Source organism: Salmo trutta, chromosome 40 (assembly GCF_901001165.1).
Source record: "Salmo trutta chromosome 40, fSalTru1.1, whole genome shotgun sequence".
NCBI classification, from domain to species: domain Eukaryota; kingdom Metazoa; phylum Chordata; class Actinopteri; order Salmoniformes; family Salmonidae; genus Salmo; species Salmo trutta.
Genome location: NC_042996.1, coordinates 5,563,468 through 5,635,556, shown reverse-complemented (window position 1 = coordinate 5,635,556; position 72,089 = coordinate 5,563,468). Strand labels below are relative to the sequence as shown.

The following is a 72,089-nucleotide window of genomic DNA, read 5'->3' as shown; positions in this document are numbered from 1 at the left end:
ATAATAAATACACAGATATTCAGATATTCTAAACTAAGTATTTTGATAACTTTCAAATGTAGTAACAGGTCCATGTAGAATTAACAACCCTTTACATAATACCATAGAATCAGTGTTCTGCTAATATAACAATGTGCACCTTTCATCTTTCATTGTCATTCCCTGCTGATACAGATACTGTGCTTATCGGCATTTTGTCTGGTAGTGAATGGGGCTACCTTGACAAACATGTCAGAGTGGTCATACCTTCCTGTGTGGTGTCCCGTATGCAACAGGAGTGGTGCAGAACACACAGGGTTTCTCCCTCCCCATATTGACTGATACCATTAAATTCAATAATGAAAAAAGACAATACAAGTAAAAGTTGTGTCTAGTAAAATGTTAATACTGAGTACCAGGTCTCTCTCCATTCAGATGAATCAGTTTTAATTCCGTCTGTCATTCTGGACTTCATCATCTAGCAAGTCTCCATCTGTTGGCTCCATACATGTTTCTGTGAACACATACACACAAAGTCACTGTTTTATTACCAATGGCAGTTAGGAAAGGTAATATCTGACACACAAACAGGTACTATGTTGAAGTTTGAACAGGTCAGAATAAACCTACCCAATTATGGTCTCCCCACCAAACGACTGAGGATGCCATCTGGCAAAAGCTTCTCCAGTCCATCTGTAGAAATAGGCAGAGTTGAGACAGAGCTTATCAGTGACACATTGACTGAAAGGGTGTTGCTATTACAGGAAATGTGGATGTGTAGAGTATCAGGTCTCTCTGCATCTCATGCATCTGTGAACAAATACACACAGTCACTGTTCTATAACCAATGGCAGTTAGGATAGGTGATATCTGGCACACGAACATATACTACATTCAACAAAAATATAAATGCAACATGTAAAGTGTTGGTCCCATGTTTCATGAGCTGAAATAAAAAATACCAGACATTTTCAATACGCACAAAAACCTAATTTCTCTCAAATTTTGTGCACAAATTTGTTAACATCCCTGTTAGTGAGCCTATCTCCTTTGCCAAGGTAATCCATCCACCTGACACGTGTGGCATATCAAGAAGCTGATTAAACAGCATGATCATTACACAGGTGCACCTTGTGCTGGGGACAATAAAAGGCCACTAAAATGCTCAGTTTTGTCAGACAACACAATGCCACACAGTCTCAAGTTTTGAGGGAGAGTTCAATTGGGCTGCTGACAGCAGGAATTGAATGTTAATTTCTCTACCATAAGCTGCCTCCAAAGTAAGTTTTGAGAATTTGCCTGTAGGTCCAACTGGCCTCACAACCTCAGACTATGTGTAACCACTCCAGCCCAGGACCTCCACATCCGGCTTCTTCAACTGCAGGATCGTCTGAGACCATCCACCTGGACAGCTGATGAATCTGTGGGATTGCAAAAGCGAAGAATTGCTGCACAAACTGTCAGCAACCTTCTCAGGGAACTTCATCTGTGTTCTCGTTGTCCTCACCAGGGTCTTGACCTGACTGCAGTTCGCCGTTGTAACCGACTTCAGTAGACAAATGTTCACCGTCGATGGCCACTGGCATGCTCGAGAAGTTTGCTCTTCACAGATGAATCCCGGTTTCAACTGTACTGGGCAGAAGAAAGACAGTGTGTTTTAGCGTTGTGTGAGCAAGCGGTTTGATGATGTCAACGTTGTGAACAGAGTGCCCCATGGTGGCACCACTGCCTCGATGGGGCACTCTGTTCACAACGTTGACATCAGCAAACCGCTCGCCCACACGACCCCATGGTTATGGTATGGGCAGACAAGCTAAGGACAACGAACACAATTGCATTTTATCAATGGGAATTTGAATGCACAGAGATATTGTGACGGCCTGAGTCCCATTGTCTTGAGGCCCATTGTCTTGCCATTTTTCCATTGCCATCACCTTTTTTTAAGGACTCTGTGACCAACAGATACATATCTGTATTCCCAGTCATGTGAAATCCACAGATTAGGGCCGAATTTATTTATTTCAATTGACAGATTTATTTTTATGAACTGTAACTCAGTAAAATCTTTGAAATTGTTGCATGTTGAGTTGAGTATATTTTTGTACAGTATATGTTGAAGTTTGAAGTATACCTACCTAATTCTGTTCTCCATATCGACGACTGTTGGTTAGCAGGCAAGAGGTGGAGCTGGAGGTGAGATCTTTGCCAGAGCCCCAATGATGGCCATAGCAGCAAAGACCAGCTCTTGGCCCCTCACCAAAGGTACTGATTGGTCACACACAAACACACACAGACACACACACACACACCTTGTGGAACCAACCTGATCTCTGCGTTCACCTTTCTAGTTCATGTCATAAAATGTGAAGTGAAATAGAATTGTGAACACAGCAGTCAGGCTGGTTCCACAAGGCTAGGTTATGCCCTGGACTTTATATGGGGTGGCAGGTAGCCTAGCAGTTAAGAGTGTTGATTCGGTAATCAAAATGTTGCTGGTTCGAATCCCCCTGCTGACTAGGTAAAAAAAGTGTTGATGTACTCTTGAGGAAGGCACTTAATCCTAATTACTCCTGTAAATCGCTCTGAATAAGAGTGTCTGCTAAATGTAAATGTGTGTTTAAGAAGTAAAAAATAAGCAACAGATAATGTCAGTTTACTACATAAATTATTTTTCACAATTGGGTTATCAAATGTATTGAAGTTGCTGCTATCTAGGTAATATCAGCTATGATTATCAAAATATACGGTACATTTACATTTACATTTATGTCATTTAGCAGACGCTCTTATCCAGAGCGACTACTTAACCATCAGTCTATGGTCTAGCTAGCGATATACTCACCACTAGTGTGCTTGGTTATCTGATGGCAAAAGCTAACATGTAGTGTTTTATCACGTGCAACTATGAGGACAATAGTAATTGGCTGATGCGGATTTTGAGATGGAGAAAAAGTTTAAGAGCTGGATTCAGTCCGTATCGTAAAAGTATTGTGGAAGATCTGCGTAAAAATTAAAAGGTAATTTACGATTGAGCCAACATATGCAGCGTTTACCGTGAATGCAGTCTCCCCAAATGCGGAACATTGCCTTTAAATTTAAATTGCTCTATAACACGCAATACTTTTGCGATACAGATTGAATCCAGCCATATGTGTAAACTTTTTCTAACATTCGGGAGTATGGACCTGAGGAGTTTTATTAAACTTGGGGCTCGATTGAATCGGTATTGCCGAAGTTCAGAGCTATAGCGCGATTAAAATTTAAAAGGAAATGTTTTTGCTTAGCAGAGCGTGCACTCACGGTAAACGCTGCATATCTCGGCTCAATCGGAAATTACGTTTACATTTCTAATTGATATCATTGCTGGAGTACATTAATTGCTACAAACGACAATGTACACATTTTCAAATCGAGATAGCTGTGATTGTCTGGTCATAAATCTGCTAACAATTTCATATATTAGTAATATTAAAATGTTCTTGTAGAAATTGCCCAATGTCAATATGTCTTGCACGGCATAACTTATTTTTCAATACATAATAGCTTTATAAAACACTCATGACTAGTGATGACTGGTGTTTACAGTCATGGTAGCGCATAGAGCTAAAGGACTCTTCGTTGCAATTATAGTGTCTGTGACAGCATGGGCAGCGCCATTGAGGCTATCTCCATTTTTAAGTAGTCAGTTTTATTCATAAGTGGCTGATCCCCCCCTGATGACCCGGTTGGACATGAGTCCAACCGGGTCACCAGAAGGGATCAGCCAGTGACGTTGGAAGTCCCACCCAGTTGACTGCATTAAAATGTTGGAAGCCCTCAATGGTGCTGTTCATGCTGATACGGCATTTTGGCCACAGGAGGCCTCTATCATTCTCTGTGTTGTAGCCAAGTAACACCCATTTTAAATGATATACCCATGATGCTTTGCATTAATTATTCAAAGGAGCCACTCCCATTAGTCTTAACATCACCAAGGCCCTGAAGTGCGTTCTGTCGCTTGAATGTTTGCTATGTTGCGGAACAGTTTGTACTGAAAAACCATGTGTTTGATACCATTCCATTCACTCCATTCACTCCATTATGAGTCGTCCTCCCCTCACCAGCCTCCACCGTTGAGAGTATCCCTAGCTTATATCCAAGAATCTTGACTGAAATCCTTTTTTTCATTTATGTATGACAATGTGACTGTCATACATAAATGAAATCAATGTGACTGTCATACATAAATGAAATCAATGTGACTGTCATACATAAATGAAATCAATGTGACTGTCATACATAAATGAAATCAATGTGACTGGTTTCCATCCCAGTGCTGACAGAGGGGGAAATCATGCAGGAGGGAGCCTGAGGGTTGCTGGCATCAATATCTCAGGTGCCTCTCCAACCCAATGTGTGATCTTGCGTCTGTGTGTGTGTATATCGGAGGGGTTGGATAAAAAAGCAGAAGACACACTTCCATCTCATAAGGACTAATACAAGTTTATCTCATCTTCATTTAGTTTAGCTGATTAAATCTATTTTCTCCAGCTGATCTGTAACTGCAGCAGCAACAACCATCTCTCCTTTTCACTGGGATCTATACACCATATCCCCATCCCAAAGGGCCCTTTGTTGTGCACTTTTCACCAGGGCCTATAAGGATCTGCTCAAAAGTAGAAACTACACTTGACACAATAATGACAAGATATTTCCGTTTTCTCATTTAGCAGACACTCTTATACAGAACAACTAGGGTTAAGTGCCTTGCTCAAGGACACATCAACAGATTTTCACCTAATCAGCTCAGGGATTCAAACCCGCAATCTTTCAGTTACTGGCCCAACGCACTTAACCATTAGGCTACCTGCCTAGTTTTCCTGTTAGCAGAATTGAACACCCAGTATGAACTCTGTTACATCAATGCATTGGTTGAGCAAACCGTTTCAGAACACCTGGACGACTCTGAGGGTGATGTTAATGGTTCAGGACACATGGGTTCAATCTTCACTGTCCCAGCAATAGACACCAACCAGTTTCAGAACACCTGGACGACTCTGAGGGTGATGTTAATGGATCAGGACACATGGGTTCAATCTTCACTGTCCCAGCAATAGACACCAACCAAATGATTATGAACTGAAATGTGGAAAACATGTCAAGCAAACAGGATATGACTCACAAGGTTGTGTCCTGTCACAACCAAACGGTGTGCTCATTCACTCACTTTCTCTTTCTCAGTCATTATTGATATTGTTGCACTGTAATAAATTAACAATTTGCCTTTTGGCTCATTGGGTAAAAGCTGACTTACACTGCCCAGCAGTTGTATAATGTATTCTACAATGGGGGTAATTCTTTCATTGTTAACAGCTTGCGTCTGTCGATGATGCGAATGCAATGCAATGTTGGTTCAAAACCTTTTCTGACACATTAGTTTAGTGTAAGATATAATTGACTGTTTGAATATGATGGATGAAATACCTTTGTGCCTGAAGTGATGACGATGATATGAATATTATGTGGAAAGTCTTTTCAAGCTTATGTGTGGCATGAAGAGTGTGTGCTTCTACTATTATAACAACTTGGGTCCCATTGTAGCAATCCAGATTCATACCACGTTCATACACTTAATGGTGTTAAGAATGAACAAGATTTCAGGAGAGAGGACCAGACTTGAACGCAACTACTTTAACTAGCCTTGAACGCAGCTCCCTTGTAACTCAACAAGCACCAGCTTCTACTCGTTGCCAATCAGCCTCCACGCCTGTTCGCAACACTGCAACATCAACATATGTAAAAATGGCAGGTTTCTATGTTTTGTAGAAAAAAAAGATAGAGAAAGATAAGTGTTTCCAATGACAGAATCAACCACTTAGTCGACAATAAGTAGGCACTATCTACTCACAATTGGTCAAAATCACACGATGCACATTTAATAATATATTTGGAAACACTTATCTTCCTCTACAAAACATAGAAACGCACCATTTTCACACATGTTGATGTTGGTGTGATGCTGGAAATGATAAATATGAAGTTGAAAAATTGTGAACTTTCCCTTTAAACCTGACCAAACGAACATTCTGCCTCTTTGTTCTGCAGTGCATGTCTGTTGTACCGTATTGCCTTACTAGCCTTATCAAGTGTTGCATCCCTCACCTTCTCCACCTTCTATATAGGATCTCTTACGTTCTTCCAAATATCTCCTGGGGAGATTGGAATCACCACAGCAGCCTATCTACCACGGCCTGATGATGATGTCTACCTGAGACTCCAAGCCAAACTCTACGGAGTCCATCCCCTGGATCTTTCACCTGCAGCCCTTGGCTTCATCCCGTCCATTCTCACATCCATTCATTTCCTCAATAAATATTCGAAACCCATTTCGATGTCTGGTCCTTAAACTCGGGAATTTGTAATAGTTTTTTATTGACTTTGACAAGGAACACATTTACAAGTTGTTTTATTTTTATTTTGCTAATCATTTCACAAAACCATCCACAAGCAAACTCATGTTGCCTGCCCTCTCCATCCCAAATTGGTTGTCTGTAGGCTACACAGAAGCATATAGTAAAACAAGTATAATATTACAAACAAAGAATTACAATAACTTCATAATACATCAGCAATATATAGAATATATAGGGTCAATATGTTATATAGCAAATGTAGGGTACACAAATCAGATCAAAGGATTCAGTCATACTGGCATTTGAACTATAGTGATGTGCTCTCAGACGCACAGTTTTGTTCACACAAATCGATAGGCTACTTCTTAAATAAGCCTTATTTGGGGCTCAACGCTGCCTGATGTTGGCTACCATGGAAACCATTAAATGTGCTTTTGTGCTAATATTTATCGAATTGCATATTCAATTTTAGCAGTCTTTCCAAGTGAGGGTAAATTGATTCTTGTCACACTTCAGTGTGTAGAAATGCGCTAGAATGAAGGCTATATTACCCCACGTTGAGAAGCATGAGGGAGCTCTGTGCGCTTTGGATAGGTTTATGGTACCCTTTTACGCGGGTAAAATGTTAATGTTTCTCTACACCTAGGGACACAAGCAAGCACAAATTCACGTCGATAGAACCAAATACAATGTTGCGTGTCATTGAGATATGGTCGATCTATGTTTAGAATTCTTCCTTAGGCCGAAATGGTTAGCCGACGCCTTTGGTGAGCCCAGCGAACATTTACGCACCAAGAATGTTTAACCATTTCCGTGCCCGCAGCGTGACTGTTTTATTAACCTTGGGTTGTACACACAAAATATGCAATAAAGTACTCCAAATCAATCGGGGCATGAACTCTGTGCAGTAATAAATTAATATGTTATTTGTCTTCTCTGTCTGTTGGCAAGGAGACCCTGGTGTCCAGAGCTGTTTATCAGCTATATACAATGCGTCCTCTACAGAAACTATAACCGTGCGCTAACTCGTGGGTTAATATATAATTTGGACCATATGGCATTTTAAAATCCACCCTTTATTTCAGTGGCACTTCGATCTGTGTGGACCTAGCTAATGATGCCCAATTAGTCATTAAACAGGACCAAAAGACGAGCCTTGTGTGGTTTCACATTTGCTAATATTTACTCGTCAAATATTTCCTTTGAAACGTTTACAGCACATTTTATCTGCTGGCTGGTCAAGAGACATCTGCGATGGTTTTCCTCGTCCTTTTTTTCTAAATGAAAGTTCCAATTGGTCCCCCCACATTCGCCCTATGCGACTATTTGTTCATGCTTGAAAGATAATGTAATAAAAGAGTCTGGATGATGGATTTATGATTCATCAGAAGCACTTTACCATATGGCAGTCGACATCAGGACAGATTTTCAAATGTTAGCTTTAAAAAAAGGAGACTCGATCGGACTAATCTTAAACACTGACTTGGGAAAGGATGCTCAAGTCACGTGACCCGAGACGTGTCGCTTGGAGATGGAATACAGTAAATGGAATTAACTTACATTTGGTGTCAGGTGTGAAATTCGATTTTGAAAGTCCAAAATGAGTATCTTCAGTAGCCCAACAGAAAACATGTAGATTGTTCTTGACACACCATCTTGTCCATCTTCAGGATGCAGTACTGTATTATGCGCATAATTGTCTAGAGAGAGCAGTGGATGCGAGCTTCCTATTCCCTTATATTATGTACCTTACCAAATAGTTATCAGAAATTGAATAGCCTAACGGACTAGCCTTGAAACCCGTTTAGATGTAAGCCTTTAGTCCACTGTAAATACACTGCATGAGAGATAAAAATGTCCCCTGTTGGCCCTACAGTTTATTACATGGTATTGCAATCTTCTGCTTCAAGTTCACAATTACAAAAGCTGTTTTAATAGGTCTAGTTAACCCATAATAAACTTATTTTTACAAAATTCTTGGGGCAATAATTTTGACCCAACGTTGAAAACAAATTTTACATTGACACTTTATAAGGGTCATCCATATGTATATCCTATAATGTGTGGGGTCAAATATTGTGGTTCGCAGCTTGACTTCCAGACAATCGAGTCTGAATAGACTGGGTTACTTGAGAGTCAGGTACAGTAGGCCTACATGCAATATTGACATTTCTCCTATCAGACCACTACGTCATCTAGAAAAGGCTGATAGGGTATATATTTGTGAAGTCGCGCGTGATTCCTGTCAGTGGCGACCTGTGCAACAGACAGGTGTGAATTGGCATCCCCTCAGACTCCGAATATTCACATTTTACAGGTGAGGTGTTTTATGCACTTTACAATCAGGTCAGTGCATTTTGGGGATGAAGTTCCTCGTATAACAGTTTCTCTTGTTTATCAAAGGAAAATCAGCACTGTATATTATACAGGAATTATCTTGTTGTTTCATTTGATACGGCTCTGAAGAACCAGTTGACATGTGTGGAACGAACGTGGACCTGTCAAACGAAGGTAGGTCTATATTCAAACGAAGGACTAACTATATTGTGTTAGAAGATTACTTATACCATTGAATTGAGTGGAGACATTTTCTCCAACAATATTCAAACAAATGTTGACGCATAAAGCGGTAAAATAGATTTAAATCTTATAAAAGCTATTTTATTCTGTTCTATTCTAAGGGAGCGGGTGTGTCAATCAGTTTGGTGGGGTGTTTCTGAACGGGAGGCCGCTTCCAGCATATAAAAGGAGGAAGATGATCGAGCTGGCATCAGAAGGTGTGCGCCCATGCGAGATCTCCAGAATTCTGCAGGTGCGTATCAGCAGGCTTATCGGAGCTCGTGTTTGCGCCCTATTCGATATTATTCGATACATGAAAAGCATCATTTGTTTTATTATTCATTTAATTTAATCCATTAAATAGTTGTTAAATGGTGTGCTTTCAATGATCTAGTAGTACTTCTGTTATTGTGCTCTGATGGTGGATATGAATCGTGCGTCAATTCATGAAAACCCAAATGTGCACTCCGCTCTGGCAGGTGTCAAATGGCTGCGTCAGCAAGATTTTGAGCAGGTACCACAAAACCGGCCTCCTGGACCCGAAGGCGACCGGAGGGAGTAGACCTCGACTCCTCACCCCCGAAGTCATCTCGAAAATAATCGAATGCAAGACGAAAAACCCAACAATATTCGCCTGGGAAATCAGAAAAAAGCTCGCGGCCGAAAGAATCTGTAAATCGGCCAAAGTTCCCAGTGTACGTGAGATCACAAGCTACACCAGAATGATACAAAGTGTGTACAACTGTGAGGGAAATAACTATATTTTTCGATTAATTTAAGCATTATTTTCTCCTTGTCAAAAGGTGTCCTCTGTAAACCGAATCCTAAGGAAAATTCAACTCGACTCTGCGATGTTGAGTGTGGAGATTTCTGCGCACCACCCCAGACACCCAGGTAGGCTACACATCGTACATCTTGATCTGGGAGAAATACACACATTTATGCCACATACACTGTGCGCAATTTGAAAAACATAGCCATATAGTCTACTTGTTTGCATTCCAGGTCTTCTAGTGGAGACCCCAACGCAGTCAGTAGTGAAGGAGAGGGAGGAGATGGAGACAGTTGAGGTGAACGAGCTCCAGCCTCCCGGGCCCCAGCATCGCAACCGCACCACCTTCACCCTGGATCAGTGCAGAGTGTTAGAGCAAGGTAGGCCTGTACAGTAGTGTACTTTAGGCAGAACAATGTCCTACTTTTACTTCGACAACTGTTTATGTACATTTAGGCTGTGTATTTATGTGGAGTGGATACATTAATGATTGGACGTATTCCTATTTCAACAAGGCTTGTTTAAGAACAGTTGGAAAAGTTGTTATCCTTTCAAGCTGAGTTTTGAGTGCTCTCTCATCCTATTTTTTTCCTCCCAAACTGAGCAGAATTCACACGGAGCCACTATGCAGACATGTTCACCAGGGAAAAACTGGCATCTGAAATCCAACTTCCAGAGGACACCATCAAGGTTACATGGCACAAACTATGCATGCAACCTATTTCATTTCCTGTAAAAATGACCTGTAATACTGAGCTACATCTGTTATCATTGCCATTCCCCTTTGAAGGTGTGGTTCTCAAACAGAAGAGCAAAATGGAGGAGGGAATCCAAATATAAGAGCAGTGTCCACGGAGCACATAGTGAGTGTGTGTATTTTTGTTTATTATGGATCCCCATTTGCTGCTGCCAAGGCAACAGCTACTCTTCCTGGGGTCCAGCAGCATTAAGGCAGTTATATACTATTTAAAATATTACATGACATTATATTTATTAACACTTTTCACAACACATTAAGTGTGTTCCTTCAAGTCACTACTCTACTATCACATCTCTACAGTACAAAATCCAAGTGTATGTGTGGGTAGAGTGCGTGTCTTATCATGTGTGTGTGTCTGTGTGTGTCTATACACAGTCCCCGCTGTTCCATAAGGCATATTTTTTATCTGTTTGTGAAAAAACAGATTCTTCTGCTTGCATCTGTTACCTGATGTGGAATCGAGTTCCATGTAGTCAAGGCTCTATGTAAAACTGTGCACCTCCCATAGTCTGTTCTTGACTTGGGGATTGTGAAGAGACCTGTGGTGGCATGTCTTGCATGGGTGTCAGAGCTGTGTGCTAGTAGTTTAAACAAACACCTTGGTTCATTTAGCATGTTACCACTTCTTACACAATTAAGCAGTGATGACATCAATCGCTCCTCCACTTTGAGCCATGAGAGATTTACATGCATATTATTAATATTAGCTCTCGGTGTACATTTAAGGGCCAGCCGTGTTGCCTTGTTCTGAGACAATAACATTTTTCAGAGGTCCCTCTGTGTGGCACCTGACCACACGACTGAACAGTAGTCCATGTGCGACAAAACTAGGGCCTGTAGGACCTGCCTTGTTGATAGTGTTGTTAAGAAGGCAGAGTAGTGCTTTATTATGGACAGACTTCTCCCCATCTTAGCTACTGTTGTATCAACATGTTTTGACCATGAAAGTTTACAATCCAGGGTTACTCCAAGCAGTTTAGTCACCTAAACGTGCTCAATTTCCACATTGTTTATTAGAAGATTTAGTTGAGGTTTAGGGTTTAGTGAATGATTTGTCCCAAATACAATGCTTTTAGTTCTTGAAATATTTAGGACAAACTTTTTCCTTGCCACCCATTCTGAAACTAAGAGCTGCTCTTTGTTAAGTGTTGCAGGGATTTCACTGGCTCTAGTAACTGACGTGTATACAGTCGTGGCCAAAAGTTTTGAGAATGACACAAATCTTAATTTTCACAAAGTTTGCTGCTTCAGTGTCTTTAGATATTTTTGTCAGATGTTACTATGGAATACTGAAGTATAATTACAAGCATTTCATAAGTGTCAAAGGCTTTTATTGACAATTACATGAAGTTGATGCAAAGAGTCAATATTTGCAGTGTTGACTCTTCTTTTTCAAGACCTCTGCAATCCGCCCTGGCATGCTGTCAATTAACTTCTGGGCCACATCCTGACTGATGGCAGCCCATTCTTGCATAATCAATGCTTGGAGTTTGTCAGAATTTGTGGGTTTTTGTTTGTCCACCCGCCTCTTGAGGATTGACCACAAGTTCTCAATGGGATTAAGGTCTGGGGAGTTTCCTGACCATGGACCCAAAGTATCGATGTTTTGTTCCCCGAGCCACTTAGTTATCACTTTTGCCTTATGGCAAGATGCTCCATCATGCTGGAAAAGGCATTGTTCATCACCAAACTGTTCCTGGATGGTTGGGAGAAGTTGCTCTCGGAGGATGTGTTGGTACCATTCTTTATTCATGGCTGTGTTCTTAGGCAAAATTGTGAGTGAGCCCACTCCCTTGGCTGAGAGGCAACCCCACACATGAATGGTCTCAGGATGCTTTACTGTTGGCATGACACAGGACTGATGGTAGCGCTCACCTTGTCTTCTCCGGACAAGCTTTTTTCCAGATGCCCCAAACAATCGGAAAGGGGATTCATCAGAGACAATGACTTTACCACAGTCCTCAGCAGTCCAATCCGTGTACCTTTTGCAGAATATCAGTCTGTCCCTGATGTTTTTCCCAGAGAGAGAAGTGGATTCTTTGCTGTCCTTCTTGACACCAGGCCATCCTCCAAAAGTCTTCACCTAACTGTGCGTGCAGATGCACTCACACCTGCCTGCTGCCATTCCTGAGCAAGCTCTGTACTGGTGGTGCCCAGATCCCGCAGCTGAATCAACTTCAGGAGACGGTCCTGGCGCTTGCTGGACTTTCTTGGGCGCCCTGAAGCCTTCTTCACAACAATTGAACCGCTCTCCTTGAAGTTCTTGATGATCCGATAAATGGTTGATTTAGGTGCAATCTTACTGGCAGCCATATCCTTGCCTGTGAAGCCCTTTTTGTGCAAAGCAATGATGACGGCACGTGTTTCCTTGCAGGTAACCATGTTGACAGAGGAAGAACAATGATTCCAAGCACCACCCTCCTTTTGAAGCTTCCAGTCTGTTATTTGAACTCAATCAGCATGACAGAGGGATCTCCAGCCTTGTCCTCGTCAACACTCACACCTGTGTTAAGGAGAGAATCACTGACATGATGTCAGCTGGTTCTTTTGTGGCAGGGCTGAAATGCAGTGGAAATGTTTTTTGGGGATTCAGTTCATTTGCATGGCAAAGAGGGACTTTGCAATTAATTGCATTTCATCTGATCACTCTTCATAACATTCTAGAGTATATGCAAATTGCCATCATACAAATTGAGGCAGCAGACTGTGTGAAAATTAATATTTGTGTCATTCTCAAAACTTTTGGCCACAACTGTAGTGTTGAGTCATTCACATACATAGACAAACTGGCTTTACTCAAAGCCAGTGGCATGTCATTTGTAAAGATTGAAAAAAGTAAGGGGCCTAGACAGCTGCCCTGGGGAATTCCTGATTCTACCTGGATTATGCTGGAGAGACTTCCAGACAAAGAACACCCTCTGTATTATGTTAGACAGGTAACTCTTTATCCGTAGTATAGCATGGGGTGGAAAGCCATAACACATACGTTTCAATCAGCAGACAGTGATCGATAATGTCAAAAGCCACACTGAAGTCTAACAAAACAGCTCCCACAATCTTTTTATCATCAATTTCTCTCAGCCAATCATCAGTCATTTGTGTAAGTGCTGTGCTTGTTGAATGTCCTTCCTTATAAGCGTGCTGAAAGTCTGTTGTCAATTTGTTTACAGTAAACTACCATTGTATCTGGTCAAACACAATTTGACCAGATACAATTTGACCAGACACAATCAGCCTGTCACCAAGGGTTGGGGACAGGCTGATTGGTTGGCTATTTTAGCCAGTAAAGGGGGCTTTACTATTCTTGGGTAGCGGAATAACTTTTGCTTTACTCCAGGCCTAAGGGCACACACTTTCTAGTAGGCTTAGATTGAAGATACGGCAAATAGGAGTGGCAATATCGTCTACTATTATCCCCAGTTATTTTCCATCCAAGTTGTCAGACCCCAGTGGCTTGTCATTGTTGATAGACAACAATAATTCTTTCACCTCTTCCACACTCACTTTACGTAATTCAAAATTACAATGCTTGTCTTTCAGACTTGATCAGTTATACTTGGATGTGTAGGGTCAGCATATGTTGCTGGCATGTCATGCCTAAGTTTGCTAATCTTGGCAATTAAAAAAATCATTAATAATTGGGAATATCAGTGGGTTTTGTGATGAATGAGCCATCTGATTCAATGAATGATGGAGCTTACCCTTTTTCCCAAAATCTCATTTAAGTTGTTTCAAAGCTTTTTACTATCATTCTTTCTAGAATTTATCTTTGTTTCATTGTATAGTTTCTTCTTTTAATTCAGTTAGATCACAGGATTTCTCAATTTGCAGTACGTTTGCCAATTGGTTGTGCAGCCAGACGTATTTGCCATTCCTTTTGCCTCATCCCTCTCAACCATAAAATGTTTCAATTCATCAATCCACAGGTATTTAACAGTTTTTACAGTCACTTTCTTTATGGGTCCATGCTTATTAGTAACTGGAAAAATCAATTTCATAAATGTGTCAAGTGCAGCGCCTGGTTGCTCCTCATTACACTGGCATTACACTGGGGCGGCAGGTAGCCTAGTGGTTAGAGAGTTGGACTAGTAACTGAAAGGCTGCATGTTTGAATCCCTGAGCTGACAAGGTAAACATCTGTTGTTCTGCCTCTGAACAAGGCAGTTAACCCACTGTTCCTAGAATGTCATTGTAAATAAGAATTTGTTCTTAACTGACTTGCCTAGTTAAATAAAGGTAAAATAATTACACACCACAGACCAACAAATATTCTTCACATCAACAACATAGGAATCACTACAACACTTGTTGAATGACCTCTTCTAAAGTATATTAGGCCCAGCCTTCAGAACTTTGGCTTTTCTAGATACTATATTGTGATCTCTACATCCAGTAGATTTGGATACTGCTTTAAAGCAAATTTCTGCAACATTAGTAAAGATGTGATCAATACATGTTGATGATTTCATTCCTGTGCTGTTTGTAACTACCATGGTAGGTTAACTGATAACCTGAACCAGGTTGCAGGCACTGGTTGCAGTTTGAAGCTTTTTCTTGAGTGGGCAGCGTGATGAAAGCCAGTCAATATTTAAAATTACCCAGAAAATACACCTCTGTTGGTATCACATACATTATCAAGCATTTCACACGTTATCCAGATACTGACTGTTAGCACTTGGTGGGCTATAGCAGCTTGAGAGAGAGAGAATAACAGTTGACTTTTCTTTTAAAAGCTTCATTTCTGATGAACCAAAAGAACAAAGATTTCCCTTCAGTGAATTCGATGACAACATCCAACTCTATGACTCAACAGGTACATAAACAAGCTAAGCCTCCTGAAACATACTGCATTTCAGGAGTTTTAACACCATATTGTTATGCAAATTGAGTATATACCGCTACAATTGAAAACAATTCATGTGTAGTTAAGTGTTCATAACCTTGTAGCAAGTTACCAGCTGACTAACTAAATGTTACGTTTATCTTGTTTGTGGTGTCATTTCAACTGTGTTTAGACTCACTGGAGGCAGAGGGAGAGTTTGGGAGTACAGTTTGACACTTCATGCTCAGAAATCTCCCAGAGATATGGTCCAGCTACTACAATAGAGAGAGGTGATTAAGCCTTTATTATGTATTTTTATAAGAGGGGGGCAAAGCCCTTCTTCTGGAGAGCCACTTACCATGCAGGTTTATGCTCCAGCCCTGCCCTAACTCAGCCAACTCCACAAATCAACTGCTCCGTTTCTGAAAGAGAACCTAGCAAAATCAGGTATGTTATAGGGCCGAAGCAAAATCCTGCACATTCACCAGAGCTCCAGGATAATTGGCCAACCCTGCTTTAACCATTTCAGAGATGTACCTATAAAACACAATGTGAAGAGTGAATGAATGTACTACCTCACCTACAGGTATAGGAGGAACAGAAGTGTTGGGCTATAGAGGCATCTCCATTCAGCTTCCATCCTCATCATCTCAATACTCAGGCAGCACCACGTTCCCATTGGTCCATCCCCAGGACGAGAGGACTCCATCGGCTCACCATGCAGAGAGATTCCTTTTCCCATTGGCTCATCATTACACAGACGTGAGGACAGTCTTCCCGTTGGCTCATCAGACTGAGAGGATGGGACATTCACTGAACTATCATTGGGATGATGGGTCAGATTTCCCATTGGCTCATCACCAAACAGATGAAAGGTTTCTATTGGCTCATCACAGGGAGAGGACTGGTGGTCCATCGCTTATTTGACAGAATGTGTCTCCCCTGTTCTCGCATCAGTGAATGTCAGAGCCAAACATTCACACACACACACACTCACACTCTCTCACACACACACACACCTCTATGGCTCTGCTGATTCCTACTGGGCAGGGTATGCAACAGAGTCAGTACAGAGACATTCTAATCGTGACCTAATGTGTTTAAAATTACATTTCTACAGGCTATTGCAACATATCTCAGTGAAATTGATGAGTTTGTCTGTTTTGAAAAGTCTTTTCAGTAATAAAAAGCGAGTTTGTATTAGTTATTAGTCCTTTGTTGATATACCCACTGAATTGTACCATATCATCATCTCTAAAGAGTTGAGACTACCATCTTTAGGCAGGAGAGGGCGACAGAGTCCTATGGATACATTCCTTCTCTTGCTGCCAGGCAAGTTCATCAGCTTGTTTGAGGGAATCAGTTTAAGCAGGCACAGAATCGCTAATCTTGATCACAAAATGCAAAGTTATTTTGGATGCAAGGTACTTGGTAGATCAGTGATTCTGCGCAGCCTGATTGCAATGCAATCCATCTCAAACACACATATCTATTTTCTGTCAGTGCTCAGTATCTCCACCAGAAAGAGTCATACCCTGAGACCCAGACTAAGATATTCCTGGGGCCCAGACTAAGGTATCCCTGGGGCCCAGACTAAGGTATCCCTGGGGCCCAGACTAAGGTATCATTGGGGGCCTAGACTACAGTATCCCTGGGGCCCAGACTAAGGTATCCCTGGGGGCCAAGACTACAGTATCCCTGGGGCCAAGACTATGGTATCCCTGGGTACCAAGTCTATTGTGTACCCTGGGGCCCAGACTACGGTATTCCTGGGGGCCCAGATTATGGTATGAATGTCTGTTGCTCCGACTCAGTTGTTACATCAGTGATTCTGCTAATCAAGGTCCTAGTGAGCAGCTAATTGATAGAGTCAGGTGGGTTAAATTATCGTTGGAGCGAGAGTCTGAAGGAGGGTAGTTCTACAGGAGGAAGATTGGGCACCTCTGCCAAGAGACCGTTCTGTGAGGTTTTCCAGTGGCTCTTTATAAATGAATCTTTCATCGCTTACCCACACCCTCTCTGAAAATTAATTGAGGTTGAGCAGGCGAGGAGATGACTGAGGAATGGCAGATAGACGAGCTGAGATGGATCGCTCTCTGAGCTAATGGTTCTAAGTTCAGTTTTTAAGATGGCCTTCTCTTGTAGGCTTTGGAAGGGTGCATGCATACTTCAGCACGGTGACTGAGCAGGATCAACACATAAACACAACACAGGGTCTGAGCATAAACTCCATAGCACCACTTATATATTTCTGAGGTCACTGCAACAAGCTTTTAAATGCCATAAATCATCATGATTGTTTGATTAAGGTTATTGCAAGCGGATCCCATTGTGTTTACAATGTTGCTCTTGGGAATAGTCCAGCTCAAGGTTCACAAATTCCTTTTTCGAATGCTTTCCCATTAAGATTTTGCCATTGTTTTTTTTTGTCAGTAGTGGAAAAAGTACCCAATTGTCAAAGCAAAGATACCTTAATATAAAAAGACTCAAGAAAAAGTGAAAGTCACCCAGTAAAATGCTACTTGAGTAAAAGTCTAAAAGTATTTGGTTTTAAATATGCTTAAGTATCAAAAGTAAACATAATTGCTCAAATATACTTAAGTATAAGAAGTAAAAGTATAAATGATTTAAAATTCCTTATATTAAGCAAACCATTTTCTTGTATTTTTATTTATTTACGGATAGCCAGGGTCACACTCCAACATAATTTACGAACGAAGCATGTGTGTTTAGTGAGTCCGCCAGATCAGAGGTAGCAGGGATGACAAGGGATGTTCTCTTGATAAGTATGTGAATTTGACCATTTCTGTCCTGCTAAGCATTCAAAATGTAACAAGTACTTTTGGGTGTCATTCATACCGTAACCTGAAAATGTATGGCGTAAAAAGTATGTTATTTTCTTTAGGAATGTAGTGAAGTAAAAGTTGTCAAAAATATAAAGTACAGGTAACCCAAAAAACAACTTTAGTAATTCAAAGTACTTTACACCACTGTGAATTTCCCCAACAGACAAATCTTTTAAGTAGATTTAATTTCCAGAAGCACCAGACGTGACCTAAGGACTGTTGGTCCGGCAAAAGAGGGGAGGAAAGCTATTTCACGTCCCGTTACGATGAGGCACAAAGCCTTGGGGTTGGTTCGTGACAAGCCACCGCGTATGAGGTCAGCGCTGACAGGTCGGCCATTTTCTCCTCAGCACTGAGGAGTCACGTATCAAATGAGAACCCCACATGACGGAGGAAACATGCCATGGTGTCAAGTGTTGCCCAATTGCTGTCTAAGCGTCAACTGAACATCTAATGCTGCCCAAACGTTATGTGAGCGTTAACCGAACGTTGCCGCTCATCCTCTGGTCAGGAACTGGGTCATGGTGGACAGTGGCCATCCAAAACCCATAGACTGAGGTCTTATTGATATGATTGACATGGGAAGTGGGAAAATAATACCCAGAGTAAGATCTTGACCCAGAGTAAGATCTTGACCCAGAGTATCTTGAATTGTGTTGAGAGAGTATGTGTTGCAGAAAACTGTATTGCTGCAAGAATCTTTGTCTGAGGGTTTACTTTAGGAGAGAGTGCTTGACAGACAGACAGACATATGAAAAGAGTGAAACAAGCTGTAATTTACACTGTAAATGTAATATTAAAACGTGAATATAACATAATCATATAGTATATAATGTGAAGACCCAACCCGACCCCTTAAAAATAGCAGCTGTTATAGAGTTTACAGTATACAAGTTTATAAACAGAGTGACCCTATATAGTAAAAAAAAACGATGTAAATAAGACATTGGAAGTGGAAAAGTTTTTTTTTTTTTTTTTACACACACACTACTTTACATCCTATTTACATAACAGTAAAATACACTCACAGCTCTCTGCGCCAATTCTATTGTACACTATTGATTCCTGTCCACCTAAAAAAAAGGCACTGAACAGGTCAAATACCGTGACATAGTTTAACCTAACACACTGAATATTTTAGGATATAGAAATGGGTGAAATAAGTCTTCTTAGGGGCCCAGTTTGAAGAGATCATTAGTCATACATACACACCTGCTTTCTGTGATTATAAAAATGATGTCATGACTGGTTTTCAGCACTGAAAGAAAGCTATTACACTCCCCTATGTCATTACACTTACAGTATTGTCAGTATTGTTAAAAGACAAATGACTGACAAAGTGGTATGTTTTGGAACACAAGCCATACTTTTCATGTAATCCGTATAGCCATTCAGTGTACCTCCAGTAATAATAATGATTGACACTGAGTTTAAAACATGTATCAAATAAAAAGCCGCCATAATCTTCACCTCTTCTATTAGCGAGACGTGTTGCTTTGTCGACGGCAATCGCTGGCGCCCTCTCACGAGGGCCAGATGTATACAAATAAATAAGACTGCACACTACGTTCTAATCCGTTTAAATATAAAAACAGAGAGTAGAGAGGAAGCAACTCAACTGACATCTGGTGTGAGTGAGCCAAGGAAAGGCCCAGATCTATAAGACCTATTAAATAACAGAGTGCCAGAAATACACTCAATAAGAAACTACTAAATGTGTACTCTGACCACATAACGCACACCACCAGGGGCTAGTGTAGAGTTCCCTCCAAAACTGGAGACATGTTAGCCAAACGTTAGCAGTTAGCCTACATGGCTAAGTAACTGTTAGCATTAGTTAGGGAACAGTTACTGAATAGTCTTCCCAAAAACAACCACTTGGTGAATGGTGAGAGTTAGGACCTGTCTAGAAACAACCTTCTGCTCATAGCCCTACTCCCCAGGTACTGGTGTAGAGCAGTGTATACCAACTCCAGTCCTCAAGTATCCCCAACAGCACACATTTGTGTTGTAACCCTGGACAAACCTGATTCAACTCGAGATGGGCTTGATGATTAGCTGACAAATTGAATCAGGTGTGCTTTTCCGGGACAACAGAAATGTGTGCTGTTGGTATACACTGCTCTACACCAGTACCTAGGGGTTAGGGCTATGAGCCTCCTGCTATGAGCTAGAGGTTGTTTCTAGACAGGTTAACTCCCACCATTCACCAAGTGGTAACTTCTGAATGACTGAACTTTTAGCCATTACATCATGTGCCCTCAACGTGACCCAGTAGCCACGGATCGTACCAAGTCCTGTCTGGATCCCTCCTCGCATGGCTCTGGATTTGGTTCTGATCAAATTCAAGTATTTTCCAGGAGACAATACTGAGTCATCCATACCATTCCTATTGTCTTGTGAGCAGAGTGAGAGAACAAATCAATTCACCCCTCTTTATGGCTTAAGAGTATTCATATATTTCACAAAAAAAAGCAAGCTGCCCATGTGCCAGAAACTATTGTTTAGAAATGTTGTTAAAGCTAATGCCTCAATCACAAAGACAGTGTCAATACATTTTTGGTACACCAGAAATACATTCATTTCCAATGGAATGCTGCGTGTGCCTTGCAGCACTGAGTTGCAGAGGCAGTTGCAGTGTGTTCTTTGTGGTGCATACGTTGGATTTATCAAGGTATGCGTCACATTGTATGCGTAGACAGCTTGACAGAAATGGTAGCAGAAGGTGAATGTTGAACTTTTGTTGCACACATCTAAATGATGCTGGGTACTATTTTGCGCAATGACGCTGTCGGTGTGAACAAGGCGTAACAACCTGGTCCTGCATTAATCAATTTGCATATTATAAGAATCCTTCATATCCTTTTCAGCCTCTCTGAACATGTCCTTGTATTCCCAGCCTCTGAATATCCCAAAATATCTCTTCCATTCATGGTGTTTTTTCCCTCCAAAAACTGAAGCGACGTCCAGCCACGAAGCCCCAAAATGGCTGCTTCCCATAAAGTCAGTTTCCTCATTCTTACATCTCCCAACCTTCTTGTTAGTTAGGCATCCTCCCGGCTTGTGGTAGTCCTAAATATTCCACCCCTCCTCTTACAGTGCTGTCGTACAGTCCTGAATGCTCCACCCCTCCTCTTGCAGGCTAGTGGTACAGTCCTGAATGTTCCACCCCTCCTCTTGCAGTGCTGTAGTACAGTCCTGAATGCTCCACCCCTCCTCTTGCAGGCTAGTGGTACAGTCCTGAATGCTCCACCCCTCCTCTTGCAGGCTAGTGGTACAGTCCTGAATGGAGTGGTTTGGTCTGTGCTTCTTCCAGTAGTTTTTCCTCCAACCTGGAGTAGTGTATGAAGACTTTGTGGATCCACCCCGAGTAGTAGGCCACATTGACGAAGATGGCGGGCCGCCGGGCCAGGGCGCAGCCCCGTCCGTGGATGCTCACGCCCACGATGACTTTGCTCTCTCGCTCCTGGCACACCAACGGGCCACCGTAGTCTCTCTGAGGGACGAACCAATAGCAGGTTAGCGTGGTGCTCATGCAGCCAATCAAAAGGCATTATGGTAGATATGACTAACTTGAAGCAATAACTGAGTCACGCAATGTCGAGTCAATGCATGTTTCAGATCATGTAGAGTAATGTTTATGAAGCTCACCTCACACACTCCCTGGTCTTTCCTGCCCCCGGCGCACACTTTGCTGTCGGTGACAGGCAGGGTTTTGTCGTGGAGCTCAGAACACCAGTCGTTACTGACCATGGGCAGACTCACAGCTTTCAGTGCCCCCTCATATCCTGTCCCTGGACAGGAAGTAACCGGAAATAAAGCAGGAAACAGTCAGTCTACTGTCCAAACACCATATTCCAAACCTATAACCCTGGACAACATGTTTGTCTATATGGTGTCATTGTGGGGGACTTTATTCACATATTCGATACATGATATCCTAAGGTCTCTTTTCTTACAATATCATGGATCTCTTGATCCAATATCCCCCCCCATCTCTTCACCACACAATAGCATGAAACAGAGGTCATACAGAATACACTCAGTGGCCAGTTTACTAGGTACACCCATCTAGTAGCGGGTCAGACCCCCTTTGCCTCCAGAACTGCCTCAATTCTTCGGGGAATTGGAAACATTGCTCAGTTGGTATCAAGGGACCTAAAGTGTGCCAGGAAAACATTCTCCACACCATTACACCACCACCACCAGCCTGTACCATTGACACCAGGTAGGGTGGGGCCATGGACTCATGCTGCTTACGCCAAAACCTGACTCTGCCATCAGCATGACGCAACAGGAACCAGGATTCATCAGACCAGGTGATGTTTTTCCACTCCTTATTGACCAGTGTTGGTGACGGCGTGCTCACTGGAGACATTTCTTCTTGTTTCTAGCTGATATGAGTGGAACCTGATGTGGTCGTCTGCTGCAAAAAACCCATCTGTGACAAGGACCAACGAGTTGTGCATTCCGAGATGCTGTTATGCACACCACCATTGCGCCGTTATTTGCCTGTTAGATTGCACAATTCTTGCCATTCTCCTTCGATCTCTCATCAATGACCTGTTTTCGCCCACAGGACTGCCGCTGACTGGATGTTTTTTGTTTGTTGCACCATTCTCAGTGAACCCTAGACACTGTTGTGGGTTAAAAGCCCAGGAGGCCAGCCGTTTCTGAGATACTGGAATTGGCACGCCTGGCACCAATATCATACCATACTAAAAGTCGCTTTGGTCACTCGTTTTTCCCATTCTAACGTTCAGTCGAATAGTAACTTTATATAGCAAGTCACGGCCACGTGACTCACTGTCTGTAGGACGGGGTGGTGTACCTAAAAAACTGGCCACTGAGTGTATTTAGATAATACATAAGACACCACCCAGGGATAAGACACCACCCAGGGATAAGACACCACCCAGGGATAAGACACCACCCAGGGACAGTCATGTAGGGCAGTACCTTTGGTCTCTCCCCAGCCGTACATGAGACAGTTGGTTCCGTCTGTGACCCTACAGCCTGCTACTGGGAGCTGGATGGTGAAGGCATGCTCAGAGAGAGGGGCAGGCCTAGGCGTGGACACAAACACATGCATGAATAAATAAATGGTTGCTGTGCCTACAAGGCATGATTGAGAATGAATGAATGATGGATTGATTGATTATATTTTTAAAATGTATTTTATCAGGTAAGTAAAATGGCTGACTGTCTCAATGAATGAATGCTATTTTTACTTGGCCAGTTTGAGCAGTGCCAGGTTGGATCCCTCTGGGCCACAGACCACGTGTGCGATGCGGAGCCTGGGGTGGTCCAAGGACGAGTTGAGGTGAAGGAGGCCCACCTGTACACTGTACTCACTCAGGTCTGGAACACTGAGGACCACAGACTACTGTCAGACACATTCCAAATAGGGTTGACCACACATTGACCAGTCAGTATAAACTGAACATAGTATAAGCTGAAGAAAAGATTGGCCACAGCTTGTATAAACACTATAATACTGCCGTATTCTACTCTATATGAACACTTATCATTAACTACATACTAACCACAGCTACCAGCATCACTAAACTGACAATAGAACGCCTCAGCATGCACTCTACAAACTCACTCAATCTTGCTCCTCAACGAACTGTGTTCAGAGACCCACATACAGCACATTGCAGTCAGCAACAAGCTACTGAACTAATGCCAATGGCCACAGTCTTGATGGAAGCAAGGTTCTGTAATGTCAGCATGAGGAGTACAGCTAAACCCCTCACTAGGAGTACAGCTAAACCCCTCACTAGGAGTACAGCTAAACCCCTCACTAGGAGTACAGCTAAACCCCTCACTAGGAGTACAGCTAAACCCCTCACTAGGTGTACAGCTAAACCCCTCACTAGGTGTACAGCTAAAGCCCTCACTAGGAGTACAGCTAAAGCCCTCACTAGGAGTACAGCTAAAGCCCTCACTAGGAGTACAGCTAAACCACTCACTACTAGAATACCAAGCATGAACGATAAGAATGCATTAGGAGTTTAACACAGTCTAGATGGGGAGGAAACAGTCCAGGTCTTATCTGATTGACAGACTCATCTTAAAGTTGGATTTCTGCACTCATTATCTGTGGATGAGGCCTGGCCTGATTTGTTGCCAAAATGTCTCAAATGACTATGAAGTAATTGTAAGTTCACTGAATTAAAGCTCCTTCTAAATGACCCTCTTATTACAGTGTGTCATCATAAGGCACAGGAGTTTTCCTGACCATAATATTATTTACTACAGACACTGTTCCTTTGTAAAGTGTCTTTAGGTTCTTGAAAAGCGCTATACCAATCACATGTTTTTTTTAAAGTATTATATCCTATATCTCAGGCTCAAACTGTCTGTATGACTTACAAAAAAAACTCCTGGCCCAACCTCATATTTCTGGTGTACTAGGATTGAGATAACGGCAAAAAGTAACAAAAACCTATTGAAAATATGGGTGAAAAGCAAAAGCATAATCTAAAGCCCATACATCCATTAATACACTACATGGATCAAGGAGCTTTTCATTCAAACTGCTATGGCAGATCTGGACACAGTGACATGGTCCGGGCCCAGACGCTAAACACATCTGTAGAGGCTGGAGCATCCTGGGCCATATCTCAGCTCTGCTGGGGCAGAGGGTCTGTCACTAGCTCTATCATAAACAGGATATGGGCAGGCTGCATCTTCACTTAGAATGAGATTGGGGGAAAAGAGGAAGGAGGTAGATGGGAAGAGGGAGGGAGGGATGAGAGAGAGATAGACAGAGACCAACAGAGGAATGGAGAGAGTAGTAGGGAGAGGGAAAGATGGAGACAGTAGGAGGAAGAGAAATAATAAGAAACTGATAGAGAAGCAGAGACAACGTATTATACAGACTCCCCAGGTATTTGTTTTAACTCTGTTTCCATTCAACACTTGCTCTCCTCTCTCTCTTCTCCCTATGCCTCCTGTCTCTCACTTCTGCTTTGAATGAGGGGAAAAAAGAAAGATGGATGGAGAGATTACCAGGAGGAGAAGCACTGTTGATCCGTCAGCACCCATTCCTCTCGGATCAGCGAGCCCCCGCACCAGTGAGTGTTCCTGGGTAGGGAACACAGGACATCATGATAGAGCATGGGACTAAGCTCATAGACTGTTTGTACTGTATCCAACTCTTAATAAAAAAATATGTTTTACAGTCACACAGGTGCAGTGAAATGTGTTGTTTTACAGAGTCAGCCAAAGTAGTAAAGCACCCTAGAGAAATTAGGGTTAGGTGCCTTGCTTAACAACAGATTTTCCACCTTGACCTTTCGGTTACCGCCCCAATGCTCTAACTGCTAGGCTACCTGCCGCCCTCTTCAATCCATGTCAAGTCATACAGTCAAACCTTGCGGTCCTCAACGTCTGGACATTCTTTCATAATGTGTATGGATCTGTCTCAAACAGCACTCCATTCCCTATTTAGTGCACTACCTTTGATTAGGGCCAATAGGACTCTGGTCAAAAGTAGCACAAATAGGCTGCCGTTTGGAACGAAACTTGTGAGGAGTAGATGGATCGTTATCCTGCATGGCACCAATAGAAAAGTTGGCATACACACACAGGTCACCGAAAGGTTGATCGTGATCGACAGGAACAAGAAAGTCTCTGGTATGTTATCTACACCAGCCCACATCACAGTGCATGTCACCGACTCAGCCCCTCCCTGGTGGGCCACCAGCTATGCACAAACACACCATACACCCAACACCCTGACCCAACACACCCTACTAAGACACAGGCAGTTGCGCTGACACATACAGTTGAAGTTGAAAGTTTACATATACCTTAGCCAAATATATTTAAACTCAGTTTCACAATTCCTGACATTTAATCCTAGTAAAAATTCCCTGTCTTAGGTCAGTTAGGATCACCACTTTATTTTAAGAATGTGAAATGTCAGAATAATAGTAGAGAGAATTATTTATTTCAGCTTTTATTTCATTCATCACATTCCCACTGGGTCAGAAGTTTACATACACTCAATTAGTATTTGATAGCATTGTCTTTAAATTGTTTAACTTGGGTCAAATGTTCTCACTAGCTTCCCACAATAAGTTGGGTGAATTTTGGCCCATTCCTCCTGACAGAGCTGGTGTAACTGAGTCAGGTTTGTAGGCCTCCTTGCTCGCACACACTTTCAGTTCTGCCCACAAATTTTCTATAGGATTGAGGTCAGGGCTTTGTGATAGCCACTCCAATACCTTGACTTTGTTGTCCTTAAGCCATTTTGCCACAACTTTGGAAGTATGCTTGGGGTCCTTGTCCATTTGGAAGATCCATTTGCAACCAAGCTTTAACTTCCTGACTGATGTCTTGAGATGTTGCTTCAATATATCCACATCATTTTCTATTTTGTGAAGTGCAAAGCACCCCCACAACATGATGCTGCCACCCCCGTGCTTCACGGTTGGGTTGGTGGTCATCGGCTTGCAAGCCTCCCCCTTTCTCCTCTAAACATAACGATAGTCATTATGGCCAAACAGTTCTATTTTTGTTTCATCAGAACAGAGGACATTTCTCCAAAAGTACAATCTTTGTCCCCGTGTGCAGTTGCAAACTGTAGTCTGGCTTTTGGGTTAGGGTTAGGGTTGCCGGTTTTGGAGAAGTGGCTTCTTCCTTGCTGAGCGGCCTTTCAGGTTATGTCGATAAAAGACTCATTTTACTGTGGATATATACTGCTCAAAGAAATAAAGGGAACACTAAAATAACACATCCTAGATCTGAATGAATGAAATAATGTTATTAAATACTTTTTTCTTTACATAGTTGAATGTGCTGACAACAAAAATCACACAAAAATAATCAATGGAAATCCAATTTATCAACCCATGGAGGTCTGGATTTGGAGTCACACTCAAAATTAAAGTGGAAAACCACACTACAGGCTGATCCAACTTTGATGTAATGTCCTTAAAACAAGTCAAAATGAGGCTCAGTAGTGTGTGTGGCCTCCACGTGCCTGTATGACCTCCATACAACGACTGGGCATGCTCCTGATGAGGTGGCGGATGGTCTCCTGAAGGATCTCCTCCCAGACCTGGCTAAAGCATCCGCCAACTCCTGGACAGTCTGTGGTGCAACGTGGCGTTGGTGGATGGAGCGAAACATGATGTCCCAGATGTGCTCAATTGGATTCAGGTCTGGGGAACGGGCGGGCCAGTCCATAGCATCAATGCCTTCCTCTTGCAGGAACTGCTGACACACTCCAGCCACATGAGGTCTAGCATTGTCTTGCATTAGGAGGAACCCAGGGCCAACCGCACCAGCATATGGTTTCACAAGAGGTCTGAGGATCTCATCTCGGTACCTAATGGCAGTCAGGCTACCTCTGGCGAGCACATGGAGGGCTGTGCGGCCCCCCAAAGAAATGCCACCCCACACCATGACTGACCCACAGCCAAACCGGTCATGCTGGAGGATGTTGCAGGCAGCAGAACGTTCTCCACGGCGTCTCCAGACTCTGTCACGTCTGTCACATGTGCTCAGTGTGAACCTGCTTCATCTGTGAAGAGCACAGGGCGCCAGTGGTGAATTTGCCAATCTTGGTGTTCTCTGGCAAATGCCAAACGTCCTGCACGGTGTTGGGCTGTAAGCACAACCCCCACCTGTGGACGTCGGGCCCTCATGGAGTCTGTTTCTGACCGTTTGAGCAGACACATGCACATTTGTGGCCTGCTGGAGGTCATTTTGCAGGGCTCTGGCAGTGCTCCTCCTGCTCCTCCTTCTTGCACAAAGGCGGAGGTAGCAGTCCTGCTGCTGGGTTGTTGCCCTCCTACGGCCTCCTCCACGTCTCCTGATGTACTGGCCTGTCTCCTGGTAGCGCCTCCATGCTCTGGACACTACGCTGACAGACACAGCAAACCTTCTTGCCACAGCTCGCATTGATGTGCCATCCTGGATGAGCTGCACTACCTGAGCCACTTGTGTGGGTCGTAGACTGTCTCATGCTACCACTAGAGTGAAAGCACCGCCAGCATTCAAAAGTGACCAAAACATCAGCCAGGAAGCATAGGAACTGGGAAGTGGTCTTTGGTCACCACCTGCAGAACCACTCCTTTATTGGGGGTGTCTTGCTAATTGCCTATAATTTCCACCTGTTGTCTATTCCATTTGCACAACAGCATGTGAAATGTATTGTCAATCAGTGCTGCTTCCTAAGTGGACAGTTTGATTTGAGAAGTGTGATTGACTTGGAGTTACATTGTGTTGTTTAAGTGTTCCCTTTATTTTTTTGAGCAGTGTAGATACTTTTGTACCTGTTTCCTCCAGCATCTTCACAAGGTACTTTGCTGCTGTTCTGGGATTGATTTGCACTTTTCGCACCAAAGAGCGTTCAACTCTAGGAGACAGAACCTCGTCTCCTTCCTGAGCGGTATGGCGGCTGCGTGGTCCCATGGTGTTTTTACTTGCGTACTATGTTTGTACAGATGAACGTGGTACCTTCATGCATTTGGAAATTGCTCCCAAGGATGAACCAGACTTGTGGAGGTCTACAATGTTTCTTCTGAGGTCTTGGCTGATTTGTTTTGATACACCTCCAATTGACTCAAATTATGTCAATTAGCATATCAGAAGCTTCTAAAGACATGACATCATTTTCTGGAATTTTCCAAGCTGTTTAAAACCACAGTCAACTTAGTGTATGTAAACTTCTGACCCACTGGAATTGTGATACAGTGAATTATAAGTTAAATAATCTGTCTGTAAACAATTGTTGGAAAAATTACTTGTGTCATGCACAAAGTAGATGTCCTAACCGACTTGCCAAAACTCTAGTTTGTTAACAAGAAATTTGTGGAGTGCTTGAAAAACAAGTTTTAATGGCCCCAACCTAAGTGTATGTAAACTTCCAACTTCAACTGTTTCTCTGTCTGGAGACACAACTCACCACTATAACTGTTTCTCTGTCTGGAGACACAACTCACCACTATAACTGTTTCTCTGTCTGGAGACACAACTCACCACTATAACTGTTTCTCTGTCTGGAGACACAACTCACCACTATAACTGTTTCTCTGTCTGGAGACACAACTCACCACTATAACTGTTTCTCTGTCTGGAGACAACTCACCACTATAACTGTTTCTCTGTCTGGAGACACAACTCACCACTATAACTGTTTCTCTGTCTGGAGACACAACTCACCACTATAACTGTTTCTCTGTCTGGAGACACAACTCACCACTATAACTGGGCCTCTGTCCAGAGAAACAACTCACCACTTTAACTGTTCCTCTGTCTGGAGACAACTCACCACTATAACTGGGCCTCTCTGTCCAGAGAAACAACTCACCACTAACTGTTCCTCTGATGGCTCGCTCATCACAGCAAAACAGGCACATGGCAGACACTTTCACTACAGGAATCATGAGGATAATGTAAAGCACTTTACTGTTTGACCAAATCATGGTTTTAGATGCCCCCCAAAAAATATGACATTTTGAGTGAGGGGACAATTTTGAATATGTTCTTTCTACGTTTATAAGCACCCTTTTCATTTTTTATGATCCATGATCTTGGCTGTCTACCTCATGGTTTCTCAATCTCGATCCTGGGGCACATTTTTGTTTTTGCACAGCTGGTTGAAATAATCCCAGCTTTATGATGAGTTGGTAGTGCTAGGGCAAAAACCTAAATGTTCACCCGGGGAGGAGCAGGACTCTTTGTTGATGCCGCATTTGACTTTGAATGTGAGTTTGTGACCGTAGCACAGCCAATCAGAAAACCGGGCCAGCCCATCTTGATAAAGGGGTCACTGTATAAAAAACAAATTGCACAAAAATCTCAACAGGCCCATGGGCCGATGGCCATGTTACTTTTTATTTTTGATTATGTGTCCATTTCAACCAAAAACTGGTTCAGCCCATCTGGCATTTGCCACGTGGCCAATTCGCCCCTGGACTGGTCGATAGGGTTTAGTTTTTTTAAACTGAATCTGAGCGGTAGATCTCAGCCTGCATTTTGACTCAGAAAGTGATCTCGGCTCAAAAAAGTTTGGTCACCACTGACAGAGTATGACTCAAAGTAATGAGAGGTGGAAAAGGGTTCCAGAGCAAAAAGCTAATAAAACAGCACCAGAACTATATTGATTGATGTTGAAGTATCCGGTAACATGGGTAGTTTGCACGTGGAAGCATGCATATGATCAGCAGCCAATCATTTTGTCTCTGTGGTTTATTTCATTTTTTTCCCAGTGAGTCCAAGTTTAACCTGCCTATGTTACGTGAGTCTTCAACTTCCATCAATGTTTTTATATGAATGTCTTCCCTCTATTTGTCTTTGAACAGAAGGATGCAGATACAGCACATAAAACACATGGGCATGTTAAGTCTTTCATACAACAAAGGTCAGTACACTCTTAGAAAAAAAAAGAGAAAAAAAAAGCTTCAGAAGCAGAACCCTTTTGGTTCCAGGTAGAACCCTTTTGGTTCCAGGTAGAACCCTTTCCACAGAGGGTTCCACATGGAACCCAAAGGGGTTGTACCTGGGACCAAAAAGGGTGCTCCTACGGGGACAGCCGAAGAACCTTTTTGGAACCATTTTTTCTAAGAATGTACAGCTGTGTTCTAGCACAAACATAGGGCAGCCAAAACTAACACTTTAAGGACTTCATCTTCAGAGCAATAACAAAATGGCACTTTGCTGAAAAGTGTTTAGCGTAAAATGATATAGCAGGAGCACTTGTTTGCCTTGCAAACCGACAGAAGACTCAAACTAGGTGTACCACGCTTATGTGATGAGTCACTTGGCCTGAGACCTCAATGCCTAGACTTCAGCTCAGCTAGCTAACCTAAGACTTATGTTAGCTCCCATAGCTAATGCCTTTTAGCTCTATTGGCTAACACTGTCCTGCGCAAGAGACGTGGGTTCAAACCCAGGTCAGTCACGCATTCAGTAGGGGTGTTCCTGTGCATTCAGTAGGAGTGTTCCTGTGCATTCAGTAGGAGTGTTCCTGTGCATTCAGTAGGAGTGTTCCTGTGCATTCAGTAGGAGTGTTCCTGTGTAGAGGGCTCTTACCCTTTCTGGATGCTGACAACCCAACTACCATCCTTAGCCTTGTGGACCTGGGTTCCTCCAACAATCCGGGTGGTCTTGTGGATGAAGCAGGATGTCTTAAACACGAGAGAGATGCCTTGGGGTAAGAGAGAAGACAACTCATCTGGGTTAGACACTGGGGAAATATTTTAACTTTATATTATTACTAAAGAAGAGTATGCTTGGTCCAGGTTCAACTACATTGAATGGCAGCGGGAGTGATCAGTTATCCAGCCAAGCATGAACTCAGGTAAGAAAGAAAGAAAAAAAAGAGGAAAGAGAAGAGAAAAAGAAAGAAAAAGGGAATAGTAAACAAGAGAATGCTACATTAATATGACACTCACTTCTTGGGTGGGCAGAGATGTTCGGAGACTTATCACCTGAAACAAAACAATTCAACACACGGACCTCAGACAGGACATAATATATTTCACATGAACCCACTCAACATTAACATAAAGCACACATCCTCAACTCCTCCTCAAAACTATTCCTACCATTTAGTCATAGCTCAAATTATCTCTGCATCTATCTGCACCGCAGTTGGGCGGCTATATTGATTTGAACCCACAGCAAATAGATTTCCTCCAGCCAAGCTTCCAAAAACTTCACAGATCGACATGTTTTACATTACGGAGATATAACCGCGAGGCCACTTGAGAAAGCTCCCCATCAATGTGAATCGATTACAGTCCACCAAAGATGATATAGGGTACAACAAAAACAAATCACTAAACGGCTTTGCAAATAATAAAAGCGGTCTGGATGAGATTCGACATCTGTTTGGAGTTAGTGTGTCCGTTCTGTGCCAGTTAGCTAAGTGAAACCACTGCACTAAGCCATAACATAACTGTAACAAGTGATGTAAGTGAAGCTTTGCGGCACATTTCAGTCGTTAGACTACGTTATTCATTGCAGTATTACAAATGTGCAATAATCACGTCAACGTCACAAACAAAGCGATAGCTGTATTACTCATGGAACTAAGATCATTGCTGTGTTGTTGATGTGCCATAAGATCGATTGAACAACACTATGAGAGCTGTGAGTGTAGCTAGACTTTTCACTGGACTTTTATTCAATGACATTCAGTAAATTAAATGTAATTGAAGACGAAGCATCATCTGATGATTGGGCCGCTGATGACACCTACTGGGTCGGAACTCAGGTCTCCTGTGCACGACAATACTATGTTAACCGTCTGAGCTAAAGCCTAGGCACTAGCTCAGGGAGCTAACACAAGATGAGGTTACTCACCACACGAGCATGGCTGACTCAACCATCTCCATTATTGATTACTGTAGATGTAAGGTGGATGTAGAAAGATGAAGGGTAGATGTAGGAGTTTATAGGGGATGAGACAGATTGGATGAAGACAGTTTTTTGTACAGCGTTTGAGCTTTTCTTACAGCGTTTGAGCTTGCAGTAGTCCCATGGGATAGAGGGGTCCGTAGTGTGACACCAGGGTCCGTGCTTATCCTGGTCTGGATTCCTGCACAGGTTCCTCTCCAAACCCACACTGGATTCTCCACTGGAAAACATATGCATAAGCACATACAGAGACACATACTGTAGATACACATACTGTACGTAGGCACACACACACACACATGGAAAAGTCTGACACCATAACTGCATTCAGGTTGGAAACTTTGACTCAGCTGTTACTATCGGGGCAGTGAATCCTCAGAGTTCCAGCTATGCAGAGGCCTTACAAGGAAGCAAAGCAGTTTTGTGAAGAGTACTCCGGGGAATATGAAAGTATGCAATCACCACGGTTCATACAAGGAAGAAGCTACAGACTCAACTCAAAGATACAGTCCAAACACTAAACGTGGACTCAAGATCTGGTCGTATACTTCATAGACAAAACCAAGACTAAACTGAGCCTAAACAGATGCCTTCAGTAGTCTTGTTGAAACAGCAATTCCAGTCCTTCAGTTTCATACATTCAAAATAATTGGGATATCTTTAGATATGATCAATTTGTTGGAGGGCTTGGATCAGGATTGACTGGTACCCTCAGAAAAACACAATGTGAGGAGAGGGGGAAACCGATTTGTCAGCCAGTGTGAAGGTAATTTCACTTCCCCCGCCAATGTTAAACAAGCCGTAACCTTTCCGCCATTTTTCTACGCCGACCCCTTGACCTTGTGCGAGGGGCAGACTCGCTGGCTGCGGGCCACATGAGGGAAGCTGATTGGCTTTGATCTGCCGGGCCGAGAAAGCACTTCCTGGGGTTACGGGTCAGCTCTGGCACATGTCCATCTGTTGCTGCCATTTTGGCTTTTAAATTCCTTTAAATGAAGTAATTCTAACAGCCAGGGCCAACGATAGCTACGGTACTTTAGCATGGGGGCACACGGATGTGGAGAGAGGCGCAGACTATGCGCCCCTCCAGGGTGGCTTGTTCTGGAAGTTCTGAAAGCACCGTAAGGCTTCCTCTGTCAGCTAGACAAATAATAGCAGGCCCAGGACTGACCCGGGTGGGGCCCCTGATTTCCTGTCGTTGTTTGTTTTCACGGCTTAGCTTTATTCATTTACAAGGGGATTTTCTCTAAGCAACGGGAAATACCTCGTCAATAAACAGTTAATCGAAAAAGCCAGAGAATTTGAAAATGTCAAAGAAACCTTCACATACATTGCTTGAACCCATAGTTCTACTTTTTCCTCATGTGAATATGGATTGAGAGGTAAGTTCCAGTTGTGTGTGGCTGGTAAGTGTGTGTAATGTATGAGGTTTACCTTACCTGTTGCTATGATTTGCCCACAGTCCGCAGGGAATTCCTGATCTGGTCTTGGATAAATTGCCTGTGTAATTCCCTCCATTGTCCTCATAACAATCTGGGACAGAAAGAGATAGAGAGAAGGAGAAAATAAAACACTGAGTAGTCTCAATAAACCACATATAGGGTCAGTTTGAGATTACCATCTACAGTCTCTCTCGCTCTCTCACAGACACGAACGCACACACAGCTATAGCCACAGTGTAGAACAAAATATGTTGATTCAACTTAAAACTGTTAGGCTACCAGCTGCAATAGGATTGTTAGTTTGTTCAATAGAAATGTTGTTGAGCAAAACTCACAATCCTATTACAGCTGGTTGCCTTACAATTGTACATTGAATCAACATGTTTGTGTGCGTAGGACCACTGAGAGACAACATTCTGGTATTGATGCCGTCGTAAAAAAGGCACGTTGAAACTGGGCTCGATTTGTGGTTTGGATCAATTTAACATGTTGGGCCAATCTATAATTGGTGGTTCCCAAATGGAATAAAAGAGACAGGAAGATTTCTTCCACCATATCAACTGTTGCTAAGCAAGTACTCCACAAATTTCTTGTTAACAAACTATAGTTTTGGCAAATCGGTTAGGACATCTACTTTGTGCACGACACAAGTACTTCTTCCAACAATTGTTTACAGACAGATTATTTCACTCACAATTCTAGTGGGTCAGAAGTTTACATACACTAAGTTGACTGTCTTTAAACAGCTTGAAAAATTCCAGAAAATGATGTCATGGCTTTAGAAGCTTCTGATAGGCTAATTTACATAATTTCAGGTGTACCTGTGGATGTATTTCAAGGCCTACCTTCAAACTCAGTGCCTCTTTGCTTGACATCATGGGAAAATCAAAAGAAATCAGCCAAGACCTCAGAAACAAATGGTAGACCTCCACAAGTCTGGTGCATCCTTGGGAGCAATTTCCAAACACCTGAAGGTACCACGTTCATCTCTACAAACAATAGTACGCAAGTATAAACACCATAGTACCAAGCAGCCGTCATACCGCTCAGGAAGGAGACGCGTTCTGTCTCCTAGAGATTAACTTTCTTTTGTGCCAAAAGTGCAAATCAATCCCAGAACACCAAAGAACCTTGTGAACATGCTGGAGGAAACATAGGACTCGTTTTACTGTGGATATAGATACTTTTGTACCAATCGACATAACCTGAAAGGCTGCTCAGCAAGGAAGAAGCCACTGCTCAAAAACCACCATAAAAAAGCCAGACTACGGTTTGCAACTGCACCAGGGGGCAAAGATCATACTTTTTAGAGAAATGTCCTCTGGTCTGATGAAACAAAACTAGAACTGTTTGGCCATAATGACCATCGTTATGTTTAGAGGAAAAAGGGGGAGGCTTGCAAGCCAAAGAACACTATCCCAACCGTGAAGCACAGGGGTGGCAGCATGTTGTGGGGGTGCTTTGCTGCAGGAGGGACTGGTGCACTACACAAAATAGAGGGTATCATGAGGAAGGAAAATTCTGTGGATATATTGAAGCAACATCTCAAGACATCAGTCAGGAAGTTAAAGCTTAGTTGCAAATGGGTCTTCCAAATGGACAATGACCCCAAGCATATTTCCAAAGTTGTGGCAAAATGGCTTTAGGACAACAAAGTCAAGGTATTGGAGTGGCCATCACAAAGCCCTGACCTCAATTTTATAGAAAATTTGTGGGCAGAACTGAAAAAATGTGTGCGAGCAAGGAGGCCTACAAACCTGACTCAGTTACACCAGCCCTGTCAGGAGGAATGGGCCAAAATTCACCCAACTTATTGTGGGAAGCTTGTGGAAGGCTACCCGAAAAGTTTGACCCGTTAAACAATTTAAAGGCAATGCTACCAAATACTAATTGAGTATGTAAACTTCTGACCCACTGGGAATGTGATGAAAGAAATAAAAGCTGAAATAAATCATTCTCTACTATTATTCTGATATTTCACATTCTTAAAATAAAGTGGTGATCCTAACTGACCTAAAACAGGGACATTTTACTAGGATTAAATGTCAGGAATTGTGAAAAACTGAGTTTAAATGTATTTGGCTAAGGTATATGTAAACTTCCGACAATTTTTCGCTGATTAATACTGTATGTGGATTTTTGTAAATTCAATATTATTCATTTAAATTATGCTGTCTATTCAGTCTGTTTAGTGTGGGAGAACCATAACGCAACATGTAATTCTGGGTGTACTAAGTGAATAAAGTTGGTGGTGATTCAGATGTATTGTATGGGGCCAGTGTGCTGTTGTGTCTCAGTAGAATCAATAATTGGCATGCTCAACACAATAATCCTTCCATCAAAGTCTTTGGGTGCCGGGTTGGAGGATCATGTCAACTGGAAAACAAAACTGTCTCACCTTCTGTGTCGATGTTCTCTGTTTCACACCGGGGTATATTGGTGCAGAAGGCTAGTCTCTGGTTAGGATCTGTAGTGAAGCACCATGGGATCTCTGCACCATCTGGGTTCCGACAGTAGTTCTCTCTCAGGTCTCTGTGATGTAAGAGAGAGATACGTATACACCAGTTAAATAGGTGCTTCCCAAGTGGACATTCGTAATAATATGACTGTATGTTGCCGTTTCCCTATATTTCTCATACCAGTGACAGAAACAAAAGAAAACCCATGTGGGTATTGAATGACATCATCACTCACTTGCACTTGTAGTTCTGCGGGCTGTAGGTGTGGTTATGGGGGAACTGGGAGTCCCAGCGTTGACATGTGACGCCCGACGGGGTGACGCTCACAGTACCGTGGTAACTCTGTCCCTGCTCCCTGAAACACGACGATGTAGCATCCACATCAGAGTCATTACCTGGGTCTGAGACAGAGGGGGAGAAGTAGAAGGAAGGAGAGAGAGAGAGAGAGAAACCAGACAGAAGGGAGAGAGAGAGAAACCAGACAGAAGGGAGAGAGAGAGAAACCAGACAGAAGGGAGAGAAACCAGACAGAAGGGAGAGAAACCAGACAGAAGGGAGAGAAACCAGACAGAAGGGAGAGAAACCAGACAGAAGGGAGAGAAACCAGACAGAAGGGAGAGAAACCAGACAGAAGGGAGAGAGAGAGAAACCAGACAGAAGGGAGAGAGGCAGGAAGAAGGGAGAAAGAAAAGAGGGGGAGAGGGAAACGAAAGATGAATCTCACAGAGAATGGGTCATGTTTAGCCTAGAGACAAATGATCCTAAACAGTCAGTCCAGATGTAGGATCTTAATTTGACCAGCATTATCGAAGCAAAATAATCATGTTCAGTCCATAATGTTGCTTGATTAGTGGTTAGGCTATTAGCTGGATAAAAGTTGACTAGATGAAAAGTGCAATACTCTTAAATATACCGTGTGCGAGTTTTTATTGAACTTATGTAAATCACAAACCTATGTATTTTCCACAGTGCAGGAAAATGCTCAGCAAAATAAGAGTGATCAAATTAAGATCCTATATCTGTAGTACTGTATGGTCTATGATCTGTCTATTTATCCAAAAAAGTGGTGCCCCACCACGAGACATACTGAAACCAACACTACAACAGACTTACATTATGAGACTAATGGGAAGGGGCTGTAGCCAACTCTTCCATCTCTGTCATGCCATTCAATGAACGAACACAGAGAGTAGTAGGCTAATTGCACAAACAGACTGGACAGCCACGGTAGGTTATCTGAGTGTCTGGACAAAGTGGGTATAAAAACAGATGATGAGTATCTGAAAATCTGAGTTTCTGATATCCAACAGATTTTTGGGGAGTTTAGACAGGTATCTAATACCTTTATCTGTTAAGTACTAAAATACTTAAGTACTTTTCAAACATAGCTCTCAAAGCTCTACAAAAGGCTACAAAAAGGGAATCTCTACTATCTAGCATCTGCGAATCCCCTCTATCCTATACTGGCCTCATTCATGTTGTACAGTACCATACCAGGTTTTGGCAGGAAGAACGTGCATGTGTGTGTTGAGCCTAGCTAGATCCTTATTGCTTGGGTAGCTTGGCCTCTTACATGTGACTGTAAGGGTGGGTTACTATAACGAAGGCCTGATGGATGTGGTACTCACCGTCAAGCCAAACAACCCTGCATTCAGCCCGCTTAACAAGGCTTCCTGGCCCTCCGGCCTCCAAAAAACGATCCCGAAAAATCTCAGAAGTCCGCTTTTTCATGTTACAGTGTACAGGGACGGATTTGTTGGAATTTCTGCAACCCCTCCGGATTTGTGCATCTATACTGTTTGATAAATGAGCCGCGGACAGAAAAAAAGGGAATGTTTGGAGAGGAGGACAGAAGGAGGATGTTCTTTTGGCTTGATGTAATGCATGCCGGCATCTAACGTCGGGTCACCTTTGTTATCTACAGGTTAGGCAGTGCAGAATCCATCTGGACAAATTATTTTTTACTCCCCGGTTGTAAATCACGTTCCTCAGCCGGGCGGGGCCGTGGGCTCAAGGTCAGTGTTGAACATCCCTTTGGATGAAGAATATCAAACTGTCTAAAAATGGTTTCTATCCTCTTTTTCGTCACACACACACACATCATATCACGCACATGCAAGTATGCAGGCACACACAGCGAACCCCCCAACACAACCTCTCATCCTCCCATCTTGTCAAGTCCTCAGTTGTAGTGCCAGGGTTTCAGTGGACCTTGCCTTCTACAACACTTCTGACAATCTGTTATGGTTTCAACATCCATGATGTTACAACTATGGCGCCTGTGTGTTCTGTTGATAACGATGAACATTACTCCCAATCTATTGGAACTGTCTCTGTCAGTAGCTATTGAGCCATTCTGGCTACTCCCCTACAGTTAATATATGTCATAAGGGTGAATCCTAAGGTCCACTTAAAGGGACATTTCTAGTTAGTCTTCCATTGACATCAATGCACGACTAAGGATGAGTTTACACAAGCAACCCAATTGTGATCTTTTGCCCAATTATTGGCGAAAGGAGCTGATCGGTGAAAATACCAATTAGTGGAAAAAGATCCGAATTAAGCTGTCTGTGTAAACCCAGCCTTAGTAAAAATTTGAAGTGGAAGTTAGGATTTGACCAATAATAAAAGTTTCATAGTGCTTTGTTGTGTTTGACTGGTCTGAATTAAGTGTTTTAAACCATCAAACTCTCCCTCCCCTGCAGTTGACAAACAGCCTACTTGTCCTCACTCTGAGGTAAATAGATTTCAGCTTAGAGCCACATGAAACACTAAATATCCCAAACAAAGCCTCTCCCTGTCTCCTTTGGAAGGCTCCTATACTTATCTCGTTATCCCCCAAAACCACCATTGTGGCCCCTCAACCCAAAAAAACTTTGGCACTCCCAAAACCACCACTTCAATCAGTGGTTGACCTCGCAAAAGAGGTTTCTAACCTCAAGGCTCTTTCCTGGCTAAATAAAGTTAGAAAGCCCTGCTACAGACTCAGTGTGGTCCACTCTCTCCCCCTCTGATCACAGTAGAATCCCCATACCGATAAATACATTGAAATATTGAAGAGTTCTATTGAATTCTGTGGGAGTCTTGTATTCTATTCCGCTGCTATGAAGGACTAATGGGGAGATGATGGTTGGTTTAGTGAAGTTGTATGGGCATATATAGTTTATAGAAAGGGAATGTGTGTGAGAGAATGGTAAAGTATTGGGAGGGACAGGGGGAGCTGTGACATCGCATTAATGAGGATCCGGACGAGGTGTGTGTAGGAAAATGTGTACCATCCATTATTCTTCTTTACTATGTGCTTCCTGCTCCACCTCGACCCAACACAACCCAACAGAACAGAACCCAGCACAACACAACACAAAACCAGACTGATTATCTAACATGTCTGTCCTTCCACTCTCAGCGTTGGTATGCCATACCAGTACCATTAGACAGTTTTCACTGTTTGGGATAAAGAGGAAGACCGTAGGAAAGTGCACACACTCACCACACACACTGATGTTGCAGTACTCCCAGGGTGTTTGTGGGTCCATGGTGTAACACCACGGACGCACACGGTTGTCTGGATTCCGACAGTAGTTGTCATTCAGCCCTTTATCAGGGTACCTGTGAAGAAAGACAGGAAAAAGTGATTAAAAAGACAGACAGAGAGCGAGCGAGCGAGCTATGCTACATGTGTTAATCTCCTGTGTATTAGGATAGAGGGTGTGTGTGTGTGCAGCTGTGTAGGGTGTGTGTGTGTGTGTGTGTAGAACTTGATGAGGGACTGCAGTGCGGTTGGTCTGACTATACATATACACGTCAATGGGGGAGAGTCACTCAGGCTTTCATCCACATTCACTGCATACAATAAGGTTTAACTAACAGCAGTGGGCTAATCCAAAGATCAAACAATTGACTTTGAAGTAATAAAAAGGAATAATTCATTTAAAAGTAAGTAACATTAGCCATAACTTAATGTGCTATAAATACATAGGCTATGGGTTTCCTTACTCACTTTTTAGGTTGGTAGGGGTGTCTGTGGGGCTTGGATGAATCCCATCTCTGACACTCCTTCCCACTCTCAGTGTGATCCATCGGCCCTTTGTAGTCTTCCCCGTTACACCTCATACACTCCACTGCAAACGCAAAAACAACGTTAGCACAACCTTCCCACAATGGCATTGAACATATTGGACACTATATTAAAGATGACTAAACAGTCTGACTTTCATCTTATTGTAAAGTTGATCACTTTAATAATGTTAGCAACATGCTTATCTCTCAATCTTTGTACAATATTCAATGAGAACTAAGATACTGGCATACTAAACATTTCTTGACACGGGTAGTGAATTGGGATTCCCTGGTGCATCAAAAACAACATTCTTGTTCGGCTACAAGAGCACAAGATATGATTTTCTAGGTTGTTATTGGGATAACAGAGGGTTGTTATCAGACTGTAGTGGTACACTATTAGCAAGCAGAGTTCAGTTGAAAAAACATGGCTGCTTTTCGCCAACAAATCAGCTTCACTCCAGTAAATGACATAAATGTGGGCCACCTCATACATTTCAAAGATGTCTATGTTGGGCAAACCAAAGGGCCAGTTTTCCGAGCACAGATTAAGCCTAGTCCTAGACTAAAAATAATCTCCATTGAAAGTGCTCTTAAATCCAGCACTAGGCTTAACTTGTGTCTGGGAAACTGGCCCCAATGTGTAATTGGACTCTGCTGGTTGAGGTGTTACCTTGGGAGCACTGAGGCAGGCCACACTCTTGGTGCCTGACCTCTGGGTCTGTAGTGAAACACCAGGGCCCACTGCTCTCGTTCTTGGGGTTACGGCAGAAGTTCCCGTTCAGGTCCTTCTTGCCTAGTCTCGCCGGCTGGAAGCTGAGGGAAAGTGTGGAGAAAAACACTACTAAGCATAAAGTGGGAATGACCAAATGTGTGTGACAGGCATGAAAGGAGTTGCTGTTTTAGGACTCATAAAGTTGTAGAACTTCATTTTGTTTAAGATGGGATTTCTGTAGGTTTCTCTTCGATATTGACGTGAATTGGGGGCCCTTAGCGCCGAAGGCTAGCACGCTAAACACTGAGCCAAAAACAAAGAGTTGGTAGAGTCGCAACATGCTAACTTAGCTACATTATCTTGGACCATGGTAATATAGTGTAATAAAAATGTATGGAAAATATTACCTTCTAGTATATCATCCCTTCACATCTCACTATATTACCAGGGTTCCTTATTCCATTCATTCCATGCCCTCAGGCCAATCCACCAGTAAATGCTTCCAGTCTGACCTGTAAGTCAGCCAGTTACTGCTACACATGCACAGAGTCTCACAACAGGGATTTCACCACACAACTATGAATCAGAAACAGCAGCTCAAACATTTCTTGTTTTCGCCAACTTCACAAATCGAAACAATCTATTTCTTCTGTTCTTTTTGTACATTAGTTCAGCGGAAGGGTCAGGGGAGACAGACACCTTTTGGGAGTAAAAGCACCATGTGAAGCATATTGCCTGTAACAATGGGGCCATGCCAGATAAATGTACACTGTAATATTCATCTTCTGAAAAGCTGGCTTTTAGAGAGAGAGAAACAGAGAGATCGAGCTCCAGAGAAAACAACTGACTGGGTTTTTAAACCAAGGGAAAGGGGATGTGATTGGGTAAGGGAAAAGGAGCAGGTGTCTTCTGATTGGCGACACCTGTGAATAGGGGAGAAGGAAAGAAAATACACACAGGATACACACACAGGATACCTGTATCCGTAACACTCCCACCCTTAAAAGAGCAATCCTATAAGGATTGATACCAAAGTATTTACAAAGTATACCCACAAGATCAAAGGCAACCTTACGAAACATACAAAAATCATCAGTTTTACACACACACACACACACACACACACGAGACAAAGCATCTGCTAATACATTAACAGAACCCTTTTTGTGGCGGATCTCCAAATTATAATTCTGTACAATAAGCGCCCAACACATAAGGCGCTGGTCCTGGTTGTACATCCGGTGGAAAACACTAAGGGGTTATGGTCCGTATATACAATCACTGGTAGGGAACTGGAACCAATATATACTTCAAAGTATTGCAGAGCTAACAACAAAGCTAGAGCTTCTTGTTCAATGGTTGCATAGTTTGCCTGACATGCTACATTTTCATGAAAAATAACAAACAGGACGATCCAGTCCACTCTTGTCCTGCTGCAGTAGAACAGCACCAGCACCTCTGGCACTAGCATCTACCTCAAGGTTAAACGGTTGTTCAAAATCCGGAGCAGTAAGTACAGGGGTATTACATAAGAGTGCTTTAGCAGTATCAAAAGCTACCTGACAATCAGGGGACCACTCAAACAATCTAGCCGGACTGAGCAAATCGGTCAATGGAGCAATTACCGCAGAGAAGTTTACAGAAACTACGGTAGTAGCCAACCATCCCTAAAAAGCGGCGTAGCTCTCGTCTGGTGGTAGGTGCAGGGAATGCAGTTATAGCCAAGACCTTGGCATCAACAGGGAGCACCTGTCCATGGCCGACCTCTTTGCCGAGATAGGTAACAGTAGCCTTCCCAAACTCGCACTTTGCCAAGTTCAGGGTTAGAGAAGCAGCTGCCAAACACTCACATACTACCCTTAGAGAGTTAACATGATCTGACCAACCAGACGAATAAATCACTAGATCATCAAGGTAGGAACTACAATTGGGAACGCCAGCTAATACAGAGTTAACCAGTCGTTGGAAAGTGGCTGGTGCATTCCGCATCCCAAAAGCCATGACAGAGTATTGTAGGAAGTTGTCTGGGGTCACAAAGGCAGAAATCTCAGAAGCACGTGAGGTTAACAGAACCTGCCAGTAACCTTTTAAGAGGTCCAACTTTGTTTCATATGTAGCAGCACCAGTGTCGATACAGTCGTCCAGTCTGGGTAACGGGAACGAATCTGGCATTGTGACAAAATGTACCTTTCGATAATCCGTACATAACCTGGACGTACCATCAGGTTTAGGAACCAGAATGCAAGGAGAACTCCAAGGGCTTGAACTTGGCGTAGCCAGGTCATTCTCCAACAAATATCTCACTTCATCCCTCATTATCTTCCTCTTAGAAGCACTGACACGATAAGGGTGTTGCTTGATAGGGGCAGCATTTCCACCATTAACATACACGTTTGTGCGAGTAGGAACGTCATTAAAGAGACATGGAAAACTGTGTAGTAGCCTCACAATATCGTCGGCCTGTCCGTCCGTTAAATGAACCAGACCTGACTGGAGAGACAGCAGCATTTCTGAGTTGGGCAATCTAACGCACTGCTGCGGAGTATTGCGCAACTCTAATCCATCTCCATCATTAATATGACAGCCCACTATCATAGCAGCAGAAGCAGAGGAGACAGCAGTACCTGCCACTGTTTTTGAACTATCTAACTGGGTGATGGGTCGGGTGTGGTATGCCTTCAACATGTTAATGTGGCACATACACGAGATTTGCGTTTTCTATCAGGAGTTTGAAGCACATAATCAGTTTCACTTAATTTCTTTTCAATGAAATAAGGACCAGAGAAACGAGCTGACAGTGAAGATCCTGGAACAGGCAATAACACCAGTACTTGGTCACCTGGCTGTAGTGGATGAGAAACAGCCTGTTTATCATAGTGTCTTTTCATACTCCTGTGAGGAAGACAGAGCTTCCTTTGCGAGAGCACAGGCTTGGTGTAGGCGCTCACGAAAGCAACTAACGTAATCCAACACATTCTCATCTCCCGTACACAACTCTTGGGACAAAAACTGTTCTTTAAGGACTTTCATTGGTCCTCTCACTGTGACCCAACACTAGTTCAGCCGGGCTGAACCCTAGGGACTCCTGTACAGTTTCACGAGCAGCAAACAAAACTAGAAGAACTCCCTCATCCCAATCTTTCTCAGATTCCAAACAATATTTATGTAGCATAGACTTCAGTGTCTAATGCCATCGTTCAAGAGCACCCTGAGACTCTGGGTGATATGTGCTTGCCACACGGTGCGTAATTGACAAGGATTTTAACACCTGCTTGAAGAGCTTTGATAGGAAATTGGTACCTTGATCACTGTGTACCACCTTAGGTAACCCGAATGTCGGGAAGAATTTAATTAAGGCTTCACTCACTACCGGAACTCTAATCCTTCACAGAGGAATGACTTCGGGCTATCTTGTTGCCATACACATAACCGTTAACAGAAACTGGTTAACCGATTTTGTCTTCGGTAACGGTCCAACACAATCAACCACCATCTGTTTGAATGGTTCACCTATGACTGGTATTGGACAAAGAGGAGCGGGAGGAATAACCTGATTTAGTTTTCCTGTTATCTGACATGTGTGGCATGTCCGGCAGAACTGAGCCACATCCTGTTTTAAACCTGGCCAAAAGAAATGTCGAAGGACCCGATCATAAGTCTTTGTGATTCCTAAATGACCGGACCACTGGTGATCATGAGCAAGGGATACCACGTTTTGTCGAAAGGCTGTAGGAATCACTATTTGGTAAACAGCATTCCAATCTCCGCCCGCGTCAACATGGGATGTCCATTTACGCATGAGGAGATTACCATCAAGGAAGTAAGCCACGTTCTTCTTCTTTACCTCTTCCAATGAGACAACACTAGAAAAACATTTAGCAAGCAGATGCTCACGAGTGACTGGTAACTGTGTTGCATCAGCAATAAGTTCAATATTCTTTGATTCTTCCCTGGGCTGTTGGTCAGAGGTGATGAGCTTCTCAGAGGTAGCACACAACCCATCCTCTTGATCAAACTCTTTGAACAGAACAGTGCTCGACAAATCTATCACGTCACCCACTTGTCGTGCCTGAGCACGAGTGACAGCACAAGCGAGGAACACATGTGGATAACTCTGTGCCAGCTCATTGGAGCGAGAGTGGTCACTGTTATCCAATACGGGTACTACCTTTCCTCCGGCAATATCATTACCCATTATAAAGGTCACACCTTTTACTGGCAACGTAGGACGTACCCACACTCTGAATATTCCACTGATTAACTCAGTGTACATTCACAAAGTGCAATGGCACTGGGACAAAACCCATTTCAATACCCTGAACTAACACACTGGAACCACAGTATGTATTGTCGGATAAGGGCAACACATCAGACAATATAAATGACTACACCGCACCAGTATCTCTAAGGATTTTAACCGGACGCTGAGATGCTTCGTCATTCATTAGGGACACAAACCCCTCGAAAATGAACGGTTCATAACTGCGGTTGGGGACTGAGACTTTCAAACTACATTTACCCTGAGGCACTTGTTTCGTTTCAGACCTCACAACCGTACGAATTCATCCAACACCTGTTGACAGCGTTGCACGAATAGGCATCCCTTATTTGCGTTTTAGCAGGAAGCAATCATTAATCATATGTCCCACCTTATGACAATAGAAACAGGGGCGCTCATTTTTCGGGTGTGCTTGATGTACTGCTGGCCGACTAGGGCTAAAATTAGGCAATTCAGGGGCTCTACTCAGTATAAGCCGAAAACACGCTGTTGTGCGTCAACACAAACTCGTCTGCTAACACAGACGCTTCTGACAGGGAGGATACTTTGTTCGTTTAGGTAAACTACAATACATTTGGGTACGCAATTTTTAAACTCTTCCAACAAGATTAACTCCCGGAGAGAGTTGAAATCAGTACCTTGCTAGCAGCATGCCATTTATCAAACAGATTTCCCTTGTCTCTAGCAAATTCCACATAAGTCTTACTAGAAGACTTTCTATGAGACCTAAATCTCTGTCGGTATGCCTCAGGAACAAGCTCATAGGCGCGAAGAACAGTAGCTTTGACCACTTCATAATTCAAACTGTCTTCAAGAGGTAATGCTGACAAAATCTCTTGGGCTTTACAAGTTAATTTACACTGAAGTAATAGGCACCATACCTCTTCAGGCCATTTCAAATGCTACGGCTATACGTTCAAAAACATAAAAACAGGAGTCAACCTCTGACTCTGAACAAAGGTACTAAGGCAATCTGCCTACTAATGTCAAAAGTGTTGGAAGCTCCAGCTGGTGAGGATGCCTCACTAACAGGCACAGCAGGAACGAAGGCTAGCCTCGCTGTCTCCGCCTCCAGTTCCATCTGGCGCATTTTGAACTCCATCTGCTGCTGGTCTCTTTCTGCCTCAATTTTACACATCTCCAACTGGAGATTCTCTCGCCTAATTTGGGCTCTCTCGTCCGCCTCCAGTTGGAACTGTATTGAATGGACATCCCTCCTGGCATTACCGGTTGACAGTGGGGAGAGTGGATCAAAACGGGGCAATGTGGCTGGAGCTTTAGCCTCGCCCTCAGACACCGACGGGCTTACAGGAGCAGCAACATCCCCTACAGGGGTAGTAGGCTCAGGCAGCGGTAATACTAGCACTTGTTCTTCCAACAAAACATTTGACACCAGTTTTTTAACCTCCGCCTTAACTAAACTCTACGGAATCGATAAAGAATAATGGTCAGCCAAGGTCAGTAAATCAACGACATTTGTCAAAACCCCCCCACGAAGGGTTATCCGAAAAGGATTTCAAATCAAAAGTAGGCATTTTGAACTACTACTCAAGAGCCAACAAATAGCAAACACTAATGCTACATCAGCTATGATGCTCAACACTGAACTAGACCACTACAACAATCTGCACGAGCGGCATGGGTGTCAGTAATGACAATATCCCGGATGAGCCCCCACTTATGTTACGAATCTCTTTGGCCCTGCAGTCTAGGGGGGGTGGGGATGGAAATGAGACCCGTAACATAACTCATGCAAATTATAACAGTGAAAAGGAACAGTGAGAATAAAACTACAGACAACTTAAATCTACCGTCAAACACTATAGGTTTATTTGGTAAACACATGGTAAAGGGGGTCGGGAAGAGGGGCTTAGCTGAACCCAAGGAAAGTAATAAATAATAATAAATAAATAAATAATAATAAATATCCAAAAACACCCCCAAAAACACCCCTAAGCTAGACTAGCCTGCTTTAAGAACAGCTAGCTAACTAACCAAAAATACAGTGGGTGGTCCGCCCAGTTCTAACTAGGGTATTTAGACACAGTTTACCTACGGATAGTGTATGCACATGGGCGACTTGTCAAACTGTAATGCCCTGGCCATAGAGAGGGTTTTTTGTTCTCTATTTTTGGTTAGGCCAGGGTGTGACATGGGTGGGCGTTCTATGTTCCGTTTTCTATGTTGGTGTATTTCTTTGTTTCGGCCGTGTATGGCTCTCAATCAGGAACAGCTGTAGATCGTTGTTGCTGATTGAGAGTCATACATAGGCAGCCTGTTTTCCTTTGGGGTTTGTGGGTGAATAATTTCTGTTTAGTGTTTGCACCTGACAGTACTGTTGGCTGTCGGTTTCTTGTTTTTTGTCTAATGTGTTCTTTCTTGAATAAATTCATTTAAGATGAACACATCCTCCGCTGCACCTTGGTCTCATTCTGACGACGGCCGTTACACAAACAAACAGTCATGAAGCACAACATTACATACTCACATAATTCCGGACAAATGTGACATGTAGCAACAAAAACCAAAAGAGAGCTCAATCCAAAGAGAGCGAGAGATAACGAGAGATTGAGACACAGAGAGATCGAGCTCCAGAGAAAACAACTGACTGGGTTTTTAAACCAAGGGAAAGAGGATGTGATTGGGTAAGGGAAAAGGAGCAGGTGTCTTCTGATTGCCGACTGATTGGTGATTGATTGGCGACACCTGTGAATAGGGGAGAAGGAATGAAAATACACACAGGATACACACACAGGATAACTGTATCCGTAACAGAGAGCAACAGAAGAGATGCTGAGACATGGAAAGAGAGCAACAGAAGAGATGCTGAGACATGGAAAGAGAGCAACAGAAGATATGCAGAGACATGGAAAGTGAGCAACAGAAGAGATGCTGAGACATGGAAAGAGAGCAACAGAAGATATGCAGAGACATGGAAAGTGAGCAACAAAAGAGATGCTGAGACATGGAAAGAGAGCAACAGAAGAGATGCTGAGACATGGAAAGAGAGCAACAGAAGAGATGCTGAGACATGGAAAGAGAGCAACAGAAGAGATGCTGAGACATGGAAAGAGAGCAACAGAAGAGATGCTGGAGACATGGAAAGAGAGCAACAGAAGAGATGCTGAGACATGGAAGGAGAGCAACAGAAGAGATGCTGAGACATGGAAAGAGAGCAACAGAAGAGATTCTGAGACATGGAAGGAGAGCAACAGAAGAGATGCTGAGACATGGAAAGAGAACAACAGAAGATATGCTGGAGACATGGAAAGAGAGCAACAGAAGAGATGCTGAGACATGGAAGGAGAGCAACAGAAGAGATGCTGAGACATGGAAAGAGAGCAACAGAAGAGATTCTGAGACATGGAAGGAGAGCAACAGAAGAGATGCTGGAGACATGGAAAGAGAGCAACAGAAGAGATGCTGAGACATGGAAGGAGAGCAACAGAAGAGATGCTGAGACATGGAAAGAGAGCAACAGAAGAGATTCTGAGACATGGAAGGAGAGCAACAGAAGAGATGCTGAGACATGGAAAGAGAGCAACAGAAGAGATTCTGAGACATGGAAGGAGAGCAACAGAAGAGATGCTGAGACATGGAAAGAGAACAACAGAAGATATGCTGGAGACATGGAAAGAGAGCAACAGAAGAGATGCTGAGACATGGAAAGAGAGCAACAGAAGAGATTCTGAGACATGGAAGGAGAGCAACAGAAGAGATGCTGAGACATGGAAAGAGAACAACAGAAGATATGCTGGAGACATGGAAAGAGAGCAACAGAAGAGATGCTGAGACATGGAAGGAGAGCAACAGAAGAGATGCTGAGACATGGAAAGAGAGCAACAGAAGAGATTCTGAGACATGGAAAGAGAACAACAGAAGAGATGCTGAGACATGGAAAGAGAGCAACAGAAGAGATTCTGAGACATGGAAGGAGAGCAACAGAAGAGATGCTGAGACATGGAAAGAGAACAACAGAAGATATGCTGGAGACATGGAGAATAAAAAAATGAAAAGAAAGAAAAACAGAGGGGCCTTCCTATCAGCAGCTCGGCTCAGCCCTCAACCCCAACGGCAGGGCCCTTTCTTGGGGGAGAGCCGGCTCGGCACTCCCCCTTGTGCCCTTTGGTCTCCATAGAACTCCACTAATGCACAACATCACTGATCCTATTGCCAGAGGAATCGCAGAGATCTAACTTAGACCATGAGAGAGTCTTCTGCAAAATAGTGGGAGTCCAGTCTGCTATGAACCAAAACCCTTCCATCCATGTGGTAGTCCAATGCCCAGTCCAGAGACAACCACAAGCCCAGAAGCACCCTAGACACTAGTGTAGATCTGACCATATTACTTGCACCTATACCATTATGTTGCATCTACATGTAGTACCAAGGAGCTAGGATCTTATTTTGGACAGGGCCAAACTTCGACTTGGACCTGACCGACTGCCTGCCTTCCAACAGCCAAACACACCATGAGTTGAGTCCTGCTCATTAACATATCAACACGTTCCTTTAATGTCATAAAAGTCTATCAGAATGTAATTTAAAAAAAATACAGGATTTCACTTTAAGGCTTTTTAAAGTCTTTATCTGGTGAGCTGCAACCCCAGCTCCACATGAGGAGAGAGAGGAGCCAGTAAGAAGATTTACTGCCTGCCAGTCTGCCTGCCTGTCTGCCTGTCTGTATGTACAGTATAGAGAGGGAAAGAAAGTAATAATGTTGGGCTAACAGATGTTAGCCAACTATTCATCTCCTTGTCGAGGAGGGGTCCCTATGGTGTTGCAGGCAGACACTATGCACATAGGTCTGGCTCTCTCTTTGGACCTCTCCCTCTTTCTCTCCACATCCATCACTGTGTCTCTCTCACTGTGTCTCTCCCACTGTGTCTCTCTCTCTGTGTGTCTCGCTGTGTCTCTCTCACTGTGTCTCTCTCTCTCTGTGTCTCGCTGTGTCTCTCTCACTGTGTCTCTCTCTCTCTCTCTGTGTTTTGCTGTGTCTCTCTCACTGTGTCTCTCTCTCTCTGTGTTTTGCTGTGTCTCTCTCCCTGTCTCTCTCACTGTGTGTGTCTCACTGTGTCTCGCTGGGTCTCTCTCTCTTTGTCTCTCTCTGTGTCTCTCTCTCATGTGTCTTTCTCTCTCTCGGTGTCTCTCGTTCTCTCTCTGTGTGTGTGTGTGTGTGTCTTTCTCTCTCCTTCTCTCTCTCTTGACGAGGATAAACACACCAGCTTGTCTTTAGATTTAGCCCCAGTAAACTGGAAGACTGCATGCTGAAGTGACAGCATTATGATCCAGGAGGAAATGATACAACAAGTTCAAAATGTTACAATGAAGAACTCTACCAGAATATCAACATTGACCTCGACGTTACAGCAACCTGCATTGGGGATAAAAACTCAAACATCCTCAAAATACATCAGGAAACCTGGAACCAGATAAAAACACTAGAGCCCTCAAACTCAACTCTGGACCTCTTTTTTCCATTGTTCCCCTCTAATCAGCGACTGATTTATACCTGGGACACCAGGTGTGTGATTCCCCTCTAATCAGGGACTGATTTATACCTGGGACACCAGGTGTGTGATTCCCCTCTAATCAGGGACTGATTTATACCTGGGACACCAGGTGTGTGATTCCCCTCTAATCAGCGACTGATTTATACCTGGGACACCAGGTGTGTGATTCCCCTCTAATCAGGGACTGATTTATACCTGGGACACCAGGTGTGTGATTCCCCTCTAATCAGGGACTGATTTATACCTGGGACACCAGGTGTGTGATTCCCCTCTAATCAGCGACTGATTTATACCTGGGACACCAGGTGTGTGATTCCCCTCTAATCAGGGACTGATTTATACCTGGGACACCAGGTGTGTGATTCCCCTCTAATCAGCGACTGATTTATACCTGGGACACCAGGTGTGTGATTCCCCTCTAATCAGGGACTGATTTATACCTGGGACACCAGGTGTGTGATTCCCCTCTAATCAGGGACTGATTTATACCTGGGACACCAGGTGTGTGATTCCCCTCTAATCAGGGACTGATTTATACCTGGGACACCAGGTGTGTGATTCACCTCTAATCAGGGACTGATTTATACCTGGGACACCAGGTGTGTGATTCCCCTCTAATCAGGGACTGATTTATACCTGGGACACCAGGTGTGTGATTCCCCTCTAATCAGCGACTGATTTATACCTGGGACACCAGGTGTGTGATTCCCCTCTAATCAGGGACTGATTTATACCTGGGACACCAGGTGTGTGATTCCCCTCTAATCAGGGACTGATTTATACCTGGGACACCAGGTGTGTGATTCCCCTCTAATCAGGGACTGATTTATACCTGGGACACCAGGTGTGTGATTCCCCTCTAATCAGGGACTGATTTATACCTGGGACACCAGGTGTGTGATTCCCCTCTAATCAGCGACTGATTTATACCTGGGACACCAGGTGTGTGATTCCCCTCTAATCAGCGACTGATTTATACCTGGGACACCAGGTGTGTGATTCACCTCTAATCAGGGACTGATTTATACCTGGGACACCAGGTGTGTGATTCCCCTCTAATCAGGGACTGATTTATACCTGGGACACCAGGTGTGTGATTCCCCTCTAATCAGGGACTGATTTATACCTGGGACACCAGGTGTGTGATTCCCCTCTAATCAGGGACTGATTTATACCTGGGACACCAGGTGTGTGATTCCCCTCTAATCAGGGACTGATTTATACCTGGGACACCAGGTGTGTGATTCCCCTCTAATCAGGGACTGATTTATACCTGGGACACCAGGTGTGTGATTCCCCTCTAATCAGGGACTGATTTATACCTGGGACACCAGGTGTGTGATTCCCCTCTAATCAGCGACTGATTTATACCTGGGACACCAGGTGTGTGATTCCCCTCTAATCAGCGACTGATTTATACCTGGGACACCAGGTGTGTGATTCCCCTCTAATCAGGGACTGATTTATACCTGGGACACCAGGTGTGTGATTCCCCTCTAATCAGGGACTGATTTATACCTGGGACACCAGGTGTGTGATTCCCCTCTAATCAGGGACTGATTTATACCTGGGACACCAGGTGTGTGATTCCCCTCTAATCAGGGACTGATTTATACCTGGGACACCAGGTGTGTGATTCCCCTCTAATCAGGGACTGATTTATACCTGGGACACCAGGTGTGTGATTCCCCTCTAATCAGCGACTGATTTATACCTGGGACACCAGGTGTGTGATTCCCCTCTAATCAGCGACTGATTTATACCTGGGACACCAGGTGTGTGATTCCCCTCTAATCAGGGACTGATTTATACCTGGGACACCAGGTGTGTGATTCCCCTCTAATCAGGGACTGATTTATACCTGGGACACCAGGTGTGTGATTCCCCTCTAATCAGGGACTGATTTATACCTGGGACACCAGGTGTGTGATTCCCCTCTAATCAGGGACTGATTTATACCTGGGACACCAGGTGTGTGATTCCCCTCTAATCAGGGACTGATTTATACCTGGGACACCAGGTGTGTGATTCCCCTCTAATCAGGGACTGATTTATACCTGGGACACCAGGTGTGTGATTCCCCTCTAATCAGCGACTGATTTATACCTGGGACACCAGGTGTGTGATTCCCCTCTAATCAGCGACTGATTTATACCTGGGACACCAGGTGTGTGATTCCCCTCTAATCAGGGACTGATTTATACCTGGGACACCAGGTGTGTGATTCCCCTCTAATCAGGGACTGATTTATACCTGGGACACCAGGTGTGTGATTCCCCTCTAATCAGCGACTGATTTATACCTGGGACACCAGGTGTGTGCAATTAATGATCCGGCAGAAGAGAAAAGCAGCAGGCTCTGTGATCAGTGATCAGTCAAGCATTACAATAATAGTTACATGAAACCCAACTGATGCATGCTTCATTATGTGTAATCCTCACACACCGGGACAGTCTCACACTAGCCAACTGTAACTCTCACCCCTTAAGGAGAGGGGAACAGACTTGTGTTGTGGTTAAACTAGAGGGTGCTACGATGAATTTGGTTACTCGTCAGAAAATGGCGCTGAACTAGGCTGTATGTCAAATGCAGGAATATTTAGAGGTCTACAGTGGAAAAATGGGGAATGCAATAGTGTGTGTGTGTGTGTGTGTGTGTGTGTGTGTGTGTGTGTGTGTGCGTGCGTGTGTGTGCGTGTCAGAGAGAGAGTGTAGAGAGAGAGAGAGAGAGAGAGAGAAAGGGAGAGAGAGGTGTCTGTACATCTGTCCATTTGTGCGGGGGTCTGTGTGCATATCCATCTCTCTGTCTGTCTGTGCATATGTGATTCATTCAATCAGTCAGACAGCTTGCATGAATAATCCACCAGCTGATCAAGGGGGGAGGGAGGAGGGGGCGGAGGGGGAGAGTCAAGGTGTCCTGGGGGAAGTGAGAGTGGGCCCTGTATTTTCATCTGGGTCGGAGGCTCGCATTTTTCTCATGTCTGTGGCTTAGTGAGCTCAGCTGGGGAGCACATAGAACATGACCTCAGTCTATACATCTCTACTCTCTCTCTATCTCTCTGCACTCTCTCTCTTTACTCTCTCTCTCTATCTCTCTACACTCTCTATACACTCTCTTTCTCTCTCTGTATCTACTCTCTCTCTACTCTCTCTTTCTCTCTCTACTCTCTCTCTCTTCACTCTCTCTCCTTCCTTATGTTTCTTTCTTTTTCTCTCTCTATCCATCTCTCCATCCGTTTCTCTATCTCCCCCTCTTTCCCTGCCTGCTTTCACTCTTTCGTTCAAACCCTACCCTCTTTCTCTCTCCACTCTTCTTTAATTTCATCTCCCTTATCTCCTTTCTCCCCCTCTCTCTCTCCTTCCTCTCCGACCCCAAACATTGCTGTTAAAATGTCCCGTGGCTAACAAGCAGTGCTAACAAGAACCTGGCTCCAAACCATCATTAGATATTCACTGGTCTCGCTTAGCTTAACCTGAGAGCTTTTCCTGCTGTACCTACTGTACTTGATGACCTTTCCTCTTTCCTTTCTGCCAGCCCTCCCTCCCTCTCTGACAATTTGGTCATTGTTTAACTAGAGCCATGTAAAACGGGATAGGTCCAGGGGGGGTAGGATGTGGGTGGGTATGTGTGTGTGTGTTATGTGTGTGTCATAACGCTACAGTGTTTAAGTGATGTATAAGTGTTTGGCTCTTCCATTCACTGACATAAGAAGAGGGGGAGACATTCTGTCTCAAAGAGTTTTACACAGAAGTAGCTCAACTCATTAACCATCAGAGTATATCAGCCAATAATCCCACTTTAGCCTACAATGCCCAACACTAACAAAACCATAGAAAAACCACAGACTGACAAATCTGCATACCCCACAGAAAAATAACATTTAAAAATGAAGTGAAATAGAGAAAATTACGTGTGTTCGTGAGGGAAGGATTCAGTCCATGACTGACAGGGAATGTTGGCCTTGGTTACCGCCCTCCTGCCTTTGTAGTTCACCCCGGAACCGATGATACACTCCCTCACATAATCTAAAAATGCCAAGACGAGAGAGAAACAAACATTCATGTCAGAGTTAGCAAAACACTGTCATTATTCGCATGGAAGATATAGCTCCCTAAAGTTAATTAAATGTCACTTTGGGGCGTTTCGTCAATTCTCAAGCGCGAGACTCCACAGCTTAAACAATCCCTTGGGTCCAAACTGTAAACAGCGGCCATGTTGTTTATGCTCTGGTTGGTTCACCGCATGTTTGTGTGCACATCTCTGTCCACTGGAGTTACATAACTAGTGCGGGAAGGCAGTTGTTGTGTCAACAGACATCGAGAGCTCTTAAACCTTAGAAAGTCAAGCTCGGAGGATCCGTCACACCACAAGAACCATCACTCTAAACAAACATATCTGCATTGCTATAAACTTCTATAAACTTTCCGCTGACATTTCAGAACGTTTCGGAGAAAATAGAGAGTGCATAATGCCATGTTTGAGGCAGATCTCGCTAAGTCAACATTAACGGTTATACAGCGTTTTTTCCAAGACAACATTTTACAAAGCTTTTGAGGGGGAAAAGCGACAGTGTAAGGCTAAAATGTAATGTTTGAGCTAAAGTCAACAGTTATATTTACCTTTTTTCTCGTAAAGGTCAAAGTTCACCCTGTGTTCCCTGTGAGCACCGTCCATGAAGCGGTCAAAGGGAAGCAAGTGGCATTTCCTGTTTTGATGGTCAAAGTAGAATGCCCTGTAAGAACAGACAGGAAGTAGTTGAGAGATGAGCACTGGGTGACAAGAAATATGAAGGCTGTATGAAGGGAGGAGGGGGAAAATGTAGGTCACTGGAGAGAGAGAAAGATGGAGACACAGTGAGTGAAAGAGTGAGTGAGTGAGTGAGTGAGTGAGTGAGTGAGTGAGTGAGTGAGTGAGGAAGAGAGAGGGAGAGAGAGAAACGTGTGTGAAACAGTTGTGCATTTTGTTTTGCATGCATCTGTCTCTATGACCATCTTTTCTGTTTGTGTGAGATGCACCTGCAGGTGAAGGTTTTCTTGTTCTTGCTGCACTTGCGAGCACAGTGCTCCAGCGAGCGGCTGTTCTTGACCATGGAGGGCTGGGGGCAGTCTGGACACAGCAGCCTGGTGTCCTCACTCTTCTGGTACTGCTGTAACGACTGCTTCCTGCACTCTGAAACAGGACAGAGTTGGTACTGCTGTAACGACTGCTTCCTGCACTCTGAAACAGGACAGAGTTGGTACTGCTGTAACGACTGCATCCTGCACTCTGAAACAGGACAGAGACGATACTGCTGTAACGACTGCTTCCTGCACTCTGAAACAGGACAGAGTTGGTACTGCTGTAACGACTGCTTCCTGCACTCTGAAACAGGACAGAGACGGTACTGCTGTAACGACTGCTTCCTGCACTCTGAAACAGGACAGAGACGGTACTGCTGTAACGACTGCTTCCTGCACTCTGAAACAGGACAGAGACGGTACTGCTGTAACGACTGCTTCCTGCACTCTGAAACAGGACAGAGACGGTACTGCTGTAACGACTGCTTCCTGCACTCTAAAACAGGACAGAGATGGTACTGCTGTAACGACTGCTTCCTGCACTCTGAAACAGGACAGAGATGGTACTGCTGTAACGACTGCTTCCTGCACTCTGAAACAGGACAGAGATGGTACTTCTGTAACGACTGCTTCCTGCACTCTGAGACAGGACAGAGATGGTACTTCTGTAACGACTGCTTCCTACACTCTGAGACAGGACAGAGATGGTACTGCTGTAACGACTGCTTCCTGCACTCTGAAACAGGACAGAGATGGTACTTCTGTAACGACTGCTTCCTGCACTCTGAGACAGGACAGAGATGGTACTGCTGTAACGACTGCTTCCTGCACTCTGAAACAGGACAGAGACGGTACTGCTGTAACGACTGCTTCCTGCACTCTGAGACAGGACAGAGTTGGTACTGCTGTAACGACTGCTTCCTGCACTCTGAGACAGGACAGAGTTGGTACTGCTGTAACGACTGCTTCCTGCACTCTGAAACAGGACAGAGTTGGTACTGCTGTAACGACTGCTTCCTGCACTCTGAAACAGGACAGAGTTGGTACTGCTGTAACGACTGCTTCCTGCACTCTGAAACAGGACAGAGACGATACTGCTGTAACGACTGCTTCCTGCACTCTGAAACAGGACAGAGTTGGTACTGCTGTAACGACTGCTTCCTGCACTCTGAAACAGGACAGAGACGGTACTGCTGTAACGACTGCTTCCTGCACTCTGAAACAGGACAGAGACGGTACTGCTGTAACGACTGCTTCCTGCACTCTGAAACAGGACAGAGACGGTACTGCTGTAACGACTGCTTCCTGCACTCTGAAACAGGACAGAGACGGTACTGCTGTAACGACTGCTTCCTGCACTCTAAAACAGGACAGAGATGGTACTGCTGTAACGACTGCTTCCTGCACTCTGAAACAGGACAGAGACGGTAGTTCTGTAACGACTGCTTCCTACACTCTGAAACAGGACAGAGATGGTACTGCTGTAACGACTGCTTCCTGCACTCTGAAACAGGACAGAGATGGTACTTCTGTAACGACTGCTTCCTGCACTCTGAGACAGGACAGAGATGGTACTGCTGTAACGACTGCTTCCTGCACTCTGAAACAGGACAGAGACGGTACTGCTGTAACGACTGCTTCCTGCACTCTGAGACAGGACAGAGTTGGTACTGCTGTAACGACTGCTTCCTGCACTCTGAAACAGGACGGAGACGGTACTTCTGTAACGACTGCTTCCTGCACTCTGAGACAGGACAGAGATGGTACTGCTGTAACGACTGCTTCCTGCACTCTGAAACAGGACAGAGATGGTACTTCTGTAACGACTGCTTCCTGCACTCTGAGACAGGACAGAGATGGTACTGCTGTAACGACTGCTTCCTGCACTCTGAAACAGGACAGAGATGGTACTTCTGTAACGACTGCTTCCTGCACTCTGAGACAGGACAGAGATGGTACTGCTGTAACGACTGCTTCCTGCACTCTGAAACAGGACAGAGACGGTAGTTCTGTAACGACTGCTTCCTGCACTCTGAGACAGGACAGAGACGGTACTGCTGTAACGACTGCTTCCTGCACTCTGAGACAGGACAGAGATGGTACTTCTGTAACGACTGCTTCCTGCACTCTGAGACAGGACAGAGACGGTACTGCTGTAATGACTGCTTCCTGCACTCTGAGACAGGACAGAGACGGTACTTCTGTAACGACTGCTTCCTGCACTCTGAGACAGGACAGAGATGGTACTGCTGTAACGACTGCTTCCTGCACTCTGAAACAGGACAGAGATGGTACTTCTGTAACGACTGCTTCCTGCACTCTGAGACAGGACAGAGATGGTACTGCTGTAACGACTGCTTCCTGCACTCTGAGACAGGACAGAGACGGTAGTTCTGTAACGACTGCTTCCTGCACTCTGAGACAGGACAGAGATGGTACTTCTGTAACGACTGCTTCCTGCACTCTGAAACAGGACAGAGATGGTACTGCTGTAACGACTGCTTCCTGCACTCTGAGACAGGACAGAGATGGTACTTCTGTAACGATTGCTTCCTGCACTCTGAGACAGGACAGAGATGGTGCTGCTGTATCGACTGCTTCCTGCACTCTGAGACAGAACAGAGACGGTGATCAGACCATGAAAGAGAGTAGACAGACAGACATGAACACACAGAATCTCGGCTATCAATCACACACACACACACACACACACACACACACACACACACACACACACCACTAACTCCGCTTCCCTCAATCAATTTGTATGAAGCCGAGAGCTGCCCCATCATTTAACATTAAAGCCGTGAAGTCAGCAGTTTATAGGCAAGAACCAATGAACCATCATCCCTCCAATGTATTTGACTCCACTGCTGAGTCCACTAAGTTTTTTGGGATCATCGACCTTCTCAATGTCTCCTCAATTTCTCTCTCACACACACCCTCCAGGCGTCCGCACCCTGAGCTTTCTTATATCTCTTAGATGTATGACAGACACTTCAAAACCTTATTCCTTATGATTTATTTTTTGACTGTTTGTTTTGCCATTTATGAATGTGTTATTCAATGTGTTTCTATGGGCTATAGTAGTAGAGGCCAAATTAAATATTTGAATATATGTTTTTGATACCTACAGGGGTCCTAAAATTGTAAATCAAATAGCTAAATGATCCATGGTATTTTAGATCCATGGTATGACCATCTTAGAACAATTCCATATGTCAGCTTAGTAGACCTCCCCAACGGCTTAGACCTTTAAGGGTTGATAATGTCCCCTGGCAGATATGAAGTTACATATCAGAAAGCCACAGGGACCTCCACTGAACATGTGAGGAGTTACTAGACATACTTTTGGTGTGAAGGGGTTTATAGGTCTTGTTATCGCATGGTCTCTCAGAGTTCTCATTATTGAAAATCCATAAATAAAGTATTTGAAGAGCATATACTTAAGTGGTGCAGTCTTTCCTTCATCATTTGTGGCCAGAGAGAAAAAATCTCAATTGAAAAGTGCTTAGGAGTTTTGAATTTAAGAAACATGTTAATGTGCCCACATCAGAGACAATTCGTTGTGTCTGTACTCTGCAGCTCACTGTGCTGTCTGTGGGACTCCCCGTGGTCTGAATGGGTTCCGGGAGGACACAATGCCTGGGCGGCATTAGTACTAGATCTGGGACTCATCCCGCTGTTGTTCTAACATGCATCCCTCCTCACGCCGCGCAATTACACTTCACTTAGACTCTTCCTCTCCCTCAGACAGAGAGAAAGAGACATTCCGTTATCTCACCGACGCAAAATTAGATTTAGGCGTATTAGTTTTTTAAGTTGACCAACGTTAGTCAGATATAGTCCGAGTTTTCTTTCTGGAGTGATGCCAAAAGACAAACTTCGGTTTGGTATTATCGGATTAGGTTTTAGTCCACTATCTTGGCATTAACGTTAAACATGTCAATGTGGGATGAGGGGTTCCGTTCCTTTTTCCAAAGTGGAGAGGACCTGTATCCAATAAAACGCATCTCCTCTTTAAACAGCAAAGGAACCGGTTAAAGGTGCATCTCGGTATCGAATTTGCATACGCATTAAATCTGTGTAAGTGAAAATTTGCGAGGGTGTTAATGGAACTCGGCTCTGCGTCCAGATGTGGCTATAGTGCAGCTCACCTCTGCGCGCACACGCGGGATTCCCAATCTGACTATTCGGGCATGTGCACAACATCCACTGGGTTTAACCAGTGCAATTAAATTGACATTGACTGAGCTCAGGAATTAAACTTAAGTTAACTTGTCATTTTCCCTGAGCAGTTAGTTAAAGGTCTATTTAGGTGTTTTCAGTCTAGCTTGATTAGATCAACATATCAGTTGCGTGGATAGCTGCACGAAATTATTTCAGTAGCTATGCATTTATCGTTCCAGGGACAGTAAAGAGCCTATTACATAAATTACCATGACCTATAACAAAATGTTAATGACAAAGCAGTTAAATCGCCAGCAGACGCACTTCAAAAACGTGCCTGCAGCGCAGAGGGTCTAACTCTTTGATGTGTACTATAGTTACCTTTACGCAGATGGCCGCGCATAACGCATGCATTAGGCCTACATACATTAGGTATTAATGACAGTGAAAGCATAAAGCAACGATCAATGTAGGCCTCTTTATTAAAGAAAATATTTGAAACCGAGAATATCTGTTAAATTCAACATATGCCTCCTTTTTAAAGAAAATCTTTGAAACAGAATATCTGTTAAACTTTGACCAAAAATCAGTGTTGCACAAATGATCCTCTCTACTAAGCAGCATCATCGTGTTACCTAAACCTACATGCCAAAGCGCAAGGCGCATTCCCTGCCGCACCAGCCAGCTAATGCACACATAGGGTCAAACTAAAGACATGGCCACCTCGCCACATTCCAATTACTATATCAACCAGTATCAAATTCCTCGAAATAATTCAGACCATTGGTCACCACTGTGGATTTTGATAGATGTTGCAGCGTATCAATGTATCAACCACTAATTCAATAATGTTTTACGTTTAGGCTACTAATACAAAAAAAACGTTTAGTCTTCATAACATATGCAATATTTCTGCGCAAAAGTAAAAGTCTGCAGGCCAGTTAAACGTAGGTTATAAATGATTGGTCTATGGAAGTGCTAGACTTCAATCCATTTCACTTACAAGTCTTCTGATCTGTGTGATATATTTGGAGAACTCGTTCCCTTTCATGCCTATGAAAATGATATAGCCTATATGCACAGCCGCTAAACCGAATATCAATGACGGGCTATACATAGTTTACCGTTAGGTCATATTGCCTAGTAAGATTTACCTGAATTCCCAGCGAGCACAGCACACAAGAAAAGTTTGTATATCCAGATGATATCTGCCTTCATTTTTGATGGAGTAGAGTGTATTATCCTAATCCAAGGTTTACGGCGGGGATTGATTGAACGTCCTCTCCGTGTTATACCTGTTTATATGGTCCGATCTGGGATTAACAGGAAGAGCCCACAGTGCAGCCAGCGATGCCCCCCTTTACTGGAAAGAAGCCGTCCTTGGTTCAACCCCCCAGTCCGCTTTATCAAACCGGTTCCCCTCCCCCAGCTGCGCGGCAATTAACCAGCACTTTAACCGCACTCTTGTCCCTTCTTCAGTCAGTTTCCACAGCCACACGCAAAGTGCGTTTGTCAACTTATCTTAAGCAGCTGGGGGTGATGCCAAACCGGATACTTGTAATTTCCCATGTAATAGACTGAGAGCTAATATGTAGAAGTTTATGCATTTTGGTTTCAGCTGGACAGAACGCGTACGGGTCCAATGATTCAGCGGGACTGGGTTGATGATAAGATATGAAAAAATGTTTGAGAAGTAGGCTTGACCCTCCCCTTTGTCCCACCCCCCCACACTTTTCCGACTTTTGGCTGAAGTTGCAGAAGAAACTGGGATGATTTGCACATGCATGTAGAAACTTTATGCAGCGCATTGATTAAGGCCCCTAATGACCTAAGTGCTGGCAAAATGCGCAAAAAACGCGTTGCACCTAAACGCATGGGGATTCGTCTAGGTAACTCCTGTGACCTATAACAAAGACAGTGCATTTTTTTTATATTCCTGAACACATGGATTAAGTTATCTTCCCCAAATTGAAATAGAGAATTAGTGGAATGAAAGTTCCATAAAGTAGTTGGCTATAGCTTATGTTAAATCAAGGTACCCAGTAAGCAAAACTGGTTGAAATATGTACTTTCAAAGTATTTTTAACGACGTAACCTATTTTCAACGTTTTTTAAAGTCTATTCTCATAGGGTAGGCTCATGAATGGCATAGATGAGTGATAATTCCTAAACGAGAGAAACAAAATATAGCCTAGTGGAGAATATTGCAGCAAATACCACAGATGCCACGAGACAAATATATATATATATATATATTTATATATATATTTTATATATATGTCCAAGCGAAAGCAATATTTTAGACAAAATATGAGTGGGGAAAAATAATAATTTAGTTTATTTGCTTACATTCTAAATCGCAGCGTGTACTAGGATAATCATCAGAAATGCCCCAAAATACGAAATAAACTGAACATAGTAAGGACTGAGAAGTTGGGAACTCAGGAATGTTGGAGGCAGGCCGCCTTTAACTTGGAACGCTGCCCCAAAGCAATGGCTTGCCATCACATTTCTGGGACAGTAATAAAATGCCATGCCAGTTATTTCAGTCCCAGACCCACATCATAACGACGTATAAAGAGCTGATAGACAGTAGCTTCAGGCTGCCTTTCGGGTTTCATGGCGGCATCCCATCGGGAGCGCTTTTGGGTGACAGTGACAGGATCTTACAGTCCTACATTATGGCATTTTGCTCTTGGTGTGGCGAGCGAGCGGGAGGGGGACAAACACAGCTGGAAATATACCATTTTAGGTACCAGCCAGCCGGGCTTTTTGTTTAACCAGTAAGTGTTCCTGAGTTTTGGACACGAAACAAACCCGTGGAGGGGGGCGCCATCTTTATTTGACAGGATATCCACACTTCGACCGTTAATGGGCAGCCGGTAAGAAAGAGCTCTAGAGAGAGAAGGAGAGAGGCAGTGGCAACCCCTCATTCAGGGCAAGTGGGGCAGAGCCCCACCTGTTTTTAGCCCCACCAGTTTAGCCTGTTTTGCATGTTATTTTGGCATTAATATGTGTCACATATCAGTTTGCAAACAATGTAAAAAAAAATATATATATATAAAGTAAAAAAACATTTAAAAAAAAGTAACACAATAAAATAACAATATCGAGGCTAAATACAGGGGGTACTGAGTCAATGTGCGGGGGACAGGTTAGTCAAGGTAATTTGTACATGTAGGTAGGGGTAAAGTGACTATGCATAGATAATAAACAGCGACTAGCAGCAGTGTAAAAACAAGGGGGAAGGGGGGGGTCAACGTAAATAGTCCAGGTGGCCTTTTCATTAATTGTTCAGCAGTCTTATGGCTTGGGGGTAGAAGCTGTTAAGGAAACTTTTGGGCAAAATTGCTGTGCGGTAGCAGAGAGAACAGTATATGACTTGGGTGACTGGAGTCTTTGACAATTTTTTGGTCCTTCCTCTGACACTGCCTAGTAGATAGGTCCTGGATGTTAGGAAGTTTGGCCCCAGTGATTTACTGGGCCATACACACTACCCGTTGTAGTGCCTTCCGGTCAGAAGCAGAGCAGTTACCATACCAGGCGTTGATGCAACCAGTCAGGATGCTCTCGATGGTGCAGCAGTATAACTTTTTGAGGATCTGGGGACACATGCCAAATCTTTTCAGTCTCCTGAGGGGGAAAAGGTGTTGTCATGCCCTCTTCATAACTGTCTTGGTGTGTTTGGACCATTCTAGTTTGTTTGTGATGTGGACACCAAGGAACTTGAAACTCTCAACCCGCTCCACTACAGCCCTGTTGATGTTAATGGGGGTCTGTTCGGCCCACCTTTTCCTATAGTCTACGATCAGCTCCTGTCATCATTGAATAGTGTAAGAGCTTTCATTGTCTGCTTATATGCTCCCTTTATTTATCCTACGGTTCTGACTTGGTGTACAAGGAGAATAAAGTATGAACGGCCCATGTTCTGAATTCTGTCGCTGTACATTTCAAAGCTGGTGAACAAATAGCTATATTGACTACGTCCGTCCTAGCTCGCTTATGAATGTCTTAGTCGAACTTACAGATTTCCTCTTATTCGCTCATCGTACCCTTATGCCATAGTTTGTATATCTCAATTGTGAGTAGAAACCACATTCGTTTAAGCAAGTCAGCGTGCTCGGATCTCTGTCCTGTCTTACTCTCTCCTCTCTCTCCCTACTTCTCTCTCCTTCACTCTATCCTTTCTCTTTCTCTCTACCTCTCTCCAGTGGCCATTTTTGCATGTTAATCTTGGTGGGACAAAAAAAAAGTTATAATAATTATGCATGCCAGCAAAGCCACTACACAACACAACACTAAATAATATATGAATTGCACTATGACGGTGACAAACGGTGCCCACAAATTGTTAGGTCCTACATAAAGCTGTCTCAACAGCAGAGTCCCAAGACCTTACCAATGCTACACCTGGCTAACAGCGGAGCCTTGTCTGGCAGCAAAACAGTTTATTCAGCCTCATTTACTGCCTTTAAAAGAAATGCTGATAGCCAAAATTAGATTTTTCAAATCAAATTTTATTAGTCACATGCGCCGAATACAACAGGTGTAGACCTTACAGTGAAATGCTTATTTACGAGCTCCTAACCAAGAATGCAGTTAAAAAATATGGATGAGAATAAGAAATAAAAGTAACAAGCAATTAAAGAGCAGCAGTAAAATAACAATAGCGAGACTATATACAGGAGGGTACTGGGACAGAGTCAATGTGCGGGGGCACTGGTTAGTTGAGGTAATATGTACATGTAGGTAGAGTTATTAAAATGACTATGCATAGATAATAACAACAGAGAGTAGCAGTGGTGTAAAAGAGGGCAGGGTAGAAGCTGTTTAAAAGTCTCTTGGACCTAGACTTGGCGCTCTGGTACCGCTTGCCGTGCGGTAGCAGAGAGAACAGTCTATGACTAGGGTGGCTGGAGTCTTTGACAATTTTTAGGGCCTTCCTCTGACGCCACCTGGTATAGAGGTCCTGGATGGCAGGTAGCTTGGCCCCAGTGATGTACTGGGCCGTTCGCACTACCCTCTGAAGTGCCTTGTGGTCGGAGGCCGAGCAGTTGCCATACCAGGCAGTGATGCAACCAGTCAGGATGCTCTCGATGATGCAGCTGTCGTGCCCTCTTCACGACTGTCTTGGTGTGCTTGGACCATGTTAGTTTGTTGGTGATGTGGACACCAAGGAACTTGAAGCTCTCAACCTGCTCCACTGCAGCCCCGTCGATGAGAATGGGGGCGTGCTCGGTCCTCTTTTTCCTGTAGTCCACAATCATCTCCTTTGTCTTGATCACATTGAGGTAGAGGTTGTTGTCCTGGCAGCACACAGCCAGGTCTCTGACCTCCTCCCTATAGGCTGTCTCGTCATTGTCGGTGATCAGGCCTACCACTGTTGTGTCATCTGCAAACTTTTATTTGTATTTATCTAACTAGGCAAGTCAGTTAAGAACACATTCTTATTTACAATGACGGCCTAGGAACAGTGGGTGAACTGCCTTGTTCAGGGGTAGAACGACAGATTTCTACCGGGGATTCGATCTAGCAACTTTTTGGTTACTGGCCCAACGCTCTAACCACTAGGCTACCTGCTGCCCCAACTTAATGATGGTGTTGGAGTCATGCCTGCCCGTGCAGTCATGAGTGAACAGGGAGTACAGGAGGGGACTGAGCACGCATCCCTGAGGGGCCCCTGTGTTGAGGATCAGCGTGGTGAATGTGTTGTTACCTACCCTCACCACCTGGGGGCGGCCCGTCAGGAAGTCCAGGATCCAGTTGCAGAAGGAGATGTTTAGTCCCAGGGTCCTTAGCTTATTGATAAGCTTTGACGGCACTATGGTGTTGAATGCTGAGTTGTAGTCAATGAATAGCATTATCACATAGGTGTTCCTTTTGTCCAGGTGGGAAAGGGCAGTGTGGAGTGCAATGGAGATTGCATTATCTGTGGATCTGTTGGGGCAGTATGCAAATTGGACTGGGTCTAGGGTTTCTGGGATAATTGTGTTGATGTGAGCCATGACCAGCCTTTCAAAGCACTTCATGGCTACAAACGTGAGTGTTACGGGTCGGTAGTCATTTCGGCAGATTACCTTAGTGTTCTTTGGCACAGGGACTATGGTGGTCTGCTTAAAAGATGTTGGTATTACAGACCGGGACAGGGAGAGGTTGAAAATGTCACTGAAGACACTTGCCAGTTGTCAGCGACAGCGTCTACCTCAGATGAGCAATAGCTTGAGACTTCCTTAGATATCGTGCACCAGCTGTTATTTGCAAAAATACATAGTCTGCCGCCCCTTGTCTTACCAGACATCGCTGTTCTATCCGGTACAGCATATAACCAGCCAGCTGTATGTTGATAGTGTCGTCGTTCAGCCACGACTCCGTGAAGCATAACATATTACAGTTTTGAATGTCCCATTTGTAGTTTAATCTTGAGCTTAGGTCATCGATTTTATTCTCCAAAGATTGCACGTTTGCTAGCAGAACGGAAGGAAGTGGGGAGAGAGTGAGAGAGAGAAGGATTAAGGGGCTTAGGTAAAAGCCAGAAGCCTGGTCAGCTCTCATTAAGTCATGTGCAGGTTCATTCTCTTTTGGGGTCCCATTTCTTGGGGCCTGTACACTTACTGTATGCGTTTGTTTAATGCAGTGCTGAAAAGCACCTGCAGGTATGTGTTTGTTTGTGTGTGTGTGCGTGCGCCTTAGCCAGGGGGATCTGGGGAGGCCAGGAGTGGAGGTGTGCCTTTAAGGGCACGTGTCACACTGGCGAGGTCAATCAATGTCAGAGAAAGGAGAAATCCAGATTACTGACCTGCTCTGAAAACATGCCAGGGAGCAAATTACTATAGGTTGGTACATTTGAAGCACTGGCAGCCTTGTCCCCAATGATTTCATACACTTTGCCACAAGTTTGTTTTGACATCTCATTATGGGTGGAGGCAGGTGAGGTTGCAAGTCAAACTCTTCTTTCACTCAGCCTGCTCATTTTCCTAAAACACATTTTAAACACTTTAGGTCTATCATTACTATAGTATGTTCCAGTATCCACTTCTGTAGGCTATCTACTCCAGATAAATTGGAATAGGGCCGGGATTCGGAATCACATCAACGACTGAAAACAAAGCATCATTCCCCACTCCATTTCCATAAATTGGGATGACCTCACGGTTAGATGCGGCCTCCTGGCTATGAAACACTACGGTTCATTTGGCGGGAAGAGCTGGACCGGGACCATGTGTGTGATCTCCTTCCAGCTCGCGAGATGGGGTTCTGTTATATACCACCCCATCAGTCAGTCCTTCACTCCCCTCCCATAGCTAACTCTCTCAGCCCCAGAGCCAAAGCTCTCCCTGCTATAGGCCCACCTACCACTGCCTAGGCTCACTCTCTCCTCATCAGGACATAGTCAGTGACAGTCCCTGTGTGTTCTAGGCCCGGAGAGGGAGGCTAAAAGCGCAAAACATTAAAATGCAATACAACATAATGAGTGGACCTGTCAAATGAGAAATGGAGACAGGGCAGACAGTAGCCTTTTGGGGGCCCTAAGAGAGATTTGTTTGAGGGCCCCCCCCCCACCTCGCAGAAAAACATTTTAGTGGCCCCCTCTTGATGGTGGAGAGAAAAATGTACGTTTTAAAGTTTGCCATGGGGCAATTTTTGTTTCTTTTTGGCCATTTGAATTGAAAACATTCTGTTACCCAGAAATTATTTGATATTAAGAAAAAAACAGCTTCATTGAACCTCTAAAGCAAGTTTTCTGCAATTCTACACATTTTGCCATAGGGAGGAGAAAAAACTGCATTTCTATGGGGCAGAGATATTTTTTGTTGTTGCAGCTTTACAGATGATTTCATGCCATTCTACACATTTTGTAGTAACTTATGCCATGAAATTTTATCTGAGTGAGAAAGACTAACAAAATCAATGGGGCCCCCTGGAGGTCAGGGCCCTGCATGCCCTGCATGCCCAATCGGTATTCAGCCATGATAACTACAAGTATAGATAGTCTAGCCAGTTAACTACCAATCAAAAAATTGTTAGCTGACATGGCTAATTGAGTGACTGTTGGTGACTGACATAGGAGAAACACCGTGGATGCAAATTGCATCTAGTGTATTCTACTATTCTTACTCTCAATACTAAGTTGAGATCATGACTGAGTTCCGAAAAATAATTATAACAATGTTTTCACCTAGACGTTGAACTGACATCTGTGCCCAGTGGGTTGTCTGGTTGGAAAACAACTTCCGGCAATATTTCTCTCATTCTACCCACATCTGCTCACCTCTCGCTCCGATTCTCTCCACATCTTCCCCTTTCTCTCTCTCTCTCCCTCCATCTTCCCTTTCCACCTCCTTCCTTTCTCTTTCTGGCGACACTGTCTATATCCTTCCTGCTGCTCTCTCTTTCACTCCCTTTCTCTCTCTATTCTTCTCCCCCTCAGTGGACAGGAGTGCTAAGCTAAGCAGAGAGGTGTGGACAGGAGAGGTGAGGAGAGGAGGAAGGGAGAGAGCCAGAGGGATGGGTGGTGTTCCTCACCAGGAGGATAAAAGGAGGGTGGACCTTGGACTCCACAAGGACAGACCTTGTCAGCACCAGCCAGACAAAGCCATCGATCACGTGACCCCATTAATTCCTATGTGATGACTCAATAGAGCATTGAAGCCAAATGGAGTTGGTTAAGATGGCGTCTCATGGAGACAACATGATCAATTTGAGCTACTCCAGGAAGTGATGTTGCAGGCTAGCTCAGTGCTGCCCCCTCTCATTGTGTAACTCAAGTTGAAGGCCGACCGGGGTACTGCAGGATGCCATTAGCAAATACAGTAAATTATCCTAAAAACTTCTTCTTTGTGTGGTTTTTTAATAGTCGCTTCAAGGACATATGTCTGGTGTATTAGAATAAATGATTGGTACAAAGATTGTCATTTTTCCAGTCATTATAATGGGGATCCTGTTTTCTGCCTTGAACATCTGTGGCTTCAATAAGAGGGAGCAGTCATTCTCCCCTGAAATGAACAAATACAGTACCAGTCAAAAGTTTGGACACACCTACTCATTCCAGGGTTTTTCTTTATTTTTACCATTTTCTACATTGTAGAATAATAGTGAAGACATCAAAAACTATGAAATAACACATATGGAATCATGTAGTAACCAAAAACATGTTAAACAAATAAAAGTATATTTTAGATTTTAGATTCTTCCAAGTAGCCACCCTTTGTCTTTATGACAGCTTGGCATTCTCTCAACCAGCTTCATGAGGAATACTTTTACAACAGTCTTGAAGGACTTTCCCCATATGCTGAGCTCTTGTTGTGTTTTCCTTCACTCTGCAGTCCAACTCATCCCAAACCATCTCAATTGGGTTGAGTTCGGGTGATTGTGGCCAGGTTATCTGATGCAGTACCATCATTCTCCTTCTTGGTCAAATAGCCCTTACACAGCCTGGAGGTGTGTTTTGGGTCATTGTCCTCTTGAAAAACAAATGATTGTCCTACTAAGCGCAAACCAGATGGGACGGCATATCTCCATGATAGTTAATTGTGCCTTGAATTCTAAATAAATCACTGAGTGTCACCAGCAAAGCAACCCCAGACCATCAAATCTCCTCCATGCTTCACGGTGGGATCCACACATGCAGAGATCATCCGTTCACCTACACTGCGCCTCACAAAAACACGGCGGTTGGAACCAAACATCTCATATTTGGACTCATTTGACCAAAGGACAGATTTCCACCGGTCTAATGTCCATTGCTCATGTTTATTGGCCCAATCAAGTCTCTTCTTCTTATTGGTGTCCTTTAGTAGTGGTTTCTTTGCAGCAATTCGACCATGAAGGCCTGATCCACTCAGTCTCCTCTGAACAGTTGATGTTGAGATGTGTCTGTTACTTGAACTCTGTGAAGCATTTATTTGGGCTGCAATCTGGGGTGGAGTTAACTCGAATGAACTTATCCTCTGCAGCAGAGGTAACTCTGGGTCTTCCGGTCCTGTGGAGGTCCTCATGAGACCCAGTTTCATCATAGAGCTTGATAGTTTTTGCGACTGCACTTGAAGAAACATTCAAAGTTCTTGACACTTTCCGGATTGACTGAACTTCATGTCTTAAAGTAATGACGGACTGTCATTTCTCTTTGCTTATTTGAGTTGTTCTTGCCATAATATGGACTTGGTCTTTTACCAAATAGGGCTATCTTCTGCATACCACCCCTACCTTCTCACAACACAACTGATTGGCTCAAACGCATTAAGAAGGAAAGAAATTCCACAAATTAACTTTTAAAAAGGCACAGCTGATAATTGAAATGCATTCCAGGTGACTACCTCATGAAGCTGGTTGAGAGAATGCCAAGAGTGTGCAAAGCTGTCATCAAGGCAAAGGGTGGCTATTTGAAGAATCTCAAATATAAAATATATTTTGATTTGTTTAACACTTTTTGGTTACTACATGATTCCATATGTGTTATTTCATGGTTTTGATGTCTTCACTATTATTCTACAATGTAGAAAATAGTAAAAATAAAGAATAACCCTTGAATGAGTAGGTGTGTCCAAACTTTTGACTGGTACTGTACATGCTTATGCATTTACTCACACACCGTCATATACAGTATATATGTTGTATGTGAATGTGTATGCGCCTATTGTACATAAATATGTTTGGAAATACATACATGAGCACACGCATGGGCAAACACACACACACACACACACACACACACACACACACACACACACACACACACACACACACACACACACACACACACACACACACACACACACACACACACACCTCTAGGCCACCTAGGTAATATAGCCATACCCGTCCCACCTCTTTACACCTCATTTACCCTCACCCTATCTCACTCCCCTCCCCTCACCTAATCCCACTTCCCTCATCTCATCCCATTCCTCCACTCACACCCCAGAGGGGGGCTAATTGGTCTGTGTGATCTCCTTTTTTTCACCTCTGACCCCCTGATGCTAGAATAACAATCCTCCTCCACCCCGAACAACCCCTCCACCCCCAACGCTTCACCCCAATTAGGTGGGTCCTGTTTCCCCTCTCCAGTTACAGATGAGAGGTCACAGGGGTTGGAGGACTCACATGTTAGTTTTCCCTCTCTGGGTCCAGTGAAGAATGGAAAGTAGCTGGACAACATAAACAGCTTTAGCGGTGAGGATATCAAAGGTTAAATAGAAAGTAGTGTTGACTTAAAATAGAAAGTAGTATTGACTTAAAATAGAAAGTAGTATTGACTTAACATAGAAAGTAGTATTGACTTAAAATAGAAAGTAGTATCGACTTAAAATAGAAAGTAGTATTGACTTAACATAGAAAGTAGTATTGACTTTGAGGAAAATAGTGACAGGTGGAGAAGCAGGAAGGGGAGGGGAGAAAGAATACATTCCAGAGAGAGAGGTACAGAAATGTAGGGAAACAGCAAAAGGGCAAAAGGAATGATGAGAATGTGTTAGAGAGCTAGAAAGGGAGAACAGTGAGGAAGAGAGAGAGAGAGAGGATGCAGCTTAAGCCCCACCCTCTTTAACAGATATATCAACAAAACTGGCGAGGGCACTAGAACAGTCTGCAGCACCCTACCTCACCCTACAAGAATCTGAAGTCAAATGTCTACTGTTGGCTGATGATCTGGTGCTTCTGTCACCAACCAAGGAGGGCCTACAGCAGCACCTAGATCTTCTGCACAGATTCTGTCAGACCTGGGCCCAAATAGTACATCTCAGTAAAATAAAAAATAATGGTGTTCCATAAAAGGTCCAGTTGCCAGGACCACAAATACAAATTCCATCTAGACACCTTTGCCCTGGAGCACACAAAAAAACTATACATACCTCGGCCTAAACATCAGCGCCACTGGTAACTTCCACA

The 72,089-nt window shown here is 43.7% G+C and overlaps 2 protein-coding genes and 1 long non-coding RNA gene across 3 annotated transcripts; 2 read left to right on the top strand and 1 right to left on the bottom strand.

Annotated features, from left to right (window-relative positions):
- Positions 1-8,626: 8,626 nt before the first annotated feature.
- On the top strand, positions 8,627-16,553 carry LOC115180329 (paired box protein Pax-4-like). Its single transcript, XM_029742338.1, has 10 exons — positions 8,627-8,882; positions 9,053-9,183; positions 9,410-9,625; positions 9,734-9,824; positions 9,936-10,082; positions 10,310-10,392; positions 10,493-10,565; positions 15,196-15,275; positions 15,478-15,574; positions 15,871-16,553. Exons 1-10 carry the CDS (start codon positions 8,849-8,851, stop codon positions 16,209-16,211), a joined length of 1,293 nt encoding a protein of 430 aa, XP_029598198.1. The 5' UTR covers positions 8,627-8,848; the 3' UTR covers positions 16,212-16,553.
- Positions 16,554-18,886: 2,333 nt separating this feature from the next.
- On the bottom strand, positions 18,887-61,841 carry LOC115180143 (hepatocyte growth factor). Its single transcript, XM_029742030.1, has 18 exons — positions 61,361-61,841; positions 55,995-56,148; positions 55,599-55,711; positions 54,890-55,004; positions 41,146-41,288; positions 40,414-40,534; positions 39,904-40,022; positions 36,649-36,814; positions 36,353-36,486; positions 33,952-34,045; positions 32,611-32,732; positions 31,546-31,581; positions 31,184-31,298; positions 25,148-25,222; positions 23,362-23,499; positions 23,090-23,196; positions 21,782-21,924; positions 18,887-21,626 (listed from the first exon to the last, which is right to left on the bottom strand). The coding sequence occupies exons 1-18, from the start codon at positions 61,422-61,424 to the stop codon at positions 21,399-21,401; spliced, it is 2,187 nt and encodes a 728-aa protein (XP_029597890.1). The 5' UTR covers positions 61,425-61,841; the 3' UTR covers positions 18,887-21,398.
- A 931-nt stretch (positions 61,842-62,772) lies between these two features.
- On the top strand, positions 62,773-69,110 carry LOC115180339 (uncharacterized). Its single transcript, XR_003873058.1, has 2 exons — positions 62,773-63,088; positions 68,635-69,110. It is a non-coding gene; the product is annotated as an uncharacterized LOC115180339 (long non-coding RNA).
- Positions 69,111-72,089: the final 2,979 nt, after the last annotated feature.

Bases quoted from the DNA above. Each gene is read 5' to 3' on its own strand.
- LOC115180329 (XM_029742338.1), top strand. From the start codon at position 8,849: ATGTGTGGAACGAACGTGGACCTGTCAAACGAAG. The intron at 9,184-9,409 runs GTGCGTATCAGC...CCGCTCTGGCAG, and splicing joins AGATCTCCAGAATTCTGCAG to GTGTCAAATGGCTGCGTCAG. The intron at 9,825-9,935 runs GTAGGCTACACA...TTTGCATTCCAG, and splicing joins GCACCACCCCAGACACCCAG to GTCTTCTAGTGGAGACCCCA.
- LOC115180143 (XM_029742030.1), bottom strand. From the start codon at position 61,424: ATGAAGGCAGATATCATCTGGATATACAAACTTTTCTTGTGTGCTGTG. The intron at 55,005-55,598 runs GTAAATATAACT...TGGCATTTTTAG, and splicing joins TGACCTTTACGAGAAAAAAG to ATTATGTGAGGGAGTGTATC. The intron at 31,299-31,545 runs GTGAGTGTCATA...TCTTACCCCAAG, and splicing joins CATCTCTGCCCACCCAAGAA to GCATCTCTCTCGTGTTTAAG.